At 38.0% G+C, this 72,089-nt stretch overlaps 1 protein-coding gene across 3 annotated transcripts; it reads left to right on the top strand.

Annotated features, from left to right (window-relative positions):
* The first annotated feature begins 19,488 nt into the window (after positions 1-19,488).
* Positions 19,489-69,687, top strand: MTNR1A (melatonin receptor 1A). 3 transcript variants are annotated; one of them, XR_009967941.1, is made up of 3 exons: positions 19,489-19,957; positions 24,670-24,851; positions 29,770-30,820. XR_009967941.1 is itself a non-coding variant. In XM_062635442.1 (3 exons), exon 3 carries the CDS (start codon positions 68,220-68,222, stop codon positions 68,952-68,954), a length of 735 nt encoding a protein of 244 aa, XP_062491426.1. In that variant the 5' UTR covers positions 19,489-19,957; positions 24,670-24,851; positions 68,086-68,219; the 3' UTR covers positions 68,955-69,687. The 3 variants fall into 3 exon arrangements, 2 of the variants coding, with proteins under 2 accessions (XP_062491426.1, XP_062491503.1); XM_062635442.1 differs by lacking the exon at positions 29,770-30,820 and adding an exon at positions 68,086-69,687; XM_062635519.1 differs by lacking the exons at positions 24,670-24,851; positions 29,770-30,820 and adding an exon at positions 68,086-69,687.
* Positions 69,688-72,089: the final 2,402 nt, after the last annotated feature.

Genomic DNA, 72,089 nt, shown 5'->3' with positions numbered 1-72,089 from the left:
CCAATGACAAAGAATTTTTAAAGTTATTAGCACTGTTTTTTCCATACTCATTTAAGAAGATTATTTGCTTTTTAAGCAAAAATTACTATATGCCAAAGTGATTAAATGGAAACAGAAGACATAATAAAGAAACAGGATACATGTGAGAAGAAAGCTTTTCCAGGTTTTTCAGTCTGCCACTCTAGACAAACTCTAAACAAGCAGAACGGATCTTAAAAAGAAAACTACCTTCCTTGGGCTACGTCTCCTGTCCATCAACTCCATATAGTGAAATGAGAAGACTCAAGCAAAACTGCCAGGATGTGGCAGCTGGGTTTTTCATGGATACATTCCTTGCCTAGAAGCACAACCAAGAAAGCATCTCGAAATACAGGTTCTCTCCTTTCATTCAAGATTTCACTTGTCTTTTAGGAGGAAAACATGCACCACTCACAAAATCTTGTCATGGAACTAAGATGTCCTTACCTAGAATGGGGGCACAATTTCAGTGTGGGCTCTGAGACACCTGCCATAGTGGGAATATGGTTGTGGAGTTCAGGGTATTGATGCGCGGATTGACTCCACAACTTGTTAAAGTTGTAAAGTTGGCATGCTTTTTATTCAGCGCTGAGACGCACGGGGATAATTCCTCAAAGCCATGCGTGCCTCAGTGTTGTTTCCCTCTACATTTATTCTCTAAAGTTATATATATTCATAAGGTTGCACAACACGCCTATACATATTCATGTCCTATTCCCGCTTCATATTATAATGAGCCAGAAGGTTCTCTGCACCTGCGCAGTGCCCCCTCTGGTCATGGGCAGGGGTATCAAGATGAAGTAAATGACTCTTCCTCCTGTGGGTAGGGGTCTTCAAGATGAAGTAAATGAGTCTTCCTCTTCTTGCACTTTTCACCTTTTAGTCTTCACATATGGCCTTAGGGTTTGGTCGGTATCCCAGCCATAAACCATCTGCTTGTCCCCCTTATCAATAGATTCAGGCGTCTGCTTTTCTTTATCAATAGCTGCTTATCAATAGAACCAAGTGTCTGCTTTTCCTTATCAATAGGACCAGGTGTCTTTGTTCTGCTTAGCAGGCATTTACAACAGACACTACTTTTGTTTAAGCAAGCAAATTCCTCTAACCCGCTTGTACAACCCCCCTGTACAACCCCCTTGTACAACCCCCCTGTACATTGGTCAACTCTCTGAATCAGAACAATTTGCAGTTTTGGAATTAAAGAGCAATATAGTAGTAAATAAAGTGGATAAATTCACCTGTTGTAGAGAAGAAATGGGTAAATCCTGAAATAAGGAGACTATTTAAGAAAAAAGGAAAAGAAAATGCATCAGTCTTTTCAAATCAAATTAAATTGCCATGAGAACATCAATGACAAGAAGGAGATGAGGACAAGAGAAAAAAATTAGGAACAAAAATTAGAAATCAGAGTAAATATAGCAGGAAGAGGAGCAGAACAGGCTCAAGTCAACAGCATAAAACAAGGCAGCATATGCATGGTGGGATGAAACGTACTCTAAGACCGCACACGAAAAGTAGCAGTAGGTGCCACCTTTTGCTTAGAAAAACTAGCCACGATATTGTTTAATCTATTTCTAGTACACAAAGTAAGAAGCTCAGCTTGCATGATCTTTCCTCACTTACTTTCCCACAGTAACTCCTCCTACCCAGGTCTCCAATATGCCAGGCTCCATACCCTGATCTGCGTAACCCTGGGGTTCCCTTCTGCTTGATAGTCTATGTATGCATCCTAAACTCAATTGCATTATTTTGTTTTTTTAACATAAATTCAGAGTAGAATTTGGAGAAAACAAACATACATAAAACAATAAAAACCAAAACCCCTTCCTCCTCCTGGCCTTCTGTATTACCCATTGCAGACAGGATATTATATATTCCTTTCTTTTTTTTTTTCCCCCTCCAACAGACTGGAAAAAAGTATTATCTTCATTATAAGCTTTGATTCTGCTACACTGAAGCTCACCTTGCACTTCACTGGCAGCCTATTTTCTGGGCTGCTTCCTCCAACTTGTCTTTGAAATAAACCAATTGTGCAACTAAAGGACACAACACATGCTCATTAGAGTCAATGTCACCTATACACCCAGCACTGTCATGAAAATACAGGTTAATCTGAACAAAATCACACACAGAAGAACAGCTGGTGACTTAATGAGAAAAACTGAGGTTTTTTCAAGTGTGGAATTTTATCAACAAACATTAGAACACGTTTAACAATACTTGAAAAATACGCTCATGACATCACTAGGCAGGCCTCAAATTTAGGTTGGCTCTTCCATGCAGAGAGGAAAATAAGGCACAGATACTCTTTGTATCCACAAATACCGGGCTCGTCAGTAATAGGTATGTTTATGACAAAGATAAAGCAATTTTGCCCTGACTGTTCTTTCAACAGTCTTCTATTTGCTCTTTCTGTGCTGCACGGTAGGAGTGTACCTCACATTTGGTGATTGCCACCACTGCAAAATCATATGGGGAAGAAGGTGGTGAAGGAGTCTCTGCTCTTTCCCCGAAGAGCTATCCATGTTTTAGGCCCAGTTCTGTGACAGAGTGATCAATTCCATCAGATTTATTCGTATTTTTTTTGTGCAGACTTCACTAGATTGGAAACAGAGGACATACCTACCCCAGGTTTCCAAATTCAAGAATATTTAAATAAGAAGTCTTTTCCTCTCTTCCACTACTGCCCAGTTCTATCTGTCTGTAAAGCAAAAGCATGTGAATAGGAGAGGAACATCTGAAAATTATTCTAGTAATCACAGTAAGGATAACAGCAAAATTTGGAAAGGAATTTTCATTTCAACAAATCACATTATAGATGACAAAACCCACTGAAATAAGAACAAATGCTGTGACATGAACTGCACTTAATTTTCTGCTACTCTCAATATACCTGTAATCATGCAAAAGGCAGACATCAACTACGTAAGGGTATCCATAACCGTGCCGAGGATTTTATGAGTCAGTCAAATGACAACTCTACTTCTATGGTTCCTTTGTTTTCCTCCTTAAAAATTTTTAAGTATCACAAGATCTGACAGTCCCTACACTAAGCTAGCTCAGTGCTACATAGTAAATTTTCTTAGCAATTCCTGAGATGTTAGTAGCACTGACAAAAAAATTACTAAGAGTGCATAAGACAAATGCACAGTGAACCAAGTCTGACACTTATTTTATTTAGATGTTACAGAGCTATACCACATTAAAGTATATTAATAATAGAAAAATCTCAGGCGATAACTTAATGAATGTTGCTGTATTTTAGCAAGAATGTACGTGGAAAAAAATGAGTACCTTCTATTGGTAATAACTTATTTCAGCAGGTGAGTCAATTAGAGAAAAAAGATAACATGTTTTACCAACTACAGATCTTGTCTCTGTGCCAACAGTTACAGGTAATTATAACAGATTACATATTTTTTTTATTCCTTGTCTTATCTGACAGCCAAACAAAACTGACGGGTATCACAAGTACTACCACTGAGACCAGTGTCTGAATGACCAAGTTTGAAAAGAATCAAAGCAAGAGATACAAGCAAATATCCCATCTTGAATGGTAAGAGAGCAGGTTCTTGATAAGTAACAAATTTGTACATCAGGCACAATGATGGATATATTTCTGAAATCTGCCAGACAAAAAATAGAAGGGCTGGTTAAAAGCACTAAAAGAAGTTCTTAGAGATTATATGCAAATATTGATGGAAATATAATTAAATACTTTAAAACTGCAATTCAAACAAAATGACCTTTCCCAGACTACTGTCAGAGACAAAAACCCATACCAAAATTAAACCACACGAATTCCCAGCCTTTGTACTCATGGGTTTTCATAACATTTAATTCTGCTTTATTTAGCAGGCAGCTTTTTACCTTCTGTACTTTGGGTATATCCCTCAAGATATATCATCAAAGCAGGTAATCTAATTGACCAAAACTAACCAATAATGCAAAGTAAATTTTGCCAAAAAAGTTAATGTGCTCAAGTTACTCCACATCATTTGAAGCATGAAAAACTCTGGGTTTTGCTTTCAGATGACTCACAAGAGTTCTTTAGTTATAATGAAATAGCTACAAGTACAATTGTCTCAATTAAAACACTTTGAGAAATATTATGTCTGACTTATTAGTCAGATAGTTTTTTAATAGATATTATCTTAAGTGGATTTAGTCCATGAGTAAATTACTAGTTCATTAGATATATAAAAGAAAATCTCTCTACAAACAAACCAATTAAAAATAGTGATAACTCTACCATTTACACCTGCAAACTCTAACCTCCAGTTACACTCCAGGACTAGAAGGCAAGCCATTTCGCACGTCCATTACTTTCTTATTGTGTTAGATGAACTTGCCACAAAATGCTAATTGACTGGAGCTGCTAAGGGTTGACTAAGACTCTACATCTATAGCAAATTCTTTTAGGGCAGAGAAGCAACGGTGTTATGGACTCATCTGCTGAAGTGGACTTGACCAGAAGTTTGTTCTAAAAGTTTGGCTTCTGTGAAACTGACTTATTTTCTGGGTATGAGAAATCCAGACAAATTTGTTGACAAATATCTGCTTACATTAGATCAAAGTAAAGGACTTTCCCTTTACATGGTTCTATCATAATTGTATGACAGGTTTCATTATTGCCACCATCTTCCTAAATAATTTGAATGTATTGGTTTTGCTTGCTTGTCTAAGATTAACAAAGAGGATCAAAACATGTCAGCGATGAAGAAGGGTGTATGTATGGCCTTATATATCAGGTGAAGTTCTGACACTAGACAAAGTGGCAGCAGTACAAATTCCTTTTAGAAATACAAGAACCCGGAGGTCATAATAATCTTCTCGGGCTGTGTAGCTTAGCAGACTTCCCTGCTGTTGCTGTGGTTTGATAATATTCAAAACCAGTACAGTTCATATATCAGGAACTAGAAATAAAGTATACCATAATCAGATTCTGCTGATGTCAGTAGGTATGATCAATACTTTAATCATATTCTCCTTAAGGACTTGATTGTTCAAAGCTGATTATGATTAGCCGATTAATTATTTAATAAACATAAAAATTACTTAAAAGAATTACCATGTCCAGCTCTGTTTTATTAAAACCAATGACAAAAAAAAAAAGCAGCATGCAAAACTTATCTACTGTTACCCTCAAACTAGGTTCAAACTAGGCGGTAACAGCGGTTAGGTTTTCCAGCTTATTACTAAACAGTTCAGTTCTCAGTAGAAAAAAGATCATTTGGATGTTTGGAGGTTTTTAATATGTTTTTTTTTTATCTCAGAAGACAAGACATAAGGTAGTCTTGCACCTTCATCTACTATGAGATTACAAGTAAAATGAAAAATAAAGCTTTTTGCAGTTTGTTATCCGTCTCACCTTAACATTTGACTAGAGCACGTGTGCCATGATAATTTCACAATTGATGTATATGCAATCCAGGTTAACTATGTCTTTCTTGTGCAAATGGATCTGTCAAAAGCTTCTGGGCATAATGATCTCTCTCCCTTAATGTACTGGATACTCATCCTAGGCACAAAGGCACTCCCTGTACAGCTAAGAAGTTATTTGAAGCACTGAACGAGCTCCTGAAGCAGAGCTGCCTCAGCCTTTGACTAAATACATTTATCTCAGCCTGCCAGTGCCACAGCTTTGCGACTCTGAACAGATCAGAGACAGACCACACTTTACCCATTTTTGTCTTGGTCCAGCCTGCAGAGGTTCACGATACTTTTTTCCACTTCAGATGTGACCATGAAGCATAGCAGTTAATCGCAGGTTAGCTAGCCACTTCAATGAGAACAGAATCAAGTGCATAATCTTCCATCACATCACAGTCCTTGTTCTGCCTGCAGCCTCTTCGATACTGCTAAAATCAAACCCATACCAAGCAGCAATTTAAATTATAATAAATCAATACTTTGTCAGAATAAAATGTTATTTGAGAATAATTTGAGCCCATTTGAAAAACAGCTTTCTCTAACAATACAACAATGCAGGACAGGCTAATTTGTGTAGACCAAAAGAAAAGGCTGAATGTGAACCTTTTTATGCAATTGCCCTAAAAAATGCCTACAGCATATGCTAAGTAACTTCAAGAGCTTGTGGTTTAGATGCCAGCAGGGGCTTTAGTGTGTGTTAGTATGTCTTTACACTGGTATAAAAATGCTAATTGCACAAAGCCTGAACACACCTTCATTTGCTGATTAACTATTCCCAGAACAATGTTTTAAAGCTTGTTTTTAATATTTTCCACATGCATCTTTTTTCCCTTATTTTGCCTTTGCTCAGTCTTGATCAGTAATCCAAAATTAGAACGGTTTGCAACTTTTCACTGCTACATAGGTACACAGTATTTAAGTGTAGTATAAAAAAAAAATTAAGAAATTACGCAGACTCTTGAAACCAAACAGAGATGGGAGAGGAAAATACACGGAGCTTCCATTAGTGCCAGCTGTGAATACTTATGACTGTTCTTGTTGTAAGCTAAAACCACTTCTCTCATCATCTAAATAAGTAGTTTGCCTTTATTTAGTTCGTTTAGGTTTTTATTTGTTTGATTATTTTGGTTTTAAATTCATGCATGTCCTCAGAGAAAGCTTGGCCTTTCCCAACAATAAGTAAGGTCAAGATAGGATTTAGTGAGGGGAAAAAGTGCTTCATGGGATATAGATGCAATAGTGAAGTTATTACTTTTCACCAAGTGTAGGTAAAATTCTGGAACTAGTCATTAATGAAACTAATTTTTTTCTGAATTGAAGATTCATTGTGGATTTTTGGTTTGGGGTTGCTGGTTTTTGGTGTGGTTTAGGTTGGGGTTTATTTGGGGGGGTGTATGTTGTATTTGTTATTGGTTTGGTTTGGGTGGTTTGTTTAATAAGATTGAGAAATGGTTGAAAAACTCCTCTAAACATCCTGATTTGACCTTGGTTTTGACATAGTCAAATACACCTTAGTAATTGGTTATATGTAACCATTGCCTAGAGGATGCAGTCAGACAGAATTCCAATGCACAATTCAAATATTTAATAAGATATTGTGCCTATCTTAAGAAGTTGACAGTCAGAATAGATAAGAGCTAGAAATGCAAGGGAGAATGTACAATTATTACCACTTTATAGACTGAGAACTAAGGTATGCAGAAGCTAAATTACTTGTCCTGGGCAATGGAGAGTGTCTTAGGCTAAAACAAGACCTGAACTGAGGGATTTTTTGTATCCCGGTATGATGCTGTAATTAAAAAGATGCTCTTCCGGGTAAGTTTTAGCTTTATCTCCTTAAGAGATAAGGTTTATGAATTATGCATTGCATCTCTCGCAGACATTATCGCCCTTACCTAATTTACCAATTTCAAATAAAATGGCACCTTCTATGAATTTTAAGCAACACAGAAGAGAAGCTAGAAAGACATCAGCAGAGATAAAGGCACACTAGTCACTGTAATATACCTGGTTTTCCTACAGTTGTAAGTGTAGCTTCCGATTAATCACAACTCCAGTGGTTTTTACCTGCCCTGAGCGCCATGGGGCATGGAAGGAAGATGGGAACAGCTTACAGGAAAATAAAACAAATCTGTGGAAATTGTTATCAGTAAAAACCAAAACCAATTACAAATAATAGGATCCTAAATAAACAAAAATTAGTGAAGCTTAATTTAAAAAAAAGTAAATGTGCTGCCACAGAAAATGGGCTTACTAAAAGTTAACCAAATAAATCAAACTACAATCAATCAAATGCTGAGTCATGAAATAGTATCAGGTTTGAGGAAGAATATCAAGTTTTAAAGAAAACATAGGCCTTAATTGCTCCATTTGGGTTTAATTATTCTTAGCATTTCCATATTGCCATTCTTAATTGCTTTAACTTTTCACTGTGGCTGTTTCCATCTCCTCTGCTAATGCAACTGATAAATATCTGTAACTTTCATGTTACATGAAACTCGCATGTTACTTGCAGATAAGATCATTCACTTTCCTCCGTTTGTGGCATGATATGCACACTGTGTAGCATGGAGTACATTAATCATTTTCTGAAGGCTTTTCAGTGACTTCTAAAGGACCACAATCAATATGGGACTGGAATTTAGGAATTCAGAAGAAAATCAAAATCTGCTGGCTTGCGCATAATTTAATCTAAAGCAAAAATATTAAAAAATCTAAAAGAAATACACTAGCAATACAGAACGCAAATCAATGCAAAACTTGATTGTTTGGGCACTTAAATACCTCAAGAAAACAGAATTATTTCTGCTACACTCTCTTACAGCATATCCAGTTGCTTAACAGAGTGTATCAGAGATAAGAGAGAATGTCTTTCTGGATTTGCCACCTCCTTTTTCCTACTTATAATAACCTCCACATATTACTATATCTCTCTTGCTATAGATTTAAGAAGAAAAAGGTAACTTTCCAAATGTGAGAAAATATGAAATAAAAATCTACAAAAATGGAATGGCATTATAAAGAAAATTAAAAGGTTCACTTAAAGTTAATCAAACACCAACAGTCTGTATTTAAAGAATGTTATAGAAAAGAAAGTGTATCGAGTCTGGTATCAGAAGTAGAGTAGTGCAAACTTCAGAATCTTAGTTTCTTTGCCCAAATGTATTATTCACTTATCCTGAACACTTGACAGGGGGAAAAAAAAGGAGTTGGTTGTAAAGTAAATTGTCCAAAGAGTATGTGAGAATTTAATCTAAATATTTCTTCTGTGTGACAACAGTATGCAACAGAGAAACTGCATGAGTGGGGTGCAACTTCTGTATTTGGGAAAACCACTTTTTGTGGGATTTTGGGGGAAAATCTTGCTGAAACAAACAAAAAGAAGTTTAGCATGCACTACAAAAGTCAAAAATCACAGAATCATAGAATGGTTTGGGCTGGGAAAGTTGTTAGAGATCGTCTAATTCCACCTCCCGTGCTATGGGCAGGGACAACTCCCACTAGACCAGGTTGCTCAAAGTCTCATCCGACCTGGCCTTGAGCACTGACAGACATGGGACAGGCACAGCTTCTCTGGGAAACCTATTCCAGTGCCTCACCACCCTCACAGTGAAAAAAAAATGATTAAGAAGATTTCCATTAATAGTTTATATGTACCCCCTGAATTCAAGTAATTCCTTAAGGTTTTTATAACTTTGACTTGAGGTTTTTCACTGAGTGTGAAGGAACTATTCAGGCATATTTTCAAGACCTCTGAAACAATTTTATAGCCATAAAAAGAATCATTCCACCACATCAGATTATTAAATATCACCTCATAGGCTGAGTTATAAATATCATAAATTCTTATGTTAAAGAATGTATGTAACTATACTCATGTAAATAGTCTCTAGCATCTTCATTATTAGAGGCTATCTGGGCACTTATTTTTTTTTTAATAAAGTAATGAGAATAAAGATACTTTATAGTAACTATCACAGCTCTAAAGGGGCATCAATTTTCAGATGAATTTTGACACTTTCACTACCATGCATGTTGTCTTTGCAGGCAGTTTTAATTTGCATATTGACACTTTTTTTCTTTTGGTTTCAGAATGCAAAACAGTTTCAGAGAAACCAGAAATATTTTTTCAAGGATTAATCATTAAGTATGTCAAATTTCTAAGCCACTACATTTAAATAGTATCCCCTTAGTGACTGACTGTACTGCTGGTAGTGCTTATTGACTGATTAATCACCAGATTTATTTTTTTCTGTTTTACTTTTTTCTCATTTTTCTTCATCTTTTCTGTACAGACAGTAGAGAGCAATTACCATGAAACATCATCCTCTGAAGAAGTAGAAACCACAAGTTAATAAATACCTCCATCTTATCATCCCAGGCTGAGGGCTTAAGGATGAAAGTGAAATGAAAAACTGCAAGTGAAGAAATGACATTGCAGGGTGAGTCTGGTTCAAAACCTAATACAGCTTCTGTGGCTAAGCATGAGGACTGGGGCAAAGTTGGGCAAACAAACTAGATTTCTCAGCAAGAGGATAGGGATGTGTGGAGGGAGATAACATTAATACTAAATAAAGCTGCAAGATGTTACTTGTTAGATAAGCACACCCCCACCGCATATCTTGCATGAGGATGCAGAAACCAGCAGATCAAATGAATACAATCAACCCAGAACAGGACTCATGAGGAATCACAAGGTACAGTTCATGCTAGCTGGAAGAAGCTGGGCCAAGTGTGACAGTGAGGTAGTGCTGAACATTAACTTAAGTTCTTATGGCCTCCCATCAGCATTCCAGCTTTTTTCTGAACACACACATGAAATGAGACAGTCTCTTCTTACATGTCCAGAATAATATTAACTACAGCAATACAGCTATCATCATGCTAGGTATCCTGATCAGCAGTTTCAGAAAAGATGTTAAGCTCTTGCTGTGATGTCAGAATTGCCCTCTCATGCATCGTTGTCTCTGAAGTATATGCCCAGGTACAATAGTAATAGAGACAGCATTTCTATCCCCAGGGTGTATTGCATCTTTTCCATGTAGAGAAAACATATCTCGGAGATGTTATTTGTCTCTTTGAAGAGCGCTGTATTCACTTGAAAAAGTTTTTTTTGATTACTGAGCAATACTTTCTAAAGGGCCTCCAATGTTTTACTTTTTTCATCGTTCATGAAAACATCACATTTATTGACTTTCAGATCCCTGAGACTGAGTAACCTTTGCTGACCTGGTGGTTTATTTTCTGGCTAGGTTTTACATTGACACATACCTCTTAACTATCTAACGAATTGCTAATACTAATGAGGATGAAGTCTGGTGCATCATACTGAGGAGAGAATTAACAGGTTTCACTAGAAATGGCCACTAAATCCATTTTTGTTTATTAGCGAAACAGAAAGAGTAGGAAATAAAAATAAATTGAAGGTAACAAGAAAAATTAATATAAAGAAAAGCTGAGCAAGCATTCAGCAGTACACAATTGTCAGCTCAAACATAATTACTTATTTGGCCGCTATTTGCTGAACAAAATTTAAAACCAACTATCTTACTGATTCCTTTTTTGTGAGATCTGTTATCATCTATATTATCAAAACTACTAAATACTTAGTACAGCCTGTGATGATTTCAAATCAGATCAAGTCTTCTTGTTTTTCTGTCAACTCTAATTGCATGTGTTTCCACATTTCTTCAAGGGCCTATTAGAATCATAGAATCATAAAATAGTTAGGGTTGGAAAGGACCTTAAGACCATCAAGTTCCAACCCCCTTGCCATGGGCAGGGACACCTCACACTAAACCATCTCACCCAAGGCCTCCTACAACCTGGTCTTGAACACCGCCAGGGATGGAGCACACACAACTTCCCTGGGCAACCACCCTAACAGGAAAGAATTTCCTCCTTATATCCAATCTAAACTTCCCCTGTTTAAGTTTTAACCCGTTACCCCTTGTCCTGTCACTACAGTCCCTAATGAAGAGTCTCCCCCCAGCATCCCTATAGGCCCCCTTCAGATACTGGAAGGCTGCTATGAGGTCTCCACGCAGCCTTCTCTTCTCCAGGCTGAACAGCCCCAACTTTCTCAGCCTGTCTTCATATGGGAGGTGCTCCAGTCCCCTGATCACCCTCGTGGCCCTTCTCTGGACTTGCTGCAACAGCTCCATGCCCTTTTTATGTTGAGGACACCACAGCTGCACACAATACTCTAAGTGTGGTCTCATGAGTGCAGAGTAAAGGGGCAGGATCACCTCCTTCAACCTGTTGGTCATACTCCTTTTGATGCAACCCAGGATACAGTTGGCTTGCTGGGCTGCAAGTGCACACTGCCTGCTCGTGTTCATTTTCTCATCGACCAGCACCTCCAATTCCTTCTCTGAAGCGCTGCTCTGAATCTCTTCTCTGCCCAGCCTGTAGCTGTGCCTGGCATTGCTCTGCCCCAGGTGTAGGAACTTGCACTTGTCATGGTTAAACTTCATGAGGTTGGCATCAGCCCACCTCACAAGCGTGTCAAGGTCCCTTTGGATGGCATTCCTTCCCTCCAGTGCCCAAACCACACAGCTTGGTGTCATTGGCAAACTTGCTGAGGGCGCACTCAATCCCACTGTCCATGTCAGCGATGAAGATGTTGAACAAGACCGGTCCCAACACCAGTCCCTGAGGGACACCACTCGTTACTGGTCTCCAGCTGGACATTGAGCCATTGACCACAACTCTTTGCATGCGGCCATCCAGCCAGTTCTTTATCCACCGAGTGGTCCATCCATCAAATTGATGTCTCTCCAATTTAGAGACAAGGATGTCGTGTGGGACAGTGTCGAACGCTTTGCACAAGTCCAGGTAGATGACATCAACTGCTCTACCCCTGTCCATCAGTTCCATAGCCCCTTCATAGAAGGCCACCAAATTGGTCAGGCAGGATTTCCCCTTAGTGAAGTCATGTTGGCTGTCACCAAGCACCTTGTTGTTTTTCATGTGCCTTAGCATGCCTTCCAAGAGAATCTGCTCCAAGATTTTGCCAGGCACAGAGGTGAGACTGACTGGTCTGTAATTCCCGGGTCACCCGTTTTCCCCTTCTTGAAAATGGGGTTTATATTCCCCTTTTTCCAGTCATCAGGAGCTTCACCTGACTGCCATGATTTTTCAAGTATGATGGACAGTGGTTTAGCAACTTCCTTCCCCAGCTCCTTCAGGACCCTTGGATGGATTTCATCAGGTCCCATGGACTTGTGCATGTTCAGATTTTTAAGATGGTCTCGAACCAGTTCCTCTCCTACAGTGGGCCCAAGGTCTTCTTTCTCACAGTCTCTGCATCTCCTTCCAAGACTTGGGTGGTGTGGTCAGAGCTTTTGCCAGTGAAGACCAAGGCAAAGAAGTCATTCAGAACCTCAGCCTTCTCCAAATCCTGTGTAGCCAGTTCTCCTGATAGCTTCCAGAGGGGGCCTACATTGTCCCTAGTCTGTTTTTTATTTGCTACGTACGTATTCCCAAGTGCTCCATAGCACTTGGATTTGTGTCAGCACTCTTTCAGTCAAGCTGTATTCTACTATTTCAGTGGAGTATTAACAGCCTAAATCTAGAATATTGACTACACACAACAACCATATGTTTTTCTATCACAAGCATCTTAAGCTCTATTCTCTCACATGCAGCACCATACCCTACCCACCCGTAGGTCATTCTCATTTAGCTTCATGCCAACAACTTATCAATCTCAATTCTTCCCTTTCATTTCAACCATTTCCGTTTTAACTTCTTTATGCATTCTTTGAGCTTCTAGATATTTTTTTGCTTTTCTGTACTTGGTAAGAATCGTACAGGCTGGATTTTAATGCATGAACCTTTAGAACAGTCAATCTTTTTTGTAGTCCCTTTCCAATTCGGTGATTTTAATTCAAAACATGTCCCCTCTCTTCCTCATATTTAAACAAAAGGAAAGACAAAGGAGAAATTTACTCAGACTGAGAAAACAGTCATAGAAGAGAATATAAGGGAATATTGAAAGGTGTTAAAATTGCTGCCAAGAAGGAAAAACATAAGCACATGACACAGGACAGCAGAATATTCAAAGATGAGTATAAAAAATACACAACCAGAAAGAGAATGTTATTTCTATTTTAAGTCATCTTGTATGCTCTGTTAAAGTAATATGCTGTTTCCTTCACTGTCATAGGAAAAAAAACAAATTTAACTTCTAAGCAAACGGCCTGCATTTCGTCAGCACAGTGAGAACACTAGAGAAATGTGTGGACTGGAAACAGTGCAAGCTTCAGAACTGACTAAATAAAAAAGTACTGTAATAGTATAAAAAAACAGGCAACAGAAAAGAATACCAGTTGGTAATCTGGATGTGCAGGTATGTTCTGGCTGCTGGCAGAATTTTAATTTTATTGCAGGAGTATTTCAGTTTCTACAGTAAATGCAAGTAAATGGTATGTACCAGGCAGTGGCTGGAACTGTTTCAATAAGGGACGATGTCATCACACTATATAATGCTAGTGACTTGGAAATCCCTATTCTTAACATTTTAAATGAAGATCTGAAGGAAGCAGGAAGCAGTCACAAAACAGTCTTGTTTCCTCAGTGCACAAGTATGCAGTAATACGGTGCCCCCTGGTTTTTTCTTTGCTTGTTACTCAGTTGACAACTAACATTTTGAAACTGCATCCATTAACTCTCAAAGGCAGTTAGAGACCAATATCCTGAAGAATCACAAGCCAAAATAATGGACAGGGCAAGGCAACAGATCATGTAGCAGAGGTACGGTTTGAGGTAAGCAACCTTACTCTGTGTTTGGGTGTAGCAAGTTAGGCCTCTTAGTGTGATCTGCCACTAGAAGCACTGATTCAATACAGCTCTGGAGCCACTGATAACAAAGCTATTAAGTGACTTACATCAGCAACTTTGGTTGTCAGACTATAGGCTTCAGAACATATCAGTTTCCAATCAGGATTGGTAGCCTTAAACCTTACCCATTCCCATTCCCCAAGTTCAAAGTTAGCTCCAGATTCATCTTTAAAATCAAAATTAAGTGGTAGCTCAGAACAGTAAGCTACAATATGCAGCATTGTACATTCCTACCCTAAACCATAGATGAGTCAAGATTAATACTTTTCTCTGCTTGCAACATTTAAAAGATAATTGTCTAATCATCCTGGAGAACGCTTTAACAATTAGCTACAATGAGAAGCTACTATTGTTTTCTTTTGAGACCATTTCATATTGCAGGAGAAGAAAGTATTAATGTAGAAAAGAGTCCTAGGACATAGTTTGATTTCTACAGAGCATTTCTCCCTGTCCTATCCATGCGGTGAATGGCATTTCATTTAGAAACTCCAAAGCCAGAGGCAGCCTGTGTTGCACAAGAACTGTTTTAACAGCTCCCTCTGAATGCAAATAGTATGCACTAAGGTAGTACTTGAAGAACTGATTGAAGAACTAAAAAGCTGGAACATTTCCCGTCAATCTCTTACATTGTCTGCCAAAAACCAGTGCTGATAGACAGGACACAATTTACACAGTTATTTTAGGACTTTCAATATGTAGGTAGATGTCACAGATTGCAAGTGAGAAAAAAAAACTAGAGAAATAAAAGACTTGTCACACAGATACAGCAGGAAAAAAAAGAGCTGCAGGTCACAAAACATGATGAAATTTCAGCACATGAAAACATTCATCTAAAAGAAGGAAGAACAGCGAAGTTCACTGGTCATCAGACTAATGGTCTGATGTAATAGAGAGCAGAGATCTCCCACCACTGGATGAGATGCAACATCCTTGTTGCCACACCAATTTTACTGCTGAAGAAGTAGAATTGCCCCACATGTTTAGCCATAGGTGTATCCTCAAGAGCTGTGTACTGAAGGTTAGCTGTCAAGACACATTTGTGGGAAGAACTAAAGGACTGTGTCAGTGCTCTGGAAGAGCAGCCCAAGAGGCTGGCAAATGTTTCACTGAAAGTGGCTAAGAACATCACCGTGGAATAGGAGCTATGAGTTTCTTCTTTTCCTACAGTGCCCAAGCATCATCAGCATCATAATTGCACAACGGGAGATCTCTGAAGGTCTCCTGATGATAAGCTTTACTATAAAGAACAGCACCAGATAGAATCTGCACCCACGTAATTTAATGCTGAGAATGCAAATGAGAAACTGCTCCTACTCTCCATGCTACTGCCTGCCACAGAAACACACTACCATTTCGTTTACCTCATCCCTTTCCCCCTCAGCTCAAAGATAGATTCTACATTTCACTACAGAAATGCCTATTGGGATTGAGCAGAACAAAATCTGCTTTTATTTATTTCATGCAGCTCCTGGGCTTCTCTGCAGAAGAGAAAGGGATGAGAATATAAAGGATATCAGAAGCTGCTGCTTCAGGGCCACAGACACCACAACTTACCTACTTTCTTATTCCAGTACAGCCCTCCAAGGCCTTTCTCCAGGATCTGTGCCCAAATCAAACCCTTCCAAGGTATGCTATCCGTCATTAGCCTCCCCAGCCATTCCCCTTGATGGAATAAAACATGAAGTACCCTGGTGAAGATTTCTCCACATGGAGACAAGAGTTACGCCTTCTGCCCTCCCACTACATTTTCTGCCTGGTAACCATACCCACACACTCTCAGCACTTGGTTCAGTTACTGACCACCGTAGTCCCATCTGCCAGGCAGCCTCCATTCTCTCACTCTGACAAACAGCTCAATTGCTAATTTCTTCTAGTGCTTTCTACATTTCCACCTATCTCTTCAGATGAAAAGCATGGATCCATTACCTCTCCACTTTCTTCTGGTGTCCCTCAACTTACAGCCGCAGGCAGGGCAAATAGATGTCTCAAGCCCAGCATCCATCCAGAAAGCCCTAGCAGGGTCAACAGGATCAATATCAAGACCACAGCATCAGTCCAAGATCAGCAGGGAAACAAGGCTAGAGATCAGGCTGGCAACAGGCACACCCCCAGTGTAACTCAAAGACAAATGAGGGCTTTTCTAAGACAGACCAGCTAAGTTCTGTGTTTCTTCATGTAATAAAGTTAATTCACCAAGAGCTGATAGCTGATTCGGATCTCTGCTAACTTTGTTGATTACAGTGAAGTCAATCCTGATCTAAATTATTATAATAGGGGGTGACTGGCCCAAGCGATTTACTTGTTCTTGTGCCTTGATGACTTCTATGCTGCTTTCAAGTGAAGCATAACTTAACTTCACTTACTTATATTTTAAAAATGCATATAAAAAAAAAAACAACAACAAAAAACGAAGTGTAGAAAATGTGAGGAAAGAGAGACTAGACCCAGAGGATATAACAGAAAGTACCAAACAAACTGCCTCTAAGACCATCTGACTGACTCTGAATACTGATTGGTGTGAACTAGCTTGATCTTGTTAGTTCTGCTTCTCTGCAGTTTTCACAGCCTTATTTGGGTGGCGTCTTAAACTCTCTAATGCTCCAAAATATGAGTAAACACCTCATGAGAGCAGTTTTTCCAGATGAGGTGTCTCTGTTCAGGTGAGAGGGGGGAATAGGAAGATAGTCCTTGCTGGAGCCCAACCCGCATACTGATTCTCAGCACCCACTCCCCAGGAAGCAATGTTGGCACACAGAGCAACAGCACAGGTTTCTCAATATATCTTTGTCCTTGTTGGTGCCTGGGTCACTCTTAGCTTTCATAGGGCTTTCTGATAGGACCTGCCCAGTTCCCTTTTTAGGAAACATTCCCTTCCCTAAGCACTGCTCTCATCAGCAGAAGCAGCCTTTAAGCCCAGTATACACGCTTGGCACAAAGACATAAGTGGGACTGAGTGATGTCTCAATTTCCCTGTGCGTCTAAATTGCAAACGTTGCTGAACATCCCAATGCGGAGACAAATGACAGCAGTCCCCAGATGGACCAGATTCCCTTTCTTTGAAGCAAAATCCTGGGCTTATCCTGATGACTGTTTTACCTTCTGGTTAAACCTACCTAACCTTGTGGAACAATGCAACTCTCCCTGTTCAGAAACACCCGTTGAGGTCTATTGAAGACCAGGCAGTTCTATCTGTCTCCACGTGTGTCTACCCTTGATCTGATGGCCCCTTCTTACTGCCTACCCCTAATTTTAATCTTTTCCCACCGATCGATAACCTATTTGTTATGCACCTACAACGTGCACTTGTTTTTCCCTCTCTGAAGGATCACCTGGAAGGGGGTGTGTGTGTGTATATGGTCTAAGTCTGTAAGTGACAGGGTGTGCTCACCACAGGGACCCAGGGGCCGCAATGAGGGGGCACCTACTACAACCAGTCCCCGTCCCCCGTCCCGTCCCCCGTCCCGTCCCCCCAGTGCAGGCTGCTGCTCTCCGCCTGCAGCGTTGGGCTTTGCTGTCCTCGGGAAAGCGGTTAGAGACTACTCGGTAATGCCGACACGTATCTCCGGGTCTGCTGTTTATTGTGGCAGGAGGGAAGCAATAAGCGATCGAGTAAGCTAGCTCTCCACCGCGGAAAAACCACTGTCATGCAGCAGCAGGAGGCTGAGCCGCTGCGCTCCGTGCTCCGCTGCCTGCGCTGATACAAGGAAAAAGGCTGAACCGGGAGCTCGGGATTTCCCTGACACCTACAGCCTTTACAGCCCAGCACAGCCGCGTCGTGTGGGCTGGGACTCCTCGCCTCTCCGCACTCGCGCTGACGGCTGTGGCAGGTCAGCTGCTCCCGGGGGCGCGAGGAGGGGTTTCAGCCCTGGGGAGGAAAGCGCGCCCATAGGTAGCAGCTCGGGGTACGAGTTCTTGCTGCGGCTTTCGCCGAAGTCTCCACAGCAAGGACCAGACCAAGGTTTTCTTGACACGCCCGCCGCCGTTTCGTAACGTGACCGGTGGAATCACCGTTAGTCATAACGTTTTTTAGGCGCTCATAACAGTGGCTTTAATTATCCATCATCTAGGACTGACATTACAAGTACGAACCGCAGCCTCCGAGCAGTTCAGCGCAGGCTGCGGAGCGCGACTTGGCGGGGGCAGCAGCAGGAGCCTCTCCCGTCCCGCGTTCCGCAGCGCCCCTCGGAACCTGCGCCGCCCCAGGAGGAGCCCTGTGCTCCTACTGCGGAGTGCCTCAAGCCTCCACCGCCGCTGGGGTTTCGGGTAAACCCAGCCGCAGTATCCCAATCAGTGTTTCGGAAGGGCGGCCCGTGGCTGCCACAGCCTCTCGCGTAGCTGAGTACAGTGGGGATTGCCGCCTGCGCTGGCAGCCCACTGTCCTGAATGGGAGAGTAATCCCTACGCTCAGTTTGCTCAGATGTTTTAAACGGCTCTACACCAGCGAGAAGATTCAGTGACGTTATCACAGAAGAAAGTGCCTTTGAGTTTTTTTTTTACCGGAACACCCATCGTCCGAGGGGGTGAAGGGGTACTCCCCACTCCCTCAGCCGGTCCCTCCCCACGGCCGGACCATGGCTCCTTATTCCCTCCGCACTGCTTTTGGATGAACGGCGGAGCCAGACCTCACCGGGCTTTCAAGATGCGGCGGCCGGCTCCCGCACTCTGCCAAGCGGGTGGAGAAAGGGCGGGAGTACCGGCGTGGCGTGTTCCCCCATTTTCTCTCCTTGCAGCGGCAGCACGTGGTGCTCCCGGGACACGAGTCCTCAGCTGCCCCCCTCCCGCGGCGAGCGCGGCTTCGAGAGGAGCTTTTTATAGCGGCGAGCTCCGCTGCCCGGCGGGGGCTTCTCCCAGCTCACGTTCCCTTGCGAGTGCGATGTTAAATAAAGACGGGGAAAGGGGGGAGCAGAATTCAGCCGCACCTAATTAAGATATGGCATTAACTGGGAGAGCTAAAAATAGCTCCGACCGCTGTGAACCACATAACCGCAGACAAGCAGAGCCCATCGATGCCTCTCGCGGCCCCGCCTTCAATGGAGCGACCGGTGTGAATGGGCGCCGGCAGCTTGAATGGGGGGAAGAAGCGGAGCGTATCAGTGAATGGAACTGCGGCACCGCGCCGGGCGGGCGCCGCGGAGGGGCGCTGTGGCGCTGCGCCTCCGCCGCCGGGCGGCAGCTGGAGCCTCCGGGCGCGCACGTGCCGGGCCAGTGTCACCTGGCGGCAGCGGTGGCGGCGGCGGGCGGGGCGGGAGGCGCGGGCAGGGTATAAAAGTGTCCCCCCGCGGAACTGCAGCTTCCGAGGCGCAGCCGCGGCCGTGGCCATGGCCGAAGGGGGGCGCCTGCTACCGACAGCCCCGCTTGGCCGTAGGTTGGGCGGGTGACTGCGGCCGGGATCCCCTCCGGGATCCCCGCCCCGACCTGCCCCGGCCCCGGCCCTGGCCCTGCCCTGGGAGGCAGTGGTGCAGCAGCAGGATGAGAGTGAACGAGAGCGATCTGAACAGCTCCGTCCTCCCGCGGGACCCTCCGTCCGAGGGCGCCCCGCGCCGCCCGCCGTGGGTGACCTCCACCTTGGCTGCCATCCTCATCTTCACCATCGTGGTGGACCTGTTGGGCAACCTCCTGGTCATTATCTCCGTCTACCGCAACAAGAAGCTGAGGAACGCGGGTAAGGGGCGGTGGGGGCTCGGGGGAAGGGGACCGTGGTAGTGGTGTGCAGCGCTGGGGACTCTTTGTCTGCCAGTGAAACTTTGCCCGGGAGCGGAACTCCAGGGCTGGGCGTGCTTTGTCTCCATTCCCAGCCAGCGCTTATGGGCTGTGACAGGTGCCAAGGACTGTAGCTTTCATGCCGAGTCGGTGATCGAGCCGGTAAGTGTATTTTTAGCACCCGCCACCGAATCGTGATGCTATTTTTAGCTCCCGACAGTTCCCACCTGGCAAAACAGACAAGTAAACCTTACTTAAGAATGAAATTTAGACACGGTACTGGGGATGCTGCTGCAGTGTGGTGCCTGCACATGCTGGATGCTGTTCCTCTGACTGATTTTCTCTGAGCTACGGAAATGTCTCTAGTAATCAGTATTATGGTTGGAGATTAAAATCAAGCAAATATGAAGTTACAGACATTGCACGATTCATTAAAAAAAAAAAATCCCCTCAAAACCCCAAGACATTTAATTTTCTATGTGCACCTCCACTTGCTATCTAGGTCTTTGGGGAATGGGAAACATCTGACAGAAAACAGATTTAGGCACATTCTTAAAAAATGAAATTCTCTAATTTTGACAGCATAGAATCTCTGATGGTCTATTGCGTAAATCCCTCTTAATTCATGGATTATTGGTCAGACAGGCAGGAACTTCTTCAGATTCATTCTGATTTATCATGTCAGACCAGCTGCTGCGCACGTGTACCAAATCTGTGCTGTGAAAGGCCTGTGCATCTTTCATTGACAAATCTACAGGAGCATGTGAGGGGAGCTGCATTCATAATCAAAGCAGAATTTCACTCCATGATGACTGAGATGCTGTCTTTTTCTTTTTTTTCATAACTAGCTGTCAAGCTCTTCATTACAACTCCACTAAGTTCATTAGCTGGTGGTTTAAAATTCATCTGAGGAGGAACTTGAGCTCAGGCTTTGATGTAAGTTAGCATAATAAAGGTAGCTGTATTGGACTCTGGCAAACAGTGGCATGCATAACTTTCTAAGGTTAAGACATCAGGTAATGCAAATGGATTATATGTTTCAGTTTTATTCAGCCATAGTGGCATGCCAACACACAAAGACTAACAGATGCTATTTTTTTCTTTCCTATATCAGTTCTAAAAGCTGTTTTCTCTCCCTCCTTTCATTGAAAGAAAATTTCATTCACTGGAGCTACAGGCTTACACACTGCAATGTTATGCACTGGAGAGGAGAATCAGACTCCCTAAATCCAACCCAGCACTTGACTACGCTTGTTCCCTGGGAGGTTTTCAGATGGAGGGAGAAAGGGTTGAGATAGGCATATTACTGGGGTTACTCTGGGGGAAAGGGTGATACTCTTGTAGGCCTTAATTACTAAATATATACTTCAGCACTTCTCTGTGGAGTTTGCGATACAGACATGTCTGGTAATAAGTCTGAAATAAACATGGTCTCTGTTTTCTGGAAACAGAAGGGAATCATTGGGTGCTATGCATGTGCATATTCTTTGCTGTAGATCTCACGTAATCCCTCTTGAATCCTGACACATGCTCACTGGCTCACTCTTACTGAATTTCTTGTTCTTACCTTTTCTGTCATAGTGGCTGTTAAGAACTGCAGCAAACTGGCAACAGTTATCTCCTACAGCTAGGAGAACAGAGCATTCTTCTGAACAGAAATTATTTTAGACTGGCAAATGAATTAGATACTGGTTTACCCTCTGCAATTAAGGCTTACTTAAAATGAGGAGATACTTGGTACAAGATAGGAAATAGATTGTCGCCTGTTTTGGGAAAAAAAAAAAGAAAAAGTTTTAAAGTCTTTTTCAAAGTAAATTTTATTTAGTCCATGGATAAAAGGTAACTTTGGGAAGAACATCATTAATAAGCTACAAAAAGATGTGCAAAGTGGTTTTGACTAATCCTGTAAAAACCTGTGTCTGGGCATAACTTTACTTATGTAGCATCGCTACTAAATGTGTCATTGAATTAAGAAGGGATCACTCAGTCGAGTAAATTTATGACAAGGCATAAATATTTAGGAAACCCTGGCCTAATATTTTTGACTATGAAGAAGAAAGTTTACTAAGCCTTGTTTACACTAACTCAGATTATACAGGAAGAGTGTACATTGAAAAAAATCTGATTTATACATACAACTAATTTGTAACTTACTATTTATAAAGACAGTTGCAGCTTTTTACAGAACTGTAATAAGAAATACTTCTGAATTTACAGCAACCTATATTAAGTATTTTGATGGCACATTTATTGAGGAAAAAGAACACAGGATGAAAATTCCACTGGAAAAAGGTCAGGGAGGAACAGAAGATACCTCCTGAAGAAAATGTATCTCACTGAAGACTTTCTTCCTTCTTTTCAAGAGAGGACTATCAGAAATAAGGAGTATTTAACAGTTTACCAAAAAGGTGGATTTGGTGGGGGAAAACATCTTGCATCTCTATCCCACTCTCTATTATAGAAATATTTTTTGAAGATAACTACAAATTGAACCTGTGGATTTTTGATTAAATAAAGTGCATTGAGGAATAGTAGGAAGGCCTAGGAAATCTTCTCAACAAGTGGTGTAACCTTCCTGACAGTCAGGAGGTTAGTTAAAGACACTGATCAAAGCAGAGAAGTCAGTATCTCAAAGAAGTTTGTCTCAGCAAGCGAGGAGTGTCTGATACTGCAGACTCCTTCATAGTCACAAGCATGGCTTCAGTAGATGCTCTTCTAGACACAGAAGCTGATGATGCAACTGGTAGGATCCTCTTTTATTTAATGTACTTGACTTGTAATAAGTTTCATAGTTCTGGTCTGTTTTGATTTGGGTTATTTTTATGGTGGCTTAACAGGTGCCTGACACCAATTCAGTTGTGATGGGAACAGCTGCAATTTAATGCTGGCCTACACAAAGACTGAATTTGGTTTATGACGTCTGTGATCTTTTAACTTTGAAACAAAGTTCAAGGGAAACATTCAAGGCATAAGGATTTTAATGCCCATATTTTGGTAGCACATTCCTGCAGCTTGAACTTTAAACTGATGTGCTTTCTTTAATAATTAATTTTAAAAAGAATTAGAAGTGCTCACTTTAGAAGTTTGGCATGAGTCGCTCTAATGTGTCTCGTTTTCCATCACTAACATTCATTGATCAGAAAAAAGGTCATTCAATAGTTCCACTCTATAAAGATGAAATAACTACTCTTGGGGAAGGTGGATTAAAGATTACTGGTACCTTTTGCAACAAGTGGAGTTTCTACTTGAAACTATGAACACTGGAGAATCTCAGAAATCTGAAGAGATCATGTAATGTGATTTATGTGATATTACACACAAATTCAGTGACTGCTAGTATCCTTATGCCTTTGTTGTTACCCACATTAAGAAAAACAATGCATCAAGAACAAGGTGGGGTTGGAAATCCCCCTGTCAAAGTGACGGGTGCATGTTAACTGACATTTTAATGTTACCAGCAGTAAACTAATCTCAGTTAACATGCGCCTGCCACTTTGACAGGGGGATTTGTGTACTCAGTGATTGCAGGACTAGAGCATTCTTAAGGTCAATAAAGAAAGCTCTATTGAGTGCTATGACACCTCTTGCTCTTTCTCTTCCTTTTGCAACTGTTCTCTTGGCCTGGTGGGCTGCTTTTTTCTGGGCTTTTTATGTACTGAGGCCCAAAGGTGTCCTGAATACCCCTCCAACAGACCCCTGTGCTGGAAGGGAGCCTCCAGCAGTCTCATTCTCATTCTTCTGTGCCTGTCCCGTCTGCTAACACCTGACGTGAGTTGGGATAACACATGGACTGGTGCCAAGCTAGTAACTAGCACCTACTACATCAGGGCAGAAAGCTGCATTCAGCTTCTTGCCCATCTCTGTTCCGTGCTAGATGTATTTGGGGTTTTGTACTTTTTCCCAGTTTTGGATGTCCTTGGCCCAAACGTTTTGTTGCTAAAACACTTGTTTTTCTTACTAGTGAAGAAACCAGAGGAGTCAGACATTGCTGAGGCCCCAAGGCCTTAGAGCAGCAACATACAGTTACATTCACTGGCACTGCACACATGCTCAAACTTAAGTATGTGTGTTATCTACTTCTCTGAATGAGGTGGCAATGAAAAAGGGAAATGCCTTTTTGTGTACTAAGTCTGCCTCTGCTGCATTAGGTCCAGACAGTTCTGTAAAGACGGCTCTATGAGTGTTCAAAAGAATAATGAACTCAAGAGTAATCTCTGACCAAAATTTGTAAGATCAGGGAGATCATGTATGGAAGAACTAAGGAACACAGCTATGTGACTTTTTTTTTTTTTTTTAATCCAATATTTGTTAGTAGTGCACCCAGTGCAGAACTGGGGGATGGGATCTATCACTAAGAATTTTATTTTGGAGGCTTTTCAAACTGGCCCTGGGTTTTGGTTTGAACAGTATAAGAATCCACTTGAAGAGTGTTCCTCTCTCAGTTCTATTCTTGTATTTTAAATTTATATTATAAAAAAATCTCTATCTTGATTATTGGATTAGAGTTCTCATCAGTGCTTTCAGGAAAAGGTTGTTCTTGATGATGTTTTGGTTTTGTGGGGTTTTTTAAGTTTTAAAATGATAATGTTAAATTCTCTATGAAAGATTGTTTTATCTAATAAATGAATCTCCTGCTGTGAATTCAGACTAATGGAATCATTGTTTTTGTCACAGGTGATCCCCGGACATCCTGTTGTGCCCTGAGAGACAATGGGTAGCCTGACACATATTTGACTCAAGGGAGATAACTTGTAGAAGACTAAGTTGTAGCACAGATTCAGGGTTCTGATGAAAACTGAGATGTTGATGGCAATGAACATTATTTCAGACATGAAAAACTTCCAATATTAAAAATGGTAAGCCATTTGGGAGGAGGGAAAATGCCTAGTGGAGGTGCTGAACTTTGCCAAATGTTGAACAGAACTGAACATAAATTTATGGTTTCAATAAAGCTGTTCCTCAGACTGGTTTTGATTGAGTACTTTACTGAATCAAAGGTTTGCTTCAGAAATCTGTTAAGTGTACTATGCTGTCAGTGACCAAAGATAGAGATGGGTATTTCAAATAACTGATACTCTATTCTTACTAATATGTCTGTCAAACTCATCTTTGTTCTTAATGAAAGATTCTGCATTCTGAAGTTTAGAGGCACTACTTTTTCTAGTTGGCTGGTGCCAGCAGACAATGTTATTGATACTCTTACACTGTTTGCTGTCTTTTTTAAGTTATTCTTTTTGGACTGGTTCTCCCTTTCTCATTTTTCTCTCTTCAATATTTTCATTAGCAATTTCTGATCTGCTTTTTCTCTTTTTTCTATTTCTTTTTACACCATCCACTTTTCTGTCATGTTATAACATAGATTCTTCATGTCTTTCTAGTATAAGACATCATCAGCAAGTCTATTTTAGTCACAGAAAATGCTACCAACAATAGGCATCCAGTGCTGATATGACAATGTCTGTTCTGTTTGTGCAACAAGGCTTGCTTTCCCAGGGTAATGAAAATGTTGCAGTGTCAATTCAATGTTATGCATCACAGTTTCATTTTGCAATTTCAATAAGCACTAGCTGTTGGCAGTTTTTCTTCTACTTACATCTGTCAACTGCCTTAAATTGCACACTTTCCACTCATGAGAAACAGTTACCAATCTCTGTTTCAGGAGGACTAGTCAGTAAGACTTGAATTCTTCAGGTACCACCACAATTTGTTAATGCTTTAATGTTTGCTTATTTAATGAACAAATAAACGTATTTAAGGTGTAATCAGGTAATGTTTGGGACTATAATACAACTGTTGCCACTAAATAAGTTCTTTTTCAAAACCTAGCCCTCCTGAAGTCACAAAGATGGACAGTATTACAGTTCTGCAGAATAATCAAAGTTCCTAGCTTAGATGACAGAATAAAGGTCTGATTATCTTCATTTTAAGAATGGATAGAATATACAAAAAAACTTTGCCAATACTTGTTAATTCAGATGATAAGCATCCTGCAAACCTGTTAATCTTTTCTTTTAGAGAGTAGAGTAGGTAAAATCACTAAGTCTATTTACAGCTTTTAGATAGTGACTTCTGTAGTTATGTAGTTTTGTTGTAATAACTGACCAGTAAATGTTCAAAGTTTCATGTCCTAAAGTTTTTTTTAATGTTTATTATCCATAAAGAGAATGCAGACTTACACCTCTTCCTTGAAGAAAGACATTGCACTAAAAGTAAAAGACTTTTCAGCTCATTCTTTCATTGTATAAATGATTGAATATAGTATCAGGTCATACAGTTAGATAGTATTTTTGAAGAGTAGTCATTGCCTTATGGATGATCATGAAAATGCAGCTCTTGATTATTGCATAGAGTCTTTTATTTGAGTTAAGGACTTGAATTAGGTTGTCTGGGTTTTGGAGAGGGGATTGGGGTAGATTTTCTGTATCATGGAGGACTCCTCATCTTCTCCACTGCTAGAGTTCTAAGAAAGTTCTTCAATTCTTCACTCAGACTCTGTAATCTCTGCTAACTCCCAAGGTCTCATGCTCACTGAAACAAAAGAGAGAATAGAAGCAACTGATTTCAAACTGTGTTCTGTATGACCAAGCACTGGAACTCTCTATTCAAATACATACTAATCGGCTGGAAAAGTTTATGGATTATTTCAGGTTAATAATATTCAATTTTTCTGTCCACACCTTTAAGCAGAATATTTAGCTATGTTTGTGTAAGTGGGGCAGGATATGTAACTTTACCATGTAGGCCTAGAGAAACCCCATTCTACATGATGTGTATGTGTGATGCTGAAATATAAGGTGCATTTATATTACATCACCTTGGCTTTGGGGTGCAGGTGCAAGGCTAGCAAAACTAATTAGTCTTCATGGATAGGTTACCAAGCAAAGGTATTCTGCCCCTGTGCTGACAGAGGTCATCTCCTCCCTTGCTGCTTGGTATTGTGTGAGGTCAGTCAGTAATACTGCTTTTGTTAGTTGTCCGTTTCAGATGCACCCCAGTATTAACCTAGTGTGATTATAATGCAACTGCCAGTACTACGTTGTTTAGCCAGACAAGATGGCCAAATTGATAGCCATTGGCCAAAGTGATGAATAGGGGTCAGCCTTGAAAACTGGTATCCAGTCACACCATAAAGTTTCAGCAGGTACCTATCTTTGCGAGTGTTTTGGGAAAGAGTCAGGATTTTTCTTTCCCTCTGGTAGTAGCTATGGGTTTAATTTGATGTTCCTGTTTTCCAGACTGAGTGATGAATAGCTTTCTACTCCTTAGTCATACTTGGTTTTTAAGGGCATATTCATTTCCCTCTCTGTGTTTGTGAGAAAAGAAGTTATTTCATTTTCAGAGGTGAAAGAATATTTTTTCAGCCCGATACAGTTAGAGTATAGCATTTTTGCGTTAGAGATGTTGGAAGGAAGGTACCTTTTTATGTGAATTTTCCTCAGTAGCAGCCAGTATTTGCTCCTTCAGTAAGACATCACAAAGTCACTTGTAAAATTAAGAATTACAGTGCCTTTTTATCCTCCTTCAGCATTCTTTTTGGTGTTTTTTAATTAAGTAATAGCATCCACAGACTTATTTTGAGACTGTATATTGTTGAAAATGTGGGACTTGCATATTATGAAGAATTGAAGTTTTTATAAATGAAAATTAGTTACTTCAGTTGTATTTTTGTTTCATTTTAGATGAAGAATTAATGGCCTGTAAATAACCCCTCCAACCTGTTTTTATTAATAGCTTATGCCTATTTCACATTAATATGTTATTTTTAAATATTTATTTACATTAAAAATATGTCTCCAGATTATCTGTGGCTGTGTAACTCTGGGGTCTGCCTTCTGTAATTTGAGTATTGTAATGTACCATAATGCCTGCACCTAATGTGCAAGTTCACATAATTGCAACTTACCACATTTCCATTATGCCATCTTGTACCTCCAAACCTTTTCTTAACGTCTGTTACTGAATTAATTCTCACTTAGAGCAAAGGATTGAAAGGGACCTTCTTAGTCATCAAATCCAATTTCCAGGTGTAGTAGGTGTTTGTATAAATCCTTTCATAATCACCTTTCGGTTACACCTTTTTCTCTTTATTCTAACTCAGGGAAGGTATTCTCACTGACTGAAAGTATTTTCTGTCAGTTTAAATGCTTTTGCTATTGCCAGTTTTGCTAGTATCAATGTTACTTAACATTACTTGGCATGTCTCTATTCTTGTAATGAGTGAGAATTAAAACATCACCTCTTGGTGGTCATTTTGCTAGTCCAGAATAGGTGGGCATCAAATTTTATTAGTCTAGTTACAGGATAACTTTTCCCCTTCTGTGAAAGAGTAGTACCTCCAAGAGTATGCCTCATCTCTGGAAATACCTTCCCTAAAAGTGAAATCCTGGTTTTACTGAAATCAGTAGCAAACCTCTTACCAAGGTCACTCCTTTTGTCCTTTCACTCTTTTTTTTTGGCTGCAGTGCTTGCCCAAGAGTGAGAAGACTGCTATACTGCTGACAACCTTAAACCTAACATGTGGTAAGCAGAGAAGTCTTTGCCATAACTTTGGAGTCAGAACAGGATTTTTGTTGGATCACTGGTAGCCTTGCAATAAAGCTGACTGCAGAAGAGGGTCATAAGTGCCTGATCTGTATGTCCTGAGGTGAGGGCATCATGGGAAAGCTACTTAGATTTTTACATATAGTATGTATGCAAGCTATTAAGTCTGAAAATCGATGCTTCAGTAACACCACTGGGAATAAAGAAAACACGAGACCATGTGGTACTGCAGTGCTATCCTCTATATATTTTGTTTGCTTGTTTAAAAAATGGAAATTATTTTACTTAGGTCAAGGACAGTTTCTTGTACTAAAGTTGTCTGGTCAGATCACATCAGTTTATCCTTGTCCTTATCCATTATCTTTGTCCTCTTCTGTTTTCTAGGAACTCAGAGTTCTGTAATACAGTCATTAAGCAGAATAAATTTCTGAATTAGGTTTTTTCTGCTATATCCTCATTGCTGGTTTTTCTGTTGTAAAATACGTCATGTGTAAGAAAACAACGTTCAGTATGTCTGACATGAAGGAAGGACAGTAATGTTTCCATGTATTTCCTCCAGCTAGACACAGGTGGTGGGTTTAGTTCATGGTATAAATGAGAACTGTTTGAGTGTTTCTGTAATTCATGCTTATTGAGACAGCTCCTACAGGGATTTTTGTATCAGTGAGCTAACACTGATACAAAATGTTAACACAGCTTTCACTGGGCAAGCCCATTCTAACTATTCTGTATGTAAGCATCCAGGCCTACGGAGTTAATACGGTAATCCTCATCAAACTGATTAAACCAGCTTTTAATCTCCTCTGTATACTGGTAAGTATGGAGAAGAAAGCAGAACCAAGTTTGTGTCTTAGCATATATTAAATACCTAATGTAGCGCTCAAATTGCAGTGAGATTTTCTTGCACTTTTTTTGCAGCAAAAGTTTTTGAACACAGCTTTTGGCAAATAATTGGGCATTTCTTTTGCAGCTTCTTTTACAATTTTGTAAACTCTTGGGTTTTTTGCAGCTGTGCTGATTTCTATCTTGTGCATTCAGTGTATCCCACTACTGGGAATCTCTGCAGCGCTTGATAAAATTGTCAACTATGAACAAGTTGTTGGTTGCTGGAAACCTGCCTTGATTTTCATAGTTTTTATGGCATAGTACTTGTTCACAGATACTCTCCTCCAACTGTATTTTGTATCTACCTAACAACCCCATTTTTGTTCAATTATTTTTGGATGTTCCTAGGAATCTGTTGTGCTTCTGTTCATCGTACATTTGCACTTTTTCTTTGGATGATCCATACGCACTGGGTGTTATGCTGAAGATGGCATGAAGATGGACACTCCTGTATTGAAGAATAACTTTGCACTATCCTTGTTAAATTGTTTTCTGCAGAAGTTGTTTGGATTTGGTTTTGTTTTTTTCTTTTTTTTTTTTTCCATTGAGGGTACATGTGTCAGGTTTTGTCAGAAAGGCTCTTGTTTTAGAGTTGTTATTGACTTGGGTCTCTCCCTTATGGGATCCATTACATATTCTGTGAAAGCTTTTTTTATACACTCTGTAATAATAGAATACCGAGATGCTGCACTGTTCCTATGGGCATTAATACTGGCATTTTAAAAGGAGATTGAGTGCTGCTTCTGAAGTTATTCCTGGTAAGAATTTCTAATGCATACTTAGTGACAATCTAGGGGAGATTATACAGTTGTACAAAGCTTGCACTTGTACCTTATTAATACTGCTTGCAACAATCAATATCTAAAACGTGCTCTGAATATTTGACAGAATCTGACAAACATGTAAATACAGACATATGAACAGAAAAAAAAGAAGCAAATAAGGTAAGTTGAAGTAACGTAGTGGACACAGAATTTGCAGTCTGCTTGTTGTTGGTGCTTGTTTTGTACCAGGGTATCCCATTTTTCACAGCGGTGATGCATCCCTTCATTGTAAGCTTTTCTAGTGGGTCTTCTTTTTTTACTTTTCTCAAGCTGTTGCAGTGATAGGGCTTTGCTGCCAGAGTGCTTACTGGAGTCTAGCTGCCTGAGAGCATCTTTTTTGTGAAGATGGCTTCATAGACTACCACCAAAGCAATGAATTGATTTCTAAGATCTTATTTGTATTATCTCCTGTTCCCATATTTACTTAGAAGATGGGATTGAAATGTCATAGAGATTTCACTTGTTTCTGTCTTTTTAATTGCTGCCCATTCCTTGTGATGACTGGAAAGAATGTTTTCTTAGTTTACTCAAAAACATGAAACTTGCTTGTTGCAAATAAACCTCCAAAACGTTAATTTGTTTGTGTCGTTTTTTAGTCTACTCCCTTATACATGTATTCCAATGAATTAAATGGAGTTTCCAGTAGAAGCACTGGGTGGCCGTTCCAGTATATGTTTACTTTAAGCTAAAACGCATTCTGAAGACATTTATTAATATTATTTCAAGAAATTAATTTGTAGGAGCATTTCTACATGTTCATCTAATAAGTACAAATATAGTATGTGACCAAATACTTTTTTCTAGAAACACTAGAAAATGGACATTTTTAGTACATTGGAATGTTACTGGAAATAAAGGACTGACTAATGTTTATCTGTAAATTCAAATAATATTATGCCTTCTATATTCAGAAACTTTGACTTTCTACTTAGGTTAGATAAGAGATGAGCTGACAAGTGAGGAATGCAGTTATAACTGGAAAAGTTAGATTTATGTCAGCTATGTTAGGGCATGAATTATGCAGTAATCCTAAAAACAATCTTTCACAGATGTAAGTTTGAAGTTAGTTATTAGAAGTAAGCTACTTACTCTCTTTGCATGTATACCTACATGTTTACTTTGGGTTGGAGTGTCTTACTGGAGACCATTTTTAGGGTTAAAAGCCCCAGACCCCACCCAGTGATTACAGCTGCAGTAGTTACAGTACTCATGGTGGACAGAAAAGTCCCCACTGCAAACTTTCAATCATTCAAGTTGGTTTTAGTCCAAAGGGTGCCATTCAGCTAGCAGCCTCAGAATGGTGCTGTTCTCTCTCTCTCTTGCTTTCTCTTATTTCTCTTGCTTCTGGAAAAGAAATTGGATCCCCGAGAGGCTAGAACATTTGGGTTGATTTTTTTTGGCAGTTAGTGTCATTTGGTAAGTATCCTGATTTTGAGAAGTACCCTGACTTACTTGCCCTGAAATTAATTATTTAACTTAGTTTTTAGCTCCAACTTGGAATTCTCCTAAGCCATCATGCAGAACAGCACAACTACTCAAGGACACTGTCCATGCAAAGGTGGTTATGCATGGTGCTAGACCCCATCATAATACTTATCACAAGGAGGCTTTCCAGAACAAACTGCTCTTTTGTTCAAGATATCTTGATGCCACCAGGCTTCTGACCAATAATTTTCCAAGAAAATTAATTATCATCTGGAATTTAGAACAGTCTGTTGTGTTTTGACCAATTATTTATATACTTGTTGACATTTCTTTGAAGCATATGCAATGATAAGTAATTTCTAAGCTGAGAATCTCTTTCTTATGTTACAACTGCCTGTCTCCCATTACACCTACTGTTGTAGTCTTGTAAAAGGCCAGTTTCTAAGCTACTTTTGGTCTACATTGTTTGAATGATACTGGCTTGTGTGCAGCATCCCAGTCTTGCTGATGAATTTACTTTTTGCAATACTTTGTTACGTTATCATGTACCTTTCCCAGCTTCATTCTGGAACAGTCTTTTGTCTCAGCAGGGCAGTCAGTGATTCTTGGGAATGGGAATAACTGTGCAGGGAATTTAATCTCCCACAGCACTTCTGTCATGTAGGAGCTTTGTACCAGATCATGACTGCAGCTTTTCTGTCAATTGGATTAGTTTTCCAGGGAGAGAACATATAGTTAATGCGTTTGATTTCTTTCATTGTGTCCTTGATGTTACCTGATCCAACTTGCTATTCTCTGTCACTGCTTTCTTCAGTGTATCCTCATATTCTCTGTGAGTTTGTATCATGTCCTTAGCTATTGCAGGGAGGCCTATAATTCCCATGAATTAGCCTCTTAGGTCTTTTGTCAAAGTGTTCCATTGTCCCACAGCTAAATTTATCCCCAAAGGAATATGTAAAAATGTGTAATACCATGTTTCTAGTGTTTCCATTTTAGCTGATTCTTCAACTTTTTCTGGCAATATCCATCTTCCTTATCCAGAATAGTTAATCTGTTTTCACCACCTATTTTATTATTTTATCTTAAATATTTGATTAAGTGCATAGTCTGTTCTTATTTATTAATAGTTGTGTTAGAATCTTCAATACAAATTGTAGTTGGAAGGGTGCCTTAGAACTGTGCTGTTAACCTTTGTCATGACAAATTCAAACTAGTTATGATTCTTCCTTTTCTGTGTGTATTTCTGAATCTCTTGACCAAAATCAATTTTTCTGAAACTTGTGTATTTTAAAGGAGTATATGAACCATTACAAATGTACAATGCTCAGGAAAACTCCTATCCCCTCAAAGAGTTTCAGACACTGCACAATTAGATTTATTTCAGTGATGGATGCATTTGTTCAGAAAATGCCTAGTTCAGCAAATTTAGATATAGCAAAAGCACTTGAGTTTTTCTCCAAATATCCTTCCTTTCAAACATCTATTGATCACAAGTGTTTTATTTAGAGAATAGGTTCAATACACCTTTAAAAATTACCTTGAAATGAACTGACTAATTAGATCTTTTATGATCAATTTCCTACTTAAGGTTTCCCATCTGTTCTTGGATGAGACAATACAGTGAAGATAAGCATTAGAAGATGTTTGGTTTATTTTTTCTGGAATTTTTCCAGAACATACCATCAGTTAAATGACAACAGCAGTGGAGTTCATGAGACTGTAATTCACCTGATCCACTGGGTTCCACTAAAGCGTAGTCTTTTTGGTAGAACTGTAACTAAACATTGTTATTGGATTACAGGTATTGGATACTACCAAGTAGATTAAGTGGCCTCCATTCAAGAATTCTTTATTTCCAACATTTCTTTATAATTCCATTTAAAACTCTTACCTCCATTTACATATCTTTTGATCTGGGTATATCATGAAGATCACATTGAATTAAACACAAGTTAGTCACTAGTGGTACAAAGTTCATGTGAATTCTTTTAGCCATGCTGTTCAATAGACTTTTCTGTCTTCTATTGCCTAGTTTCAGTGAAAATACAGCTTTTGTATATTTCTACTCAAATGGCAGTTCAAATAATGTCTAATATGCCCCTGCATGAATCTTCTCTCATTTCTTGCACAAGTTCCTGAAGTTCATGATGTTTCTCAAAGAGCTGGCCCTAAAATCTGTTTTACTAGGTGAAATAAGTATTGTCATCTCTTCCACCATATTTCCATAGCTTTCCATACTCTTGAAATCAGAAACTTCACAGAAAATACTGGAGTCTGCTGAAAGTAGATATTGGCTTGAGTTGCTTTTTTCTCCTTCCTGAGATTGCTCCCATCAATGCAGTTAGCATTGTTTTAAAGTGTACCTGTGTGAAATCAGTGATCATTCCCTCTGTTTGGCCAAAACCACTTTGCTGTACTTGCTGAGAAAGCCTACAGTGCTTCTTACAGGCAGCTTTGTCTGTTTCCTCCTAAGATCAGCATGTCTGATGTCTGTGTTCAGAAGGCTGAAGGTTATCTATGAATAAATTTACAGTAAGAAATTGAGTTCTCCTTTAGCTTGTGAATTTTTAAACTTCTAATAAAATTGTTTATGTCCTTGTAAAGAAGTTGAAATACCAGCTGACAGTGACTATACATGTTTGAAAATTCTACAGACAGCTACAGAGTAGTCACAAAATAGAGGCATGGCACAGCATTAAAATTGCTACAAGAAAAGTTAGCAATGCTTGCTACTACTTGTATGGTCTTTGCCATATAAACTGCAGACATCAAAACTTTCTCAAAAGTTTCTGTTCTGCTGACACTTGTTTATCACATTGATGTTAGTTTTAAGAGATAACAAGTGACTTTGACTTAAAAGCATTATGATCATAGAATTAAAACACTTCTTACATTATAATACTAGTCTAGGACTAGCAGCCAAATATTCTCTCTCATAGAAACAACACCAAAACAGACAGACTCCTGAAGAAATCTTGTCCCTGAAGAAACTGGATAGAAAAGCTGAGGTCACATGAGGGTAAGCCACAAATCAAGCTGCTGACATGACTCAGAGATTTGTTAATACAGATGTAAACTGTAAACAGATTTTCTAAAAAGCATTTAGAGTGGTTCCTCTGTTGTTATGCAGTGGTTTAAACATTGAAACTGTCATGACCAGTATAAGGAGAAAGAACAAGTTTGGAAACAGTCTCTTGTTTTTGTTTTTGTGAGTCTTACCTACTAATTTGAAAAAGTATTTTCTACACCATAGGAAAAAGATGAAAGAGACTTATGTTTATGACAACAGAAATTAAATTACATAGCAATAGGAATTATATTTACCAATTTCATGCTTATCTATACTGCCACTGTCATGGATTGAGCTTCTATGTAATAAACATTGCAAAAGCGCCAGAAAGAGCTCACTGTTAAAAGGAATAGCCAAATAATTAGGAATTGGGTTCATGTAATTATTTATTATCTGAGGTCTGATTACAGCAGTATTCTGGAATTCTCTGCTGATCTTTCATTCCAGATGTATGTCACAGCTATATTACAGTTGGGTAAGAGATGTGGCAGACTGAAATCCTGTTTAGTGTATATATCTAGGTATATATACTATGCATATCATGTATTATGGGAAATATATATCCCTGTTACATCACATCTTTTATACTGCCTGGAGCAGCACCCAATACAATACTGATTTCGTGTTTAATTCACACCTGCATCCTGCATACCTTTGGCTGCAGGTGTTTAGATTTTATGTGCTCTCAGTATGTAAGAATACATGTACTGATATATTTGTCTTCTAAATTAATTTCAAATGGACTGAGTATCTCAAACTGTTCTTTTCACTTCAGTGGCATATTTTATCTAACATATGAAGGCAGGCTAAGAAAATTGTTCAGCCTGGAGAAGAGAAGCTGCATGGAGACCTCATAGCAGCTTTCCAGTATCTGAAGGGGGCCTACAAGGATACCTGAGGACTCTTCATCAGGGACTGTAGCAAAAGGACAAGGAGTAATGGGTTTAAACTTAAACAGCAGGAGTTCAGGTTAGATATAAGAAAGAACTTAACTGTGAGGCTGGCGAGGCTCTGGAGCAGGTTGTTCAAAGAAGTGGTAAATGCTCCATCCCTGGCAGTGTTCAAGGCCAGGCTGGATGGGGCCTTGAGCAATCTGGCCTAGTGGGAGGCATCCCTGCCTGCATGAGGTTGGAACTAGGTAGTCTTAAGGTCCTTTCCAACCCAAGCCATTCTATGATTCTAAGAAAATCCAGAGCCATCTGGCCCACTGAATTCAGCTATGCTGTTTTTTTCACATTGAATTGAGAGTTTCAGAATAGATTTTGATAGCAGTGGCATTGCCCACAGTTTGTTGTGTGAACATGGGGCATCTATGCCACCACAGATAGTTTTCTGCTTAATGTACTTTAAATCAAACAAACAGATCTTTAACTGATGTTAATGTTCTCAGCTCCTATGGCTGTGACAGTCAGCTGCAGCTGATGTTCCACCCCTATAATGATCTTTGCCTATTTAAATTCAATTTCAATAAGAAGTTATGGTATTTTCTTATTCAAGAAGACATCTGTCTACTCAAGCCAAAGCAGAACTTGATGGAATACTATCAGGTAGATTAAGTGGCCTCCCTTCAAAAAGTATTTCCAGCTTTTCTATATAATACCATTTAAAGCTCCTTACATGCTTTTTAGTGTGCTTTACATCATTGTAGAGGCTTCAGAGAGGACACTGGGATTGCCCAAGTAATCCTCCAGACATCTTTGTTTACAGCTGCAAGCTGTCAAGGGTGGATGAGAACCACCCATAGTAACATATGCTCATGAGAAACTGCTGCAGTTAAAACACCAAGTTGCGTACCAGGAACCGCAGCTTTGCAATTACCCATGTGTTATCCATGTGCATGCTGTGCATTACCTTCTGCTCTCCCTATTCCCTTATCAAAGTCCCTGACACACCAGGACTCTGCAGTTCAGAAGAACTGGGAGGTGGAAAGCAAGTATCAGCTTCTCTACCCCAACTGCAGAGTGGAGAGAATGGAACAACAGTTGAGCTCTACAGGAGCATTCTTGAGAGAAACTTTCCAGCTGAAGGGTGTGTGATAACACATATCTCTAGTACTGTTTTGGGCATATGTATTGTTCTGAAGATCTAATTCTGAAGATTGTTAGTGAGTGTCTTCATTTTCCCTCCCTGAGATGGAGGGCTTTTTTTTTGTGTTGTGGGTACGACTGATTAGGAAACAATCCATTCTGTTCACTTCAACAAAAACAGGGTATGTTAGTAAGGCTTTGCAGTTTGCTAAGGACCTTTTTAGAAACTTAGTTTCTATTGTTTTTCAAATAGTCACCTCACAGGAGACTCTGCTGAAGTATCTTTTTTTCACATGACCTGTTTTACACAAGTGAAGAAGGGAGGAGGTGGTCACTCCCAGTTGTTTTGTTGTTGTTTCTTCATACAGTCTTCTTTTCCTGTGCAGTTCCATTTCAATGCCAACATTTCAATGATGTGAATGTCTCAGTTGAGCAATGCTTATCCCTAAAGCTGATTTATGTTTAAAGTATTGCAGGTCTTGCAGTCAGCTGCATATGTCACTATTGGAATGCCTGGAACTAAAAGCCATTATAAAGACTTTTTTACTTCCTTTTCCTTTCTTTTTTTTTAACCCTCATCTAAACTGAACTTAGGATCCAAAAGTTTTTGAGAGCAGATAATATTCTAATTTTCAGACGCAAAATGCTGCCACTGAATTTGCAGCAACTCCCAAGAATATTTCAGTTACTTCATATAGTTCTGTCTTCATCTTATTGCAACACCTCCACAGAAGCAAAGCATGATTGATGTATTAAAAAACTAAGGGGAAAAAAGATAGCTTCAGTTCCAGTTACATTTGAGAAGAAGAGACAAATGTGTTTTATTTTCTATCCAGATGCTCAAGACAGTTCCTGCTCAAATGACTCACTGATTCTTCTACTAAACAAAGTATTTAAAATGAAGTTCTGAAGGCATGTTTTTAGCAGTGGTAACTGGAAGATTTCTTAAGTCACTGTATTTATATGCCCAGTATGTCCACGTTTCAGTCAGTCAAATCCATGGTTTTATCTAAAATCAAAATCTGTTCCAACACACCACATTCCCCTTTGGCTTATCCTTAACTGTTTGAATTGTCACAAAAGTCATATTAATAGAGGCAGCTGCTTTGCATCAAAATAAAGTTTGTGATGCTGTTCTTTGAGTACTGATAGGCCAAAGCTGTTCTCTTCAATTGCAATCCAGAGTTCAGAAGAATCTTTCAGTGTTAAATTTTCTGGGGTTTGTCTGTTGTTTTAAAGTTAATTTCTAGGTGACTTTATTCCACCATTTTAGTATCCAGTTTACCCCATCTTTGAATGTTTTTCATATTAGACTTTCTTTGGTAGATAACTGCTACTATTATTTAATCTTACTTCATCTCCTCAAATCTGATTTCAGGTATTCTATTTTGAAAAAGTTTTCCAACATATTTTGCACTAATAATTCTTTATATATCATTGAATCTGAAATTATATCAAAACCAGTATTAAGATGATGAAGTAATTTCTGTGTGACCCTTCATATTTCGAAAGGATGAGTGAATGGTAATAATCGAACAACTATGAATTACATAGCATGTCATGATAACAGTGTAAAACTTAAGATGCTCAAAGTGGACTAACAAATCAATCTTTGGTAAAGAAACTGGTCCCCTGTATTTCAACTCTAAATAAAATAAGTTGTTCATTTTGATCCAGTCTTGTTGGGGTATTTTCCTAAAATCTTAATCCTAATCAGCTTCTGCTTTACAGTCAATGGACATCTCAACCCATTAGATTTGCACTATTCAACCTGTCAGAATTCATTACCTTGCCATCTACAGAGGACTTCCTCTGCAACCAATTGCTTGTTAATTCATCTACAGCAAACTCTGATGGATTTTGTTAAAGAGACATTTCAGGCGAAGTATTTGATTTATACTTCCTTTGGCACTATCTAGCCAAAGGTTCAACAGATGTCAGATTTCTACAGCTAACCCAAGCTTGGTAGGAAGTTTTGCTTCTCAAGATTTTGCTAATAATCCATTAGTAGTGATTTTAGCAGTGGGTAAATACCACAATAGAAATCTTGTGTATTTATTGTTTCAAAATGTTCAGAACTTTTTTCTCTGTAGGGAAATTATCTTCATTAAAGGACACTAAAAGTAACAAGTTGCAGCATCTTTCAATTTGCAAGTTCTGTGAGACCCTAATTACTTGATATGCATAAAACATATTTTTCTGAAATTGCTAAAGGGCATTGAAACTTTCTTCTCTTAGAATTCAATTTCCTCAGCTTTGTTAAGCCTGGTACACTTTTGTAAGAATGTCTCCATTAGGATGACCAAGATCCTCTTTAACTGAAAACTAGCTATTAGATTTCATTCTTAGCTAGAATGCCAAACATTTTAAACATTAATGGACTTCAGTATTGAATTTAAGTTTATTTATAAAATGTCTCTAAAAATTGTACACCTTCTCGCCTTCATAGGAGACTCATAATAAAACAATCTGTCATATGTAGGCGTTCTTTCTCCTGAATGCATCCTCCTCCACAACTGCTTTTTAGTCCAGAAAATCCTTACGCAATTGCCTGAACAGGGAAAATGCGGTGTTGTATCAAAGGGCTAGGCACTAAGAAGTCTGCAGATATGTGGCAGCTACAGACTTCTGACATTGGAGTAATATGTTTGGGAGATTAAACAGCAATGTAGGAATTTTATCTTAAACTTTGTTTACTGGTTTTATTTGTTCATTTATAATTAATTTTAAACTCATATCTCTATTTCTTAGACAAGAATGGGTAGTATTCTGCTTTCTTATTTTCATGTAGCTATGATTTATACCATAGTTGCTCTCTTTTTTGAAGTGTCATTCATGTCTTCTGCTATAACTGAAGCACCTCAGTTAGGAGTACAGTATCAGAGGCCTCTATAAAATCGGTGTAAACACCTCAAGAAAAATGGTTAGCTGAGACAAAATTCTCATCAAGATTTTGCATAAAGTCTCAGATGTTCATAAGAGTGCCTTACAGATGGTTGCTTATAGTGAGCACCATTATGACTTTTCTGAGATTCATTTTTTTCTCATTAAATAAAAGATCTGGCTGCTATTAACTCCCTCCCACTAGTAACTATTTCTGGTTTTAGTTTTCTAACTGGAATAACTACTCATTCTTAGAAACATATGACATACCTGAATCATTGAGAGGAAGCATCAAAATCCAGGCTAAGTAAGTCCTATTTACACAGTAAAGCTTTTAGATTAATGTAGTTATAAAATAGATTGTAAAATCTGTGGGAATGTATGTTCCATGCAGAAGGTTAGAAATTGCTGGAAGTTTAGAAATCGTTTAGTCTGATTTCCTTTTAGTAAGATTTATCACTTACTGGGTCTATCCAGTGAGCAGAGAAAATCTGGTCACTACAGTGACATTCAAAGCGAAAACTAATGGTTCTGACCATCTATTGTCCAAAGTGCCCTACAGAGACAGGAAAATGCCATATGCAAAACATTTACTGTAAATTCCTAGACTACATGCCTGCTTGTTTCTGTTGACTTTATAGGACTCAGATATGGCAGATACAGATAGCAGTACCTTTGAATTGCTTTTCTTAATTTCTCTAATTTAGCTGATCTGATAAGTGCCAGTATCAATCTACGGCTCCATACTATTAAATTTATAGAGTCTATAAAGGATTTATAAATGGATGGGGCAGATCAGGCTCTGACTGCTAGTTAACACATGTTGGCTGTTCCTAGAAACCATTTTTTACTGGTGCAAACAATATTGATAATCTGAAGGTGTAGAACTTTTCCAAGACCTAAATATCCACATTGTCAATGTGAGTTCCAATCTATATATGCTGTAATTGCTTCTAAATCAGTAGTATGATGTTACTTTTACTCATCTGAAATTTCTGAAGATATGTCTTTTCCCCAGTTTCTCATTTTAATGAAGAATTTAAAGCTCTTTGATATCAACAGTAAAACTTTCCTTGATTTCAGTATAAGGATTTGGTCTGATATTAATTCTTCACAAAGAAATTATTTCAAAATAACCCATTAGTTCTAACTAAGACTTTAAGATGCTCATAATAAAAAAAAAACTTTATAAATTAACTGAGATATTGTAATTATTCAAAAATGCATTCAACTGGCTGTAATTTCCACTACCTGACACTAGAGGGGAAAAATGTTCTGTGTTTTTAGAACACTAAAATGCAAACCAAACTGTGATGTATTCCATTTTATGCATCACTTCTCAGAATAAGAATGCAGTTGCTTATAATAACATTTCTTGAAGACTTTATAGTTGTAGAAGAAAGTGATTAGTTACACTGTAGTAATATTGTTATTGAATTAGCACTCAGATCTGAGGGAACATAAGATTCATAACATCAGTCAGCTGGTATTAAGTTGTGATATGGTCTGAATGTCTAGTTCTTTCAGAAGGATTAAAATACAGTAACAATTTTGCCCAGGTAGCAGTAGCTGGTTCATTTTCAAATTAAATTGTCATGAGTATTTAATAGGTGCATGTTCATTCACAGAAACTGTGGTTCAACTTTGCCAGAAAGCGTACCTTAATTTTCATGAGCACAAAGAATTTTTTTATCTTTGTACTTTTCTTTCTCTGAGCAAGTCCCCCAGTTTTTTTCTTGAACTTCATACTTTCTATGTTCTGCTTTTCCACCAAGGAAAAAAAAAGAGCAAGAAAAAATGGAGATTTGGTGTACTAAAGACTTTGCAGAATCCAAATATTTATATCCAAATACATTTTCTTTAGAATAATCTGGAGAGTTTAGAAAATTCAGTTGTGTTTTCTTCCAGACAGGCACACAAAGCAGAAGTGTGCAAGAGTTGTGGGTAACAGGGAGCACAACAGATGTGTGGAAGTGTACTCTTCAAAATAAACCAAAAAGCACCCTAACATAGGTGTTGGAATGTCTCTAATACTAAAGACATATGGCATTATCAGACAGTGTTAAAAGCCATGGGATGTTATTTGCTCTCTTTCTCTATGTGCTGTATGTTAAAGTTCAGATATCTCCAGAGTTTTCAGAAGCAAAATATTTTAATCATAGTTGCTAGTCATTTCTTTGCTTGTTCCTTACAATTGCCAGTTTTGTATACTGTCCTTATGGTTGCTTCTGTTGCAATTACTGAATACATCCTGCTGTTTGTACTGCTGTAAAATGTCATTGAGATTATTAAAGAACCCGAAATAAAGTAGATTTCTGGCTTCCACTGAATTTGAGTGTGATCCAGGTATCCATGTCCATAAAATGGGTATACCCATTTTAGAACCTCAGTCCAAGGTTCTCCTATGAAGATATCTGCTATCTTACCACTTTGATTTCTATGCTTATATTGACACCATCTCAGTGGGTTAGTTTCAGGAAAGGTGTAGGATTATTTAATGTAGGGCAGAGATGCATGTTAATCTGTTTTTCATATTGATAGATGCAAGCAACAGAGTAAAAGGGAGAAGAGATAAATAAAACCATCAGCTAGGAGGATCACTCAGTCTAATTGGTTACGCCCTGTCTGAGTGCTACAGCACAGTGAGAGATGATGCTATGCTGGTTCTATCAGGTGATAAAAGATGAACTTTGATTTGATTCTTGTTTGGTCAGTAAGAAGACAAAGATGCAACTACATTTGCAGGCTCTGGGGGCAGATAAATGTTATCATAATAGGCAAAAGACTGACACCTTTCCCCAAAAAGATTTGAGTTTGTTTAGTTTTTTTTTTAAAGAAGAAATATAAAAAGGAAAGAATGGCAAGATTTTCAGAAGTCCCCAAATTCTTAATGAGGTTATATTCTGAAGTGTAAATGTATCAGAACATGAAGGAAAAGAGCTCTACAAACAGATCAGATTGTTTAAGTCATCTGGAAGTAAATCATTTTGTATAGAGATAGTCAAATACAAAGTTTAGAGAGGATTTTGTACAGCTACTTTTAACAATTGGGAAGATTTGTGATATGTATTTATCCTTTTACAAATATAACATTATAGAGATTTTTCTGACAACTCCCTTAGCAATAAAATTCCAGTGATTCTTACAAAGGGCTTCATTATTAGTCAAAATGTGTAAATAGTTAGATAAAACAAGGCACCATGTACGTAAAAGTAATATATCTAATAGACGTAGTATATCTGTAGTGAAATTATATATAAAAGGGCGCACTTCATGTGTTTTGGACAGCTTCATACATAACGTATAGCAAGGCTGAAATGTTCCAGACAGTGATTTCCAGAAGCAAGTAGTAGGCTTATCTGAAGACATACTCATGCAGTTGCTGATGCAATTATTAAATGTCATCTTCAATTTTAAACATGCATAAATCACTCCAGTTAATATTAGTGAGTCTGATGTATGCTCAACAAGGGGAAAATATATCCCTAATGAATAAGGCATGCCACTGAGATTTCTGAATATGTTAAATAGCTTAATTTTGTACTATTCTATCACGTTGTTTTCTAACATTAGTATTTAACAACTCTGACTATGCTATGAGTTATGATCAAATAAATGAACCTGAAAAAATTAACAGAGTTCAACTTGGTTTGTAACAGAGTTGGGTTTCTGCCATAAATTTGATATTGACTTGATCTTCTCTGATATTCATAAAGGTATCTATCACAGCTAACTGCATTTTATTTCTTGTGCTATATTTATACTAGAGACAATTCGACATTAGGAACCTGTGTATGTATATGTAAGCATAATTATGTATGCAGGTATAGCTGAAGATTTAGCTTTTTCTCCTGCAGTTGCATAATTATACATAGAACTTGCAAATTCATTAACCTAGAAGGGAACAAAGAGAGGTCCATATAGAAATTACGATATGTGTCCAGGAAAACCTTCATTTTGTTCAATGGCTCCTGATTTTTTGCCACTACCTATTTCCTAGAGAGCTTGTCAATTGCAGTGTTCTTTCAGTGCTGAAATTCACCAGTAAAGCTTTTATTATTGAGCTCTGAGCTATGTCAGTTCTTAATCTCTACAAGCATTTCCATGTAATCTAAAAGAAAGAAGAAAATACATTTTCTTAATCTGCTAACAAAGATTAAGTGCAATTCAAACTGGATTAACCTGCATTCCGCAAAATTGAATTCTGCTGTACTCAAGGGTAAGGCCTCCTTTTTCATAGTATTACATATTATCCTTCATGGTACAAAATGTTACTGAGAGAATTAGTAGTATAATATCTGAGAATCAGTACAGAAGCATAAATGAAAAATCTGTCATAGTCTTAGATTCTTCATTTTGCTACTACCATGCTCCTTTCTTTTCTGATGCAGTAATCAGACATGCATACTTCATAAAATACAAATTCTGTCTGTCCATTTTAAATACTTTCTACAAAGGTGGCTGTTTCTTGCTATTTTGAGAAAGTTTGAGTCTAGTCAATCTCATTTTTCCAAGAAAGTCTCACCTTTGAGTAGATATAGCACAGACTCACTTGGTTGCTAAGATCCTAGTTCTTTATTATTTTTTCAGTGTTTTTGGGGCATAGTTCTTTAAGCTATCTCAGACAAATCATGACACTAATTTTCTGACAATTAAGAACATAAAAAAGAAAGATTCCATTCCTTTCTCTAAATTATGAATTTTTCTTCTTTCTCTCTGTTCCTGGATGTGTTTGGATGTTCATCTTACTTTTTTAAGGTATTTACAGATGACGTAGTTAAACCTAGGTGGCATCTGAGGTGCCCTATGATATGTAAGACAGATGTCCTCACAGGACTAGTTAGGACACACTGGGGTCTTACAAATGACATGAGATCCCTGTGTTTAAGTAAATGAAGACCACCTCCTATCAGTTTTCTGAGTGTTCATTATCAAGAAGATAATGCTTTTCTGTTAAGTAACAGAAATTCACACAACCACAGAATTACTGAAGTTAAATGAATTAAGCCCGGAAGTTGTCTTCAATGCACTCAAGAAATCTAGATTGCTTGCACACTTATGTATTGTCAATATATTTTACCTCATCTTGGTTTTCACCGTAATCTGTAGAGCAAGACTATGAATAGGCATAAAATATGAAAAATTTCCAGAAATGTTCTACTTTACTTTTTTCATATAGGTAGAGGAATGTTTTTTCCTGTTCTGTTTCTTGTACAGTCGTTTTGGTTCTAACCCAGCAGTTTCAGGATAGTGTCTAATATAGCAGCTACAGGAGTTTAACACAAGTTACTGTAGAATAAAATAGTAATTGATGGGCAATACTTGTAAAGCAACTTCTGTCTGCTAGATGGCCAATTACAGTTAAAAATGGTAGACAACATGAGTTGAAACATTAAATGCGGCTTTCAAAATCTGAACTAAAGTTATTAAAAGGGCTATGTTTTAATCTTTTGCACCTCCTTATCCTTATTGCCTTTACTGTCAAATCATTACTAAACCCACCCTACAAATGTTATATGTTGGTTGTGTAGCCAGCCTATACAATCAGTTCTGTATGTGCAGAATTAAAGGCTACATTATTCATATTCTTAGCACAGCTGGATGGTCTTTTCTGAGGTCTGTATTGTAAGTTAAAGTCTTTTCAAATGCAGCTAAATTGACTGCAGACTCTGTTTCAGCCAGTTCCCCACAGAGTAGTAAAAATCATAGTGATGTCTGTGTCCTGACTAGCAAACAGGTCGGAGTGTGCTTCTTTTATAGAAGATGTATAGCCATCTTTTGATTGCAGCTCACAGTGCAGTAATCATGTTTGTTTGCTCCTTAGAACAGCAAACTGAGAACTGCTGAATATTACACACAGCTTTCACAATATCTTAGTTTAAAAAGTAATGGCAAAGATTCAGTGCTACCTTACACTGGGTTGCTGCTTTTACACCTATTTGGTCAGTTTTGGAATACTAATAGTCTTCCATAGTAATTTACTGGGGAGAAGGGGAGGCTTTGTACTTACACTGACTTACTTCTGCATATTCACAAGTTATCTTTCCTGACTGTAATCTTTTGAAGATAGAATGCGTTTAAACTAGAGACACAAGTATTACGAGAACTGAACTGTGTTCCATTCATTAAGTTACTACTTCATTACAATATTTTTTGGGGACTCATTCATGGATGTACATTTAAATTTACAGAGTATTGGTTCAGAAAAGATTCATGACTTCAACTTGGACACCCACCTGTTTTTCCAACAAAGTGTTTTTTTAGAGAGCATCACTACTTTATACTTGTCTTTTCTTTGAACATTAAATTTTGGGAGTGTGCTAGTTATTAGTCTCATTTGAAATGAGTGGGGCTTTACGGGTATGTAAATACTATGTGTAATTTATTGCATGAGAAAAGAAGTGCCAGAATAAGGTCTTCCCATATATTTTAATCTACATTTGAAAGCTATCTAGAATATTTTAAAAACTTATCAAAAATGTAAACTTAAATTTCCTGAAGCAACAGAAATCTGTATGGAAAATTATTCACTGAATTAATGATATCCTTGAATTAAACAAAACACATTCCTAATGATCCCTCTGGCTGGCTCTTTGCAGTCTTTCACAGGTAGTATTCTACTAGCTCTCAAAAATCAGTGGACAGAATTCTGCTGTCAAATATGCAAATTCAGACTGATTTGATCAGAAGAACTAACTGAGGATCCTGAAGAGTTAGTATCTCTTGGACGTAATTCCAGAGACATATTTTGCATATGATCTGGACCTATTTTGCATATGATCTGGAGCCTTTATCAGTACCCTTTCTAGCTTAATGGAGAAGGAAAGGGTTTAGAAGCTTAACTAAAATTCCTCCAATCTTAATCCCTGTCTATACCAAATATATAGGCATGCTGTGGCTAATAGATACACTGTGAGGACCCTAACCATCTTTACTGTGTATCTCTTCCCACCATAGGGATCTTCTTACACTGAGTCATTCAGATTTAGTTGACTACAAGGACTGTTTATTATTTTCCCTTTATAACTCTTTATTCCAGTTCACAGACATCTAGCAAGAAAAAATATTCTGTATTAGTAATAATGGCTAACTGCTAGGAAAATAAAGATTTTTCCTAAATTATAATGTAAATGATGTCTCTTTTTAAAAAACTATTTTAATTTAAATATGCAGAGCAAGATCTGAGCCAAAATAAAATGTTGCTAACAAACAGGATTCCAACCACTGTCACAAATACAATATCCTCTGAATTGCTATAGTATTCTTATGTGTGCGGCAAATGAATAAGAATTACTTCCCAGACCTGTAGCTCAAACAACTGGCCAGAAATATGCTCAACTGCTGCATCTCCCAGTAGCGTAGAATTTGTGAGTACTGGAAATAAATAGACCTTTAAAAAATCAATCTTTCATAAAATGAACATCTGTTCAGGTTATAGAACAGAAATTTGTTCCTATGGTGAAACACTGCAAGCCCAGATGTTATTACAGTAGGTAGTATAGGTTATTATAAATTGAGAATTGCACATGCTTCATTTTTGAGTTCTTTTTAGTTTGTGCATATTGTTCTTAAATGGTCATGGACCAAGAAATGTGGGTATCTCATACCATGATGGATGAGTGGACTTAAAAAACATTCTCACCTTGTGTCTGCCCATACAAAGAATAATGCAGCTGAGGAATAGGCCATACAACCAGTGGATTATGTAAATTCTCCTGACTTTGTGAAAAGGCAACATGTATGGATCTAAAAATGCTCCTGTTAACTGTTTGATATTTAAACTCATTTTATTTGTTAAAAAAAGTTTAAACTTGTCAAGGAACATAATTTTTAATAAGAGTTTCCATTTTCACCCATGCATTACGCTAAATAATAGGATAGGTTTCAATATAATAAAAACATAGCATATCTGTCTATTGTTTGGAAGGTCTATCAGAGAATAATGATTGATTTTAGGCCTTGATAAGGTCACATTGTCAAATGTATGCAACCTAAAATTTGAGAAACTGCAAAATAGCTTTATTCTTAGTGCCTATAAACCTGTATGGTTTCCTCAGAGTTACTGTGATTACGTTGATTAACTCAAGAAAACCCAATTGGACCTGAAAGTTTTCCTCTCTACAATGGTAAGAAAATACACAGAAGTGTCATGTAACAGAACCACATCTGTTTGTCTTGAATGTACCAGAGGGTGAACACTTATCCCATAGCAGTAGTTTTCCTGTAATGATCATCACAGTTACAATTCCTCTCTAACATGGAGCCGTTTTAGAGATGGTAACATGAATGCATATCCGCACAGACCATCTCTTTTGCTTTTTATTTTCTTTTATGGCTGGTCTGTCCCATAAGATAACTGGAAGAGTCTCTCAGGTTAGTGAATCAGTACTGTGTTACTTGTATTAGTTCTTAAATGCAATTGACAGCAACTAAGTACATTCTAGGCACAAAAATAGTTAACTTTACCAGAGAATGACATATAAAGTTGCCAGTTAGAATGCAAAATTATCTGAAAGATTGGAAGTGGGTTTAAAGGTAAACTTTTGCTAGAGAGCATAGGGTTTCTTTTTACTTTTTAAAATATTTAATAATATTTTTATGACAATTCTAGTACAACCTCCATGAGACATTGCTATGTGTTTACAATGTCAAGATCACCAGTACAGGTTATTTATATCATAGTTTCTGAAGATTTACAGCAACTATATAAGAAATACAATCAAATTTACTTTACCTTGCCACATACCATTGGAAAAGACACCAATTTTTTCTTAACTGCGTGACATAAGAACTTCAGGACAAAAAGCTGTCCATCACTCAGTGATATCCTTTAACATATCTGCTGGACTAGGGAGTATGAGATATTTTTCTTCAGAGGCTGTCTTTCCCATATACCATCCACCAGCAATTTATCAGTAAGGGAAAGAAAGGAAGCAAGAGCATTGGTCCTAGTGATTAAGGTGTCTCCAAATGCCTCATTCCTTTTGTTTTTGGAATATCTGTGCACTGAAAGCAGAGCTTATCTTCTAGAGCTAACATGTTTTCCACTACTTGTGACTCAAACTGCTGGACTAAAAGGGGAGAAAAAAATCAAAACGGAAGCAGGAGGATGGAAAAACTCACCATCATCTTTTTGGAAACAATCCATTAATTTACTGGCTGCAGAAGTGATATATCTTCAATATTTTCTGCTGGCTCATGTCAGGCTGAACATGACTACAGCTCTCTTAAGATTACAGGAAGCCCAGAATTTGTTAACAGCTCTGTCCTTATGAATGCCACCATTCTGATTGTTCTCATTGTGAAAAGTTTTCCTCTTGTGTTGAGTTGGAATGTCACCTTTTAGCAAAATCTACAAGATACAAAGTTGGCTGCACTGTTTGGATTTTTTAATTAGCCTCTTGATCCGACCTAGTAATCATGAGATTTTTTAAAAAGTAATACCTCTGCTCAGAAAATGAACTGTGAAAACTAGATGAAGTTCTACAGCAAGCACTGACTTTACAGCAGAGCAAGGCAAAGCACCATCCATCAGCAAACAGTACATAGTGTCTAAAAGACATTTAGAATAGGCACTTAATCAGCAGTTTTTCTGAAACATATCTTCCAGACTGAGGGACAGGTCTCCATCATCCATTTCTCTGGTATTGTGTGAATTTTTTCCACATAGAATTTTAATTTCTTTCTGCATACAAAAGTTCAGCTTCGAAAAGGAAATATTTCTGCTTTCTGTAAAAAAAAACACTGTTTTATTTTGTTTAACCTTTGCCAGGAAAACTAAAGAGTTGAGATATCTGGGTTTTTTTTTACCCTTGAATTTTCTTCAAAGGTTTGTTCAGAACTTTATGTGTTGGTGTACTTCTATCCACTTTTAAACAAGCTTGAGTGCAAATAAGTGATTCCATTTGCAGAACAGTTAACTTTACAAGGAAACAGATTCTGCTTGATTTGTTAATTTTGGAGACTGCATCATGATGGATTAGTATGTTGAAATTTAAAAAGATATTATGTTGAGATTCAAGTCCCATTTTTTCATTCATGCTACTTTTTCTGAAATTGATTTAAAAATTTTTGAAGCACTTGACTATAGCAACATTTTAAACAGCAAACTGCTTATATTTTAATTCTATTGCTTCTCAGAGTCATCTTCTAGAAAATAATTGCTTTAAGGTCACTACACTCTAGTTATTTTTACTGGGATGAAGGGACTAAAATAATAAAATGAAGTAATTACTGCTAAAGGAAATTTGCAGCTGTCTTACTTGAAGGACTTGATTGTGTGCAATAATAATGAGGGTGAGAAATATAAAATAGAGGATATATTCATAGTGGTTTGAGAATTTCACTTGACATCTGTCATTGGCTTTTCTGGGGATTGGGATTCCCTGTCTCCATTTTTATGAAGATTAATAGCCTCAATGAGCAAGGTGCTTTAGAGAACACTAAAAAATGACAATATAAGAATCGATGTTCTCAGCAAATCAATTTATGTATGAATAGGCTTATCACATTAATAGTACAAATGCATTCATTTAGTACTACAAACCATAATTTAAATACTCTATGTTCAACTAACTGAAGTTGCTGTGAGGTTGACTTATAATTTGAACTCGTGGATAACATGAATTTTAAATCTTAAATCTTGTCCTAGCTATAATAAAATTTGCATTAAAAATTAAATTTTTATTATGAATTAGAGACAGCAGTCATTCCAAATAATCTTCCCTATTTATTGAACTACTAATGCACGGCAGTCCATATTTCTTTCCCACTATATAGCTAAAATTATTTCCCAACTTGTGTGGCCCATATTTGTTCTATAGCCATCATTACATGTCTACATATGAATATAGCTGATCAGATGTATCAATTATTGTCTGTTAGACAATAATTCTCATTAGAAAGTACGGTGATACAAGCAATACACATAGATCAAAGTCTTACATGCTCTATGTACATATTCATTAAAAAAGTAGCATGTTAAACACATTAATCTACTATGCTGAGCTTTAACTCATGCATGCATTTGTGATAGGAAGATGGAGAAAGACCTTTTGCACTTCCCTCCTGCCCCAGGGAGCTGCATTTTAGGAAGCCTCTCCACAGGAATAAAGCAAAAGTAGCCAGGTTCACTGTGAAAAGACAGCTGCTAGTGCTTGGACTAGCATTTCTCAACAGTGAACCAGATGGTAAGCAAATGTGCATGCAATTAATTAGTATTATAATACTGATTGTTACTATAAACTGCAGAAATATAATTTCTGTGTCCTTTCAGGATTGCATAATTTTATTATTCTTGGGTGATTAGCATCTCGCGCATTTTAGCCTATTTTCTGCTCACTCAGATATAGGCAGAATAGGGAGGCAACCTTCACTGTCAGAAAAAAAATGCCCATTTCTGTACATTAAATGTCAATTATCTATATGATGACAGCAATAGAAATACAGAAATAAAAAAGTTGTTTTTTTCTTAACTGTATACTGTTAAATACAATTGCCTATGTAACACTGAGAATACAGACTTTTGTCTACAGAGTGGTTATAAATAAAATATATCTAAATAAAAATACATAGATATTGGAAAAGAGGAATATGGAAAAGAGGAGGAAGAAAAATGCTAGGCAAGAGTATAGTTTCATAGGGCAAAAAGGAATTATAAAGTTGCACAAAGGTGTGCTGCTCCCACCTGAGAATGTAAATAACTGATGAGCTATGTTTCCTTATAGATATGTGGTAAGGAGTAGATTCTCTGACTTGTATAAAAGAAAAATATAGTTAGAGCAATTTGTCAGATTTATCTTAAGGTGCTCACATTTTTCTGTCTCTATTTTTCTTCTTTTTGTCTATTCCAAAGAAAACTAAGAGCTTGGTATGGAGCATGGAGCTACAGAATTAGTTCCATGAAAATTTATGCACTAAAACAAATTAAAGAAACCACTGCAGTTTGGTACAAAATACTGAACTCTAGTGTGTCCCATCTCCATGGAACGCAATCAAATTCTCTCTTTGGGAATAGTAAGAAGCTAACATTTGATTCCTAACCTCAGTTTTGCTTGCCTAAATACACTGAACACCTAGCATCTCAACAGCTTTCTTCTTTTCCAAATAGGTCTTGGAGCAAACAGTACCATATCATATAGGATAGAACATACTGAAAAGAAACAGTAATGAGGGAACAGAGATGTATTATTTTCCCCTTTAACATTTGTAATTTAAATTTAATGTATTTATTCCAGAAGAACATATTCCTCTGTGACATAATCTTTCCTCCCTACACTAGAACTGTCATTATCTTCCAGTGTTTTTTTCATTTGTCTCAGTATCCAATCATAAGGAGTTTTGCCATATTGTCACTTTTACCATCCATTTTACTGCCTATTCCCATTTTAGTGACTTGTTCAGCAGTGTGGAACAAGTTCTTATTCTGAGCAAGGCTTGCTTGTCAATGATATTGTCTCCAAGTTGGCCTGGTGTTCAGACAGTTAATAACCGGAGGCAAAAGTTTGGTGACCAAGCTGGGGTAGATGCTTCATCAACACTGCTGAACCTGCTCCTGATTTGTACATCTACTGGCTTTTATATATCTAATGAAAATCTCATATAACTGAGTTTCTTCTTAGCCTGGAAGAAAAAGGTTGGATGTGTCTTTTCATCTGATTGATGAGGTAGTTTGGTATAGGTTTTTAATTCTGTGCAGACTTAAAAGACATTTTCAGGACCTGTCTTGAAGATGAAAAGTTTAACTACTGTTCTTCTCTCCCTTAAGTCTGACTAAAGGTATGTGTTTTCTTTTTTCTCACTCTGTTTGGTATGTTCTGCTAGTAAAGGCATATCTGGGTGAGGTTATCATTCAAGAGGAAGTGAAGATGACTCCCTCAGAAGCAGCTATGCGGGGTCAATAAAAGCAAGCACTAGCCAAGAGAAAGGCACAGGAAGGCATCACGAAGAAGAGAGCTTACAGCTAAACAAGGGACTGAGATGGCTGAGAACAGAAAACAGATCAGTCCTAAGAAATGGGGAAAAGAGGACCACAAGAGATCATCAGAGTTCTTGAACTGACTGAAATCAGTCATGGAAGAAAGGATCTGCCTTGAAAGTACAAAAAAAGTCAGGGAGAAACTGGTTTATTTTCATTCTCATGTCTTAGATGGTTTTCTTCATTGAGCTTGCTGTAAGGAGAAGGCTAGTTAATCTGTTTTAAAGCTCTGACTAGCTCAATACCCAGCCACAACAAATTTCAGGAAGTTTGATTTCTTAATAAAATATACCTTAAAAATATTGTAAAGAACTGAAACTGTCCTATTCCAGATATTGGAACTTATAAAAAAAAATAAATTCTCTTGGACTTTCCTAAAATCTGAATTCAGGTGTATCAGGAGATGAATATACTCACAGCAGATACTGCTATTACACATCAGTAGTTGCAACTGGTAGACACAATTTCTGTAAGAGTTTGAAGGAGTTTTTTTATGTGCGACCAAAATAGTTGCTTCTGCATCATGGACTGACCAGGTTTATTTTACATAAATGAATGCTGTTAGCCTGGATTTACATATTTTATGAAAGAGTGAAGAGTTTTTTGGATCTTTTGGGGAAGCCCTTCTGCTGTTACTTTAAAAAATACATTAACCTGCTAAAGCAGACAATTTTGTGTTCATACATGGAAGCAGCAAACGTGGCTCTCTGAGGAGTTCAAGCCGTCTTTCACTTTCAAAACTGTTGAAGGAATCTTTTCACCTACAAAGTTAAACATAGATGTTTCTGAAACTAAAGTAAGAAAATCTATGAGACTTTAGATGAGATATGGAAGACTTTTCTCCCAATTTTATTTTAGGATTCAATCACCTGAAGCATTCAGCAACTGTTCAGTGCTGTCTGAAGTTAGGGCTGCCTCATCAGTTGCTCACCACTTCATCCTTTTCGCAATAAACTTCATTTCAGGTTTTGCAACACAGTATAAATAGGCTTTTTCCTTGACATGCACTGATTGTACAGAATCTCTTCTTTCTGGCAATCTTTCAGCATAGGGATTATTTTATTTTATTTTTTAATATTCATTATGCTAATTATCCAACCAATCTTTGGGCGCTTCTTTATTTTTAGCTTCATCAGTAGAAGTGTTGACTTCTGGTTTGTTAAATTTTATTAAATAATGAAGTATGTTGGCACACTAAAAACCTGTACCTAAAAAAAGACGAAGAACTCAGCAGTAAGGTTCAGAGGGAGAACAAGCAAAGTTTTACTGAATATTTAAAAGGATACTATCTTTAGCTGTCTATATATAGCTTTTCAGCTTGCTTAAAGGCTTTCTTTTTAAGATTCTCACTAAACTTTAAGCAAAGATAGAAAGGACTATAAGACAAAACAAAACAAGCATTAAAAAAAGCAAAGGAGCTCCAACAGCTAAGATATTATGTATATAATATTATAAGACAGAGATTATATACTTTTCCAAGTCTATTTTGTTTTCACACATTTTTTACACTGGAGGCATTAAACTGATTTTACAAATTGTGTTTGATTCTCAAGGTGAGCAGTTAGAATATTTCTGAGTCATAACAAAAATCAGTGGGTACAGATACTTCAGATGAGATATTACAACACCACTTTTAAACGCTACCTTTCTGAAATTACCATAATGTGAAATCCAATACTTTTCACAGAAGCACTGGTTTCGGCAATTTATTTCATTGTACTGGACAGATTCTTTTCTGGTGCTACAGGCTAAGTGAGAACCCTGAAGACATATGTAGGTATTAAAAGTCAACAATAATTATATATTACTTTCCCATCAGCTAGTGACATAGCCTTATTGTCCTTCAATTACATTCGGTGATAAACAGTTTAGACTAAAACAACAACAACAAAAAATTTTTTTCTGAAAAATTCCACACCACTTCTCATGAAAGAAAAATCCAGAGAACAGACAAATAACTAAAACAAGGTGGAGAGGAGTAATAATTCAGTAATAATTTGATAGATGGACCACTCGGTGGATAAAGAACTGGCCAGATGGCTGCACACAAAGAGTTGTGGTCAATGGCTCAATGTCCAGCTGGAGACCAGTAATGAGTGGTGTCCCTCAGGGATCAGTGTTGGGACCAGTCTTGTTCAACATCTTTGTTGGTGATGAGAACAGTGGAATTGATCAAGTTTGCCTATGACACCAAGCTGTGTGGTTCAGTTGGAGGGAAGGAATGCCATCCAGAGGGACCTTGACATGCTTGTGAGGTGGGCTGATGCCAACCTTATGAAGTTTAACCATGCCAAGTGCAAGGTCCTACACCTGAGTCGGAGCAATGCCAGGCACAGCTACAGGTTGGGCAAAGAAGAGATTCAGAGCAGCCCTGCAGAGAAGGACTTGGGGGTGTTGGTCAAAGAGAAAATGAACATGAGCCGGCAGTGTGCGCTTGCAGCCCACAAAGCCACCCATATCCTGGGCTGCATCAAAAGGAGCGCGACCAGCAGGTCGAAGGAGGTGATCTTGCCCCTTTACTCTGCTCTCATGAGACCTCACTTGGAGTATTGTGTGCAGTTCTGGTGTCCTCAACACAAAAAGGACATGGAACTGTTGGAACAAGTCCAGAGGAGGGCCACAAGGATGATCAGGGAGCTGGAGCACCTCCCATATGAAGATAGGTTGAGAAAATTGGGGTTGTTCAGGCTGGAGAAGAGAAGGCTGCGTGGAGACCTCATAGCAGCCTTCCAGTACCCTGAAAGGGGCCTATAGGGATGCTGGGGGGAGACTCTTCATTAGGGACTGTAGTGATAGGACAAAGGGTAACGTGTTAAAAATTAAACAGGGGAAGTTTAGGTTGGATATAACGAAGAAGTTCTTTACTGTAAGGGTGGTGAGGCGCTGGAATGGGTTGCCCAGGGAGGTTGTGAATGCTCCATCCCTAATGGTGTTCAAGACCAGGTTGGACGAGGCCCTGGGTGATATGGTTTAGTGTGAGGTGTCCCTGCCCATGGCAGGGGGGTTGGAACTTGATGATCTTAAGGTCCTTTCCAACCCTAACTACCCTATGATTCTACGATTCTATGAATAAAATTATGAGATATATTCAGTACACAGAGCCACTTACTCACTCACTTAAGCTTCTTCAACTTGTCTCAAGTCAGTGGGGTAGCTAAATCATTATTTTAGCTAATTTCTTCTAGTGAAAAATTACTTCTAAGGACAAAATTGTTTGGGAAATTCATCAGCATGCTGTTACATGCCTCCAGGTGAGTGAGCTCTTAATAAATAGTAATTTTTTTAATTATAAATAGGCAAATTTTGAGTTTGCTTGACAGTGCAACCAGTTTAGGTTTAATTTGTATTTCTGTACATATTTCCCTCCCCCAGCATGGCATGGTGTGAGTGCTCGCCAAGTTACAGAGGCACATGCTAAGAAAGAGATTCTCCTGGAAGGCTTCAGATATACACAGACGTGGGAAAATTGTGTAAGTGTTCCAGTGATGGACTAAACCAGTCTATTCTGGTGCAAAAACTGGAGTAGATATCTCAGGGTTTATTAAACTTTTTTTACAGAAGAAAGGAACTACACATTATGGGGACTTTCTTTCTTAATTCAAAGTTATTTTCCTATTTCCTTTTGATAAAGTGGAATACACAAACATAAGACAGGTAATAAGATTCTTGATCTTGCTGCCATACATATATATCAGTTCCACTTCTTTGTCCTTTTAGTTTCCAGTGCTAAATGCATTTCTGATGCTCTAGAAAAGCAACAGTTCTTGATGCTATCAGTTACCTACTAATATTGCAATTAAAATAGTACTTTTTCTAGTGAATTTCTTATGATACTTGATACCATTTCACTTCTTCCTCTGTGGTCTGGGATCATTCAACTTCTGTATTTTTGCTGTAGCACAATAGAGCAAATGAAGTAATGAAAGTGAGACAGGAAGAACTGGAGGCAGCTGGGCAGAATGAATACCCCCTAAAATCATGAAACTATTAAGGTGGGAGTGTAATATAAAAACAGCCTCACATTTTTAAGGAATTTAGGGACAAAGAAAGAGGAAAGGAAGGGGAAGAACGGAAAAAAAAGCTGTCAGAAATGTAAAAGATTTTGGATTGTAAGGCAGTAAGGAGAGAAAAGATGTGGTGATTGAATACATAAGAGAAGTAGGAAAAGGAACAGAGAAATAGAGAATGGATAGAGGGAGAGTAAACACATGTTAATATTTAAGTGCTATTTTCTATAATGTTAATTTTGATTTTCCTGGCAGATGTCCTACCATTGTTGATTTTAGGAGAAAGAACTGGGAAGACTGTTTTATGAACTCATTTCATTAGCTTCACTGTCTCCTGTGGACTCTGTAGTTAAATGTGGGATTCACTGAATGACCACTTACACTGCTATTAGTCATAACAGACAGAAAATTGATTATTTTGTACTCTTGAGAGTTTTAAACTTTTTTTTCTTCCCATGAATAATTCTGTAGACAAATTCAGCCACAAAATCCTGTTAGATAAACCTGTGACTTTCAAAGAGATTCAGGAAAGGGATTTCATGTTTGCAGTATTATATACAGCATACAAATGTTGTGTCAGCTATAGAATCATAGAATCAACTAGGTTGGAAAAGACCTGTGTCGTGGTTTAAACCCAGTCAGGTAACTTGTTCACTCACTCCCAGTGAGTGGTGCCGAGCTGACAGCAATCGAGGTCCGTCCCCCCCCTGCACCGGGGCTCTCCCCTTCCCCGCTCCCGGAGGAACGGGGAGGAGGATCGAAAGGGTGCAACTCCTACGGGTTGAGACAAGAACAGTCCAGCAACCAATGTACAACACAAATCACCACCGCTACTATCAACTACAACAATGATAAGGGAAAATAACAAGGGAAGAGAATACAATACCACCGGCCAAGAAAACGAGTTCCACCCGGAAGCCCCCGTGTCCTTCCGGGTAACTCCCAGTTACCCCCCACCCCGGGCATGACGTGCTGTGGTATGGAATACCTCCCTGGCTAGCTTGGGTCAGGCGCCCCATCTCTGCTTCCTCACAGCTTCCACTCCTCCCTGGCAGAGCATGAGCCTCACAGTCCTTGGTCAGGGTAAACATCGCTTAGCAACAACCGAAAACATCGGCTTCACCAACACTGTTCTCAGGCTGGAAGTCAAAACACAGCACCGCACCAGCTAACACAAAGGAAAAACATGACTGCTACTGCTGAACCCAGGACAACCTATAAGATCATAGAGTCCAACCATTACCCCAGGACTGCCAAGACCACCACTAAGCCATATCACTGAGAGTCTCATCTACATGGTTTTTGAACATTTCCAGGGATGGTGATGGCACCACTTCCCCTGGGCAGCCTGTTCCAATGCCTGACTACCCTTTCAGTGATTTTTTTTTTTCCTATGACCCAATCTAAACATCCCCTGTTGCAGCTTCAGGCTGATACCTCTTGTGCTATCTCTTGGGAGAAGAGACCAACCGCTCTACCTCCTTCCAGGTAGTTGCAGAGAGATACATTTCCCCCTAGGCATTCTCTTTCCTAGACTAAACAACCCCAGTTCCTTCAGCCATTCCTTATAAGACTTGTGCTCTAGACACTTTGTCAGCTTTGTTGCCCTTCTCTTACCCATTTCAGAACCTCAGTGTCTGTCCTGTAGTGAGGGACTGAGAACTGAACACAGTATTTGAGGTGAGGCCTCAGCAGTGCTAAGTACAGAGGGATGATCACTGCCCTAGTCCTGCTGGCACACTATTTCTGACACAGGCCAGGAAGCCACTGGCCTTCTTGGCTGCCTGGGCACAAGCTGTCTCATGTTCAGTGGATGTCAACCAACACCCCCAGGTCCTTTTCGTCCGAGCAGCTTTCCAGCCACTCACTCTGAAGCCTGTAGCACTGCATGGGGTTGTTGTGGCCCAAGTGCAGGACCCAGCACTTTGCCTTGTTGAACTTCATACCACTGGCCACAACCCATCGATCCAGCCTGTCCAGATCCCTCTGGAGAGCCTTTCCAGCAGATCAACACTCCCAGCCAACTTGGTGTCATCTGCAAATTTACTGAGGGTGCACTTGATCTCCTCATCCAGATTATCAACAAAGATATTAAAAAACACTGGCCCAATAGTGAGTCCTGGGGGACACCACTGGTCACCAGCTGGATGTGACACCATTCACCACTACTCTTTGGGCTCAGAAGTTATGTAGTGCATCTTCACTCTCCTCTCTTACTTGTTTTCTCAAAATACATATTAAAACTTAGAAGGGAATAGGCTGTATCTTCACTTTTTCTGACACTGATTCTGACTGATCTATGAGATTTTGTACAAATAGAAAACATAATTATATTTCAGAAGCATCCCCCTCTGACTTTTCCCTTTCATTTATTTTAGTCTCTGAACTGTAATATTGGTTTTATTTATGTGAGCTGTGATTAACCATGATAGTATCATTTTTCTGCTTCCATTTATATCCAGTCTTATGCAAACACAGGTGAAGGGGGGAAAAATACTCTTATGCTGATTCTGCTGTGATGCAGTTCAGTAGCATGATCCTCTGACATCAGCAGTATTGTTATTCTAATTGGTTTCATACAGCTTGCTGAACTGTGATGACAACCTTAGTGTTCTGTAACATCTAGGCAATACCTTGCTGGAAAACAGGTTGTCTGGAGGATTTTTTTTCCTCTCAAATGAATCATAGAAATTAGAGATAGAAAAGATCAAATCAGAAGTGGTAATATAATTCCCTTCTGCAAAAGTGGATAAGTTACTCAGGCAAACCTATTTGGTCTCTGAAATACTGCTATCACAGTAGAAGTGGCTGATGTTCAAAGGGAATAGATGTCCTGACCTTGAAAACACACCTGCCCAGTGAACTGTATCAAAAACAGTCCAGGTAGATACCAGAGCCAAAACCAGGACTGCAGAACTTGTGACATCCACCACTGTATCTGGCTACCCTGGTTTCTAACTTCCATCTGCAAGACAGCAGAGTTTGTTGATTCATTTCAATGTCATTACAAGCTTTCTAGATATTTTATGTTATGTCTTAGTTCACCCTTGGCTGGGTGGACAAACATAATATAAGTTAAGAATGATTTAAACAGAATTACATCTGACTATACATTTTGGTGAAAAACACCTATAGAACTGAAAAAAAATCCCCCTATATTTGCACAGTGAACGAGGCACATAACTACAGAAATATTTATTCTGTATATTCTGCATATTCTGCATATTCCAGAAATATACGTATGGATATGGAGTATTGTGTGCAGTTCTGGTGTCCTCAACATAAAAAGGACATGGAACTGTTGGAACAAGTCCAGAGAAGGGCCATGAGGATGATCAGGGGGCTGGAGCAGCTCCCGTATGAAGATAGGCTGAGAAAGTTGGGGCTGTTCAGCCTGGGGAAGAGAAGGCTGCGTGGAGACCTCATAGCAGCCTTCCAGTATTGGAAGGGGACCTATAGGGATGCTGGGGAGGGACTCTTCATTAGGGACTGTAGTGATAGGACAAGGGGTAACGGGGGAAGTTTAGATTGGATATAAGGAGGAAATTCTTTCCTGTTAGGGTGGTGAGGCACTGGAATGGGTTGCCCAGGGAAGTTGTGAATGGTCCATCCCTGGCAGTGTTCAACACCAGGTTGGACAAAGCCTTGGATGATATGGTTTGGTGTGAGGTGCCCCTGCCCATGGCAGGGGGGTTGGAACTAGATGATCTTGAGGTCCTTTCCAACCCTAACTATTCTATGATTCTATATGGCACTTAAAACTTTTTTTCAAACAGCAATTAAACTATTTATTTTATCCATATCTACTGGAGAGTTGACAAATTTCATGACTACTTTTTTAACAAGAGCCACCCTCATCTATCTATATTACAAAGCTACAAAACTGTATGACAGCACCAGTTTAATACAATCTTGTTACTGAAGTAAACATGTATCAGATAGATATTACTGTGATGAAATTTTAGAGGTTTCCATAAAAGAACAGAAGTCTTGATCAATTTGCTGCTACATCTAAGGCAAAATATCTTGGACATGAACCTACTTTGTAGAGCCTCAAAGCAAAATATTCCATGGCACTGCATAACGTAATAGAAAGATGAGTGTATCCTGAGGTTCCCTGGTAGCTCCAACTGCTGTTATCTGTAGTCATTTTAAAAACTGCACGTCTTAAAAATCCTTAAAAAAGACCCAAACTCTGACCACCTCTAGACTTTTAAGTTTAGGTCCACAAAAGCTCTTCAGTCAGCTCCTGCTTAAACGTGCAATGGTAGCCTAGACCTTTTCTTTACTGCTGCTTTGAGTTCCAGGTGCTTCACATTTCATGTCACATAAATTCATCCAGCACTGCCCTTCTTGGCATAGACAGAAATACCTCAGTCTTACCAGAACTGAGATATTCAATATCCCATGTACCTATCAAATCTACTGCTTAGTATAAAGTGAGTACTCCTATCATGAGAGGTTGAATAAAAGAGACATTTTCAAAGAAGCCCTGAAATGTCATACAAAACTGCCAGAGGCATGGTACATCCCCAAGTCTGTACCACTCATTCAGCATATGGATTCAATTCCTTTGTCTGCCTTACAGTAAATCTCACATCACTTTATTTTCATGACTGAGCCACCAAAAATAGCACTGACAAATATTTTTAGACTTTTAAGAGAGGAGTCGCTGTCTCACGTATACCATGGGACAACAGTAAAATATGGTAGGTGTAAAGTCACAGAAAACTGTGTGCCATTTGACATATCTGCAAAACTACACACATCCACATATTGTTTGGCTATATTCAACTTGGAACTGACACCAAAATCCTCCATTCCTTTATTCTGTGTACTATATAATTCCTCACTGCCATTTCATGCATCTAATTTTCTTGGCCAGAAGATGGCATAGTCATTTCAAATTAAATTGTTGCTGCAAGCTTCACTGAAAGTTTCTGTATGATAATTATTATAATCTAAATACAGTATAACCTTTTCTTTTCAGAGCATATCAGTAGAAACATTCTTTTATGCTGTGCTGATTATGTCAAATTTTCTTCAACTTGTGGCACACTGGAATAAAGCATTACAATATAGAATATTCTGATAACATGGTCTTTAAAAAATCTATTCTTCCACATCTCTCAAATATACTGTTAAGCAGTTCTCCAGCTTTTGATCTGTAACAATCAGCACCCTGAATTTCTGTCAACTACAGTTAAAAGCTGATATTATTTAGGTCAATGCAGTATCTTGGTGCTAACAAGCTACCTGTGTGACATCATTACAGCTGTAGGTAATTGCCATGTATGTAATTAAAACATCTGGTTTCATTAGTGTCCTAAGTAGATGATATGGGATCTGAAAATCTATTATGTGACAGAGGTGTACATTTTGGTGAGGTTTTAAAATAATCATTAAATAATACAAGGTCTTTCTTCAGCTTAAAAGGAAAGGTTTTGCTACTTATGCTTAAAACTAAAAAATTCGTTGTGGGCTTTACACCATTCAAATTTCCCTGCATCACCACGGGAAGCATCAGGGTTAATTTCCTAATGAGAAGCAAAACCCACAGGCCCATCATGCTATATTCAAATTTAATGTGCACATGGACCTCTTGATTCAGGCCATGTTTATAAATAGTACCTCTAGTTTAAAAATAGGTTTTTGAGATCTAGGGAGTTGATATTATGATCTGTAAAGTGAATGAAGCTCCCAGGAGTAACTGGAGCTTATGTAATATTTATTCCCTCATTTTTGCTCAGCTGCTTTTTGCTATTTTGATGCTGAGCTGCCGGGACTGTTAGTTTCTTAAACCTTTCAAATCTGTCTTCAGTGAAGTTGGGATTGTGTGCATGCTTGCTTGTCTAGGTAACCTTACTTGGCTTTGGAATTTTGCTTAAGAAACAGTGGTCACTGGCTCCACTTACAGGTATTTTCATTTAACAATTTTGATTGCACAGGACCTTTGTGGAATCACAGACTGTGCTGCCAGGTACAGCAACCAGTAAAAATACCAGTGCTAATGGAACAACATTCAGGGCAAAAAATGTTCATGGAATATGACATATTAATATTAATATGGGTTAATATTTGTCATTGAGAGGCTATTTTGTGCATGGAAACAACCATGAGAGAAGCAGAGGCCTAGGAAAATTCTTTTCTATGGAAGAAATTCAGCTTATAGTGGTAAAATGAAGCATATCATATTGAACATTATGCTTAGCCTTCTAATTCTGCTTTCTTCATAAAGTAGCCCTTATTCATGTGAAGCCTTGTATTCTATAATCAGAGACTTAGTCACTCCTACCATTTAGTTGTGAACTGAAGTTACTAGTTTTCTAAATTAGCTGTTTTGACATCCGTCAATACTGTCACTTTTGCTAGATGTAAAAGTGTGATGCTGTGCTCAGTTATAACTATGAGATACCACATTTAATTTTTCTACTGCTCCAGGCCCCCAGTTGCATGCACCTAATCTTAGTCTTGTTTTTAGATAGCATAAACACCCAGATTAACATTCTGGGAAAGGACTGGATTAATCAGAAACATTTCAAAATGCAAAATAAATAAAAAAATAAATCAATCATAAACTATCATTGAAGAAAATCAGAAGTATTAGAGTGATCAAAAATCAGTACTTTAAATAAATAGTAAATAAAAAATAGTGCCATTAAATATATAAAAACTGTGTACATAATAATCTTAGTAAAATTATATGTGAATACATCAGGACTTCAAGAAAAGTTGATCTAAATTTATAGCAAAGCATCCTGTTAAGCCTTGTTAGGAAATGATCAGAAATGATCAGCATATCTGGCAGTATCTGACAGGTGATAAACAGCTATTAGATAAGAATAGCATGGACCTAGTAGTTAGAAATTAAATTTGATCTGGTAATTAGTCTAACACTGTAGATGTTTACACTATCATAGAATCATAGAATAGTTAGGGTTGGAAAGGACCTTAAGATCGTCTAGTTCCAACCCCCCTCCTCTTTCCTTAAAGATATGCTTACCAACTAAACATGAAAAGTCTGAATTGATGACCATTGAAACAAAAACTTTATACATGACTTCAAATGATAGCTGCGTGTACTGTTTAGTCTTACCTAAAAGCAAAAACATCTCCACTTAATATAAAGACTTTAAAGCTCTCTTAGCTAAATTTGGTGCAACCTGAGCACAAACGCATAAACAGGAAACAAAATGTTACATGCTTCAACATGTAGCAACATGATAAAAACATGATGGTGTCTGGAAAGCATTTGTTGTAAGAAGCCAATTTATTATTTATACAGGAAATAATTTGAAATAGGTGAACAGAAATAGTGACCTAGCAACCAATATTAAAAAGTACAGGAATATCTTGGAAAAAATAGTAGCCTGGCCAATGTTGCTAGGAAAATGAGATCTCTAAAATTCATGCAGATTTCCTTAATACTGAAAAATTCTAGCTGGAGTCCGTAATGCTTTAAAGCATTATTTTCTTCCATAGATATCTATGGATGCTTTTTTACAGTATAGTTTTTTCCCCCAGGCTTAAAGTTTTGGAAGAGTTAAAATACTTCAGTCTCAGCCCTTGAGGAAAGAGCTCTTTAGACCACACTTTCCTCAGTTCTCCTAAAATTGCAGAAAGAACTAGTCCTTTGTGATCTGCTTGCAAAGTGCTCAGCCCTTCAGTCTATGCTTATGGGAGGCATTCAGCACTACTTATGCTAAGTAATTTTTTTTTTCATTAATATTCTGCAGTTATTCATGTTGTTAGAAATTTCTGGAAATTTTCTAATTCCTGTTAACTTCAGGACATACTTAGCACTTAGGGAATAACAACCCACACAGTTGTTTGTATATGTTATGCAGCTACAAGTTGCTACTGATACAACTACATCATGTAGTTCTTATTTGATGCTCTCATATTCATTTTGATATCATGACGCTTAAATCCATCAGTATTTTGTTGATAATCTGTTAAGGTCACAGTTTTTACACTCAGTTTATGTTGTATTTTGTTCTTGGAAAATTCAAATTGTCTCAGAGAGCACTTGTTTGTTTTCTGTTGCTTTAGTGCAGTTTTTTATTCACCAGGGAGGTATGATGTTGCTATGTGTTTGCTGAGCAGACAGGTGTCTTTTTCAGTAAGGGTGGTGAAAATATTTAATGGAACATTACTTTAGACTGCATCTAAAAGCATAGCCTGCTAAAGCTGGTTACCAGTAGATTATCTTTCTTCCCAAATACTTTCACAGCACAGTATCTGCTTTAATTTATTCAAGTTTATTTGACTTATGTCAAAGTCAAGAAATTCAACCTCAGTTCAGCCAGCTGGTGTTAATGCACAGTAATGTATTCTTTAGTTATATAAATTGTGGGTTTTTTTCACTCTCTAGAGATAATGAATACTTTTTATTCAAAGAAGGGTTATTAATTTTGGTTTTGTGGCTTTTTTTTAGAGGGTTCAATATGGAGCTTTAGGCTTTGTTTATAAAATTCTGTTCACATCCAGACCTGAAGATAACAATTAGTTTTCTCCTATATCTTTTTTTTTATGGTACTCACCTCTACAATACCAAGTGTTCCACAAAGATAGCAGTTTAATTTCACAATATGCCATCAAATACATGGGAATTTCATAAAATATCACTCTTTTCCAATAATGGTGGGTGCCTAAATCTAGGTTCATATTTTAAAATTGTGTATGCTATATAACATATGAAAGCTCAACATAATTTCACATCTGACTCCAGAGTGTGAAACAATGAACCTTAAAACATACAACAAACATATGAGTCCCGAATAAATTTTTACTTAAATTTTCTATTTTATCTTAATGACAAAGTTGTTGTGCTTACACAGAAAATGTATGTGAACTCGAGTTTGAAGATAACCCTTCCTGAAAGACAGGTTAAAAGTCCTCTCTGCAAGCAGGTATCTGGTTTCCAGGTATTTTCTAGCCCAATGCTTTGGTCATCCAGCTGACACACTAACCATGAGCTGGCTGCCTGGGACATTGTTTCCAAGGTCATGACTTTTAAATAAGGCAGGCTACCAGGGTATACTGCTACCCTCCAATTTCTGTATGAAACAGCTTGTATTTCCAAGACTTTCAGTTTGTTGCTCTACAGCAGTCAACTGAGAAGATGAGACAACCGTGGCACACCGGTTTATGAAAGCCTGAAATTTGGCCGATTCAGAGAGAGTGCTTACTCCTCCTGTACTCAGTCATTTCCAAAGCATAGGGTTGCTAAAACTGAAGTATACCACCTGTCTTCTTTCAGCAATGGGAAAAAAAAAAATTTAGCTTTGTGTTTATAGCTGAACCTTTTGGCTCAAGTGGGTAAATAATATTGGCAATATTAATGGAGAGCACCAGCAGATATTTCAGTGGATGGCAAAGAGAGAAGGTTGGGATGGGCAGTTTCCAGCTAAACAGAAAATTCATTAGCAAATATAAATAGAATTTTTTCTATTAAATTTAAAGAAGTGTCCCGGTTTTGTGTCCCATCTGGAGACATAAATATTTCATCAAACCTACAATATTCTGGACAGGGAAAAAACTTACCAACAGCAACATTTCATTCATTCTCCACTTCTTGATTCATAAGACAAAACACAGAGCTCCGAGTTTCATCTAGCCTCCTTATTCTTGTATCACTTGCCACTGTGTCAAGGTTAAATTCTGAAAGTGATTTTTTTTTCTTTGTTATCTTCTGCTTAAAATAACCTCTCCTGTTTGTGCTGAAATGATCTGAAATCTTCCAAATCCTTAAGGATAAGCATATTTCAGTTTGGCAGTGAATTCCCAAGCAAAAGAAGAAGCAACTGCAGACACTATGAAGAGAAAGTGGTTTATAAATACAAAATCCATGAAAAACAGTGTAGTAATCTTTTAACTGATGCTATTTTTCCCAGCTGCTATTAGTATAAATATCAAATGTGGTATTTTGTGCATGTATCAAAATTTAAACAAGAGAATATGCAGCATTCTGAGCCAGATTAATTTCTATGATTTTCTCTGTGTTTGCAGATTTAATATTTCTACCTGGCCATTTTATGTGTAAGATTAGTGAAAGGATATGTATTTTAAGATGTTTGTGATAATACATTGAAAAAGTAGTTTTGAGAATTATAGCATCTAAAATGCCCTATTGGTCCATAGATACTTTTACCTTTCCTTTTAACCTATTTTTATCTATTTGTATTTCGTCTGCTCAAAATAAATGAACAATATAGTTCACCAAGCCCACTTTGTACTAATAATGATATTCTATGAAATATGAAACTCGCAATATGTTTTCTTACAGTTTGCAATAGTAGTTCGTATTTCGTCTTCAGTGAATAATGTCAGAATTCCAAAATATAATCTCAGACACACATTTATCCCCCTACATGCATGCATGCATATATATATATATATATATATATATATATATATACACATTTATAGCTTTCTGTAGATATGGACATGAGTAACTAGACCAATACATGTAGCAGTTATTTTTAAGAAATGAACAAAAGCTATGTCAATGTACGCCATGACCTTAGAAACTAGAATGGCTGGGAGGCATTCAGATGAATTACCATTTAAGCAATTAAAAAAAAAGAACATATAATCTATGCTCAAAACTAAATTCAAAACATGTAGTTATGATGGATTCCACTGTTTTGAAGAGCAGAGAGGGCTTCTGTCAAGAACTAACACAGTCTAAAATGGTCTTCCTTTGTTTTAATTAAAGAGTGAACCAAGATAATGGATCATTGCTTTATTTCCCAGTTTGGAGGCAGAGAAGAGCATGGCATCAATATTGTCTGGGAATTGTCAAGGTCACTGCCCAGCACCATTTCTTTTACTGAAGTGTGTCTCTTAGGAAAAAGAGCTTAGTTTGTGTTCAGCTAGACTCTTAGAAGTTAAGTTTAATTGAGTGCTAGCCGTAAGATTCAAAACCAGTCACTTTAAAAGTCACATTAAAGTAATGGGAACTTGAAATACAAATGGGAAAAATAATAATTTTCATTTCAGGACTGGAAAAGTTAAGGGATACTGTAAGGAAAGGGAATTAAATATAGAAGGTAAATGTGAGTAGCAATTTATTAGTAGTAATATTATTTCTGCTGATTTTTCAAAAGAGACCATTTAAAAGCAAAGCAAGATTCAAAGTTATGAATATTTTTATTTTATATGAATACTGAGCCTGTGTGGCTGGAAGAATCCAAATGAGACTATAAAAGTATTGGGTCATGGTAATTAAAGACAGGTTCTTTTAAAAGGTGCATCTTTAAGTTAAGCTACTTCCTTTTTAGATTAATAATGAGTGTCTTATTTCTGATATATGACAATGAATTTCAATCTAGAAAGTAGACAATAATTGCATTTAAAGAGTTCCACTAAGGCTGCTCATTAACATATTGAGAGCAGAAGTGACAGAAAAGAGCAGAAGAAAAACTAATTTTTGCCTCTTATTTTACAGGAAATGTGTTTGTTGTAAGCCTGGCAGTTGCAGACTTGGTTGTAGCAATCTACCCATATCCACTGGTGCTCACATCTGTATTTCACAATGGATGGAATCTGGGATACCTTCAGTGCCAGATTAGTGGCTTCTTGATGGGCCTAAGTGTCATTGGATCAATCTTCAATATTACAGGCATCGCTATCAATCGATACTGCTATATCTGCCACAGTCTCAAATATGACAAGCTGTACAGCAACAAGAATTCATTGTGCTACGTTGTTCTTATCTGGGTCCTAACATTTGTTGCTATCGTGCCCAACCTTTTTGTGGGATCACTGCAGTATGACCCCAGGATTTACTCATGCACATTTGCACAGTCAGTGAGCTCAGCATACACAATAGCAGTTGTGTTTTTCCATTTCCTGCTCCCCATAGCCGTTGTTACTTTCTGTTACTTGAGAATATGGATCCTTGTTATTCAGGTAAGGCGAAGGGTTAAACCGGATAACAACCCCAGGCTGAGACCGCATGACTTTAGAAACTTTGTAACCATGTTTGTAGTATTTGTGCTGTTTGCAGTCTGCTGGGCTCCTTTGAACTTCATCGGCCTTGCTGTGGCTGTCAACCCAGCCACTGTAATCCCTAGGATTCCAGAGTGGTTGTTTGTAACTAGTTATTACATGGCATATTTCAACAGCTGCCTTAATGCTATAATATATGGACTCCTGAACCAGAACTTCAGAAGAGAATACAAGAGAATTATTGTTACTTTTTGTACAGCAAAAAATTTTTTCCAGGATAGTTCTAATGATGTGGGAGACAGGATGAAAAGTAAACCTTCTCCATTAATTACAAACAACAATCAAGTGAAGGTGGACTCTGTGTAAAAATGGGAATCTTATTATTGTCACTCAACAACATTCAAATAAAGAACTGTTTTGTTAGATCTACTGTTAAATATTATAGTAAAATATCTTCTACATTGAAAGCACTTTTATCAAATTTCTTGCATGGTATTTGGAAACTCAAGTTACAGAGACTTGACATGCAGATCCTATTATACAGTGGAACATCTCTTGTATAATAACACAATGATATCCTTGAGGGAATTACAAAGTTATGCATGGATACTTCCTTCCCTATCTCCTCCCCCTTAAATGGAGATAAACAACTAGAAATAGATTGAAACAGAAGTGTCCACATCACCTGGCGCAATAAAAGAAATTACAAAACTGTTCCTACCACTTTCAGCCCCTTTCTGGCCAGGTTGTGGTCCTGATTCTAAAACCTCTGGGAACTTCTTTTAAAAAATGAAATCAGAAATATATTAGGAAATGTGAAATGAGAAATCAAGGTAATTGAAAATTCATTAGGATTTTTGACAAGGACCTCGATCTATATCGCTTTGTTCCTAACATGGACATGATTATTAATTTTTTTGGAAATTAAACCTCACCATCCCTCCTAGGAATGGTATTCTCAATTGACTTTTCAATTTTAAAATAGCTTTTGGGAGGAGAATTATACCTGACTGATTATCTTCAAAGTTACAAGGTCAGGAGGACAAACAGCAAGGAAAGAAAAAAGCCATGATTCATCAGCTCAGGCTGTTTGGGCATGTGTGGGAGGGTTGGGAAAAGAAATACAAACCACCATTCTTTCTGAAGAGACAGTAATTCATAAAATCAGAAACACCTGGGGAATCTGGGGAAACACCTCTTAGAAACATAAGCATAAACATAAACATAAACAAGGAAAAACTGTTATTTCTCACCTGTGTATGGTACAGAAGGTCTAAACCTCTGTAAGAAGAAGAATAATGCATTTAAAACAAATGGTGCATTGAGGATGGTAGCTTTGTCTGGTTGGTAGAATCTTAACCTCATGAAAACTTGGGAAATGAAAAATCTTTACAGAATGACAATTTAACATCTTTGTCACCTAAGAATAGCCTGAGACTATAGGTTATTTTGTAATCTGCCACAGATAAGCTTTTCAAAATAATAATCAGGGTTTTATCACAATGATGAACATAGTGTGATAACCTAGAACAATTAGACGCTTCTAAAGAGCAGAAAAGAGAAGATGCTACTTATTACGCTAGTACAAGGAGGAACACATGGCTCTTAGAATAGGATTTGCTAAGTGGACTTTCCACAGATAGCAGGCACCTCTCCATTGAGGGGAAGCGTATACTGTGACGTAAGGAAGAATAGCCAGACAAGCTGTCTGCTGCAACAATATATCCCTGTTTATAATGAAGTCCTCTGGTGGAGAAAAGTGATTCACAACAGAATTCACCTTCAAATTGACCTTAATTTGTTCTGTAAAGATGCTCCAACTGTCATACCTTTTAATGCTCAAGTATTCATACTTTCACTGATAAAGTATACTTGAGCTTTCCAAGCCAATTTCAATCATTTCAACTGGACTAAGAGTTTCTGAATAGTCATCAGATTTCTGTTAATCTATATTAAAATGTGGTCTTTACCTAAAAAGTTTGTTTTAATTATTACTTGCTTTACTGGAGATGTTTCTGAGCCTATATATCATAGAAATCAACAGTCACTCTATGTCATTTAATCCCTTAAACTGCATACAACTCTAACAGCATTTCATCTTTCTTGGATCATACCTTGACTTAATAATGAACTAAAAGGGAACAAATTCATATTTACTTGAAAACCCCATTGGCACTTTGTCAACTGAGCAGTTTCTTACCTTACCTAAAAACAGGTGCCTCATGTAAGTTGAGCATGGAACTAACAAATGACATTGAAAAACCCTGAAAAAGAATTAGAAAGTCAATGTATTGCTGAGGTGCTTGACTCATCTCTGTTTACATTTGCCACAGAGCCACTGTGTAAATAACCAGCTCTCTTCTGTTGTGGTATCATCATATGATGCGATATGATACAATATGACTAACATCATAAAGTATATCACAGCTTTCTTCACTGTGATTTCATCCTTGAAGGATGTTTAGCTCTGTAATTTTATTGCTTTGTGCATAGTGATTTCATAGTAGCAAACGACTTGTGACCACCTTTGTGAGAAAAGTTTCCATGTAACAAAAAACACTGTTTAAATTCTTACAAAACTTGCCTTATTTAAAGCATATTTTCAATGAAAATAATGTCTTATGATGCATCTAATAAAGTAGCGTAAAGATAGCTTAAGTAGCTTAATTATTAGTAAATTTAGAATTTAGAATTCTTGAAGATCTTTCACTTGCCATTTCCAATAGAAAATGTACATTTGACATGTCTAAATATTTATGAGCCGGTTCAAGATACGGTATCCGATACTATTGGTTATCTGAGGAATCAAAGTCCCCTGTAATTCACAAGTGCTAAAATATATTTTTGATGATGGTAAAAATGGTTTGCTATATACAATAAAACATACTACACCAAAGGTATATATTTTATTGAATAGGCCTGTAATAAAAATGGAGAGCATTTTTCAGATCTGATATTTTGAAATATTTGTATTGAATCTAAATCACAGAAATGTACATGTTAGTGATGTTATGGGCTGCTAAATAAAGCAATAATTTTAAGAAACTATTGTCTTGTTTTTTTTCTTTGGGGAGGGAAGATAGTTAGTCTTTAGAATTTAGTTTAAATGAATATGGTGAAAAATTTGGGTAGTACCTGCTGCCCTCTTTAATTTTGCATTTACTGCCATTCTGAAGTATGTTTTAGGTAAGGTTTGCAAAATGACTCATTGCATAAGAGTAAGGATCTTTAACCCTGCAGTACTAATTTCTTTTAATCAGATTCTATTGCTTGAAAGGAGTCAAAGTGATTCATGTAGGACAATCAGCAGGCTTGTCAGCTGCTCATTGACAATGAGCATGACAGTGTAAGTAAGCACCTTACAAGATCAGACTCTTCATGGTCAGCATAGAAATGTCTGATGAAAATGATTGTGATTTCCAACCGTTTTAAGGAGACAAAGTTAGAAACTTACCCCAAATTAGTTGTTTCTTCGCAAGTGCCATGACATGACATTAAATT

Source organism: Pezoporus occidentalis, unplaced genomic scaffold (assembly GCF_034315485.1).
Source record: "Pezoporus occidentalis ecotype Australia unplaced genomic scaffold, CSIRO_AGI_Poc_V1 ctg1, whole genome shotgun sequence".
Classification (NCBI taxonomy): Eukaryota; Metazoa; Chordata; class Aves; order Psittaciformes; family Psittacidae; genus Pezoporus; species Pezoporus occidentalis.
This window is presented reverse-complemented; position numbering and strand designations above follow the sequence as displayed.

Excerpts from the sequence above, each read along its gene's own strand:
- MTNR1A (XM_062635519.1), top strand. The coding sequence starts at position 19,765 with ATGAGAGTGAACGAGAGCGATCTGAACAGCTCCGTCCTCCCGCGGGAC. Across the intron at positions 19,958-68,085 it reads CAAGAAGCTGAGGAACGCGG|GAAATGTGTTTGTTGTAAGC; the intron begins GTAAGGGGCGGT and ends CTTATTTTACAG.